The 72,089-nt window shown below is 28.5% G+C and overlaps 3 protein-coding genes across 3 annotated transcripts; 1 reads left to right on the top strand and 2 right to left on the bottom strand.

Moving 5' to 3' along the window:
- Window positions 1-4,718: 4,718 nt before the first annotated feature.
- On the bottom strand, window positions 4,719-7,428 carry LOC127277931 (uncharacterized). The gene is made up of 7 exons (XM_051299379.1): window positions 7,022-7,428; window positions 6,477-6,690; window positions 6,236-6,295; window positions 5,887-6,084; window positions 5,077-5,383; window positions 4,869-4,971; window positions 4,719-4,794 (listed from the first exon to the last, which is right to left on the bottom strand). Exons 1-7 carry the CDS (start codon window positions 7,312-7,314, stop codon window positions 4,719-4,721), a joined length of 1,251 nt encoding a protein of 416 aa, XP_051155336.1. The 5' UTR covers window positions 7,315-7,428.
- A 29,185-nt stretch (window positions 7,429-36,613) lies between these two features.
- Window positions 36,614-46,839, bottom strand: LOC127277925 (uncharacterized). Its single transcript, XM_051299374.1, has 8 exons — window positions 46,794-46,839; window positions 46,524-46,604; window positions 44,332-44,436; window positions 39,925-40,029; window positions 38,205-38,484; window positions 38,037-38,125; window positions 37,068-37,284; window positions 36,614-36,762 (listed from the first exon to the last, which is right to left on the bottom strand). The coding sequence occupies exons 3-8, from the start codon at window positions 44,407-44,409 to the stop codon at window positions 36,629-36,631; spliced, it is 903 nt and encodes a 300-aa protein (XP_051155331.1). The 5' UTR covers window positions 44,410-44,436; window positions 46,524-46,604; window positions 46,794-46,839; the 3' UTR covers window positions 36,614-36,628.
- Window positions 46,840-49,444: 2,605 nt separating this feature from the next.
- LOC127277930 (uncharacterized) lies at window positions 49,445-50,371 on the top strand. The gene has a single exon (XM_051299378.1). It carries the CDS (start codon window positions 49,445-49,447, stop codon window positions 50,369-50,371), a length of 927 nt encoding a protein of 308 aa, XP_051155335.1.
- Window positions 50,372-72,089: the final 21,718 nt, after the last annotated feature.

Below are 72,089 nucleotides of genomic sequence, written 5' to 3'. Positions count from 1 at the left end.
AATTAGTTTTGCTGAACTATTTTTTTCAAATTATATAAATTTACAATTAAAATGAAATATTTTTCCTCTCCAACTATTTTTCATATTTTTCTTCTATCATTTCTGATAAAATTATTTATTTGGTAGTTTAAGTAATAATTGTTGCATTAATGTCAAAATAATTTTTTTTATGAACCTGTTTTAATTTTAATTCATCGATAGATGAATTGCAAAGGCATTTTACTTCTTCGAGATTTTGACGGCACAATTTGTGCAGAACGATTTTAAGATCAAACAATTATAATAAATTCTTCAAAAATAGAAATTGGGTGTTGTAGAACCCAATGGTCACATATTTTACTTGGTTGGTTTTTTTAATTTTCTTCTTTGTCTATTGGAAGACATATAATTATTGTAAAAAAAATACATTTATTAGATTTTTTAATTTTTTTAAGTATCAGATAAATCGTTTTGCACAACCAGTTTTGTTAGTAAATTTTTGCTAGTTTTTTTGAAACTTTAAAAACTTCCTCTCCAACTGTTTAGGAGGCATGAACTTGTTCTAAAAAGTATTTATCCATAAAGTTTTACAATTTTTTTTTATTTTAATTTACAATTATAATTATTGTAAAATGTATACATTTAATTAATTTTTAATTTTTTTGAAATATCAGATAAATCGTTTTGCACAACCGGTTTTGTTAATAAATTTTTGCTAGTTTTTTAGAAACTTTAGAAAAAAATATAGGTTTTCGAAAACTCTATTAGTTTTTATTCTTTAAACTATCTGACTATTTTGAAAAATTTATTTCTTCTGCCTTAATTGGTAGGTATAATTTTAAAGTAACATATTTAAGAACAAATAATAATAATAATAATAATAAAACTTTTTTATACATTACATTTGTGTGAGTAACTTATTAAATATAAAAGTTTTTCTTTCCAACTTTTAGAATTCATTTATTTTGTGAGAAAATTATCTATTTGTTAATAATTTAATTAATTAATTTTCTAGTAGTGTCAAAATAATTGTATTGGGCAACCTGCTTAGCTTTAAATTTTTTTAAATAATTGAATATAAGATATTTTACTTCTTCATGATTTTGAAGGCATAATTTGTGAGAAACCTAGTTTGAAAAATAATTTTTTGAATAAATGTTTTTTAAACTCGAAATGAGTCTTGTTCTACTAGCTTTTAAAAATTTTCATAGCTTTATGTACTTTTAAAAATAAAAAAATTCTCTTAGAAACATTTATTGCATTTTTTCAACATTTTTTAAATGGAATTTTTAATTTTTTTTTGTGGATAACATTTTGCATTTGTTTTTTAATATGTTTAAATTTTTTCGAATAAATTTTCTGATGAATATTGTGGATTATTTATGAAAAAAATGGTCTTTGGAATTCTAACCTGTTAATTTAAAATGAAAAAATTCTCAAAATCTCAAAATTATAATTTATTTTAAAATTTCTATTATTTTTTATTGGCAATTTTTTTTGAAATCCTGAATAATGAAGCTAATAAAATAAAAAAAATTAAATTTATTACAAAATAAAAGTTCGATTGAAAATAATGCCGGAAAAAATATTGACTTATATCAACAATGTCAATTACAAAGGGTAAAAAAATTTCACCGGTAATCGACAGATTTATAGTTTAAAACAAAGTGTTGTGTTAAATTATTGTAGTGAAATATACCTTTTTATCTGCTTCGAAGAACTTTTTGTACTTGGTTAACCTTTTTCAATTAAATCGATGTTCAATTTCTGGCTTATTACGTACAGTTTCGCCTTACACTTTGACTGATTTGAATTTTCTAATTGATTTATCTACCTGATTAATTATTTTTAAATTAATTTTAAGTTAAACTTGTTTTGATTAATAGTAATAAAGAATAATTTCTGAAATGTTTTTCTTTAAAAATTTAAAGTTTAATTTGAACATGACATAGATAAGTTTGGCTAATTTTAAAATAACCTATGAAATTTGTTTTTTAAATCAATATTATACATGTATATTAAAATACGTACCAACATATTGATTTTGCACAAAGGTTTGATTTTGAGGAAGGGTTTAAAAATAAGTCCACTTTGTATGTTTTTCTGTAGCATTATCCCTGGAGTCTTTATTTCTTGATGAAAATTTGCATTTATTATATATTAAGAAACAAATACTATAAATTATAGAAAAATAAAATTATAACATTGAAAAAACCTGAAAATAATTTAATTAATATTGCTTGTTGTAGTAATTTCTCATTTTGTGATTGTAAGATCGGGCAGTTGGTTTTCTCTGTCTTTTGAATGGTGCATCTGGAAAATTGTAAAATATTAAATAATAAACCTTTAACTTTTCTTTCGTGTTTTTTAACAATTAAAAACTGGGATTCGTGCTACTTGTGGAAATATTGGACCTTTTTCCACACAAGATTGAGAAAATAAAATTAATATACAAAATTATAACATAGGCAGTATAATTTAAAACTTTTGAAAGTTTTAAAAATGAATTAAAAATTTATAAAACTTACTGTTTTCATTTCCCCACTGCCGGTCAAACTGTGGAGCTTGAAATCCCCACTGCAAGTCAAACTGTGGACCTTGAAATCCATATTCTGGTGCTATGGTCCCTGAACCCTGAATTCCATATCCTGGTGGTCTGACAAACGGCTCTGTGACTAAAAAATAATTCCATTATTTTTTTTATTTAACTGATTATTTTAGAAGAATAATATTATTCAATTCTTTTACCGTTCGGTCTGTAGCTAGTAGATGCAAGGGGCACTAAAAATTAAAAATTTTTTTACTATATGAAATTAATATTAATTCAATGTTTAACGTAAATTTTTTGCATCAGATATATTAAGATATTTTAGAGACTTTAAAGCATCTATAAATCTCTAGAATATCCAAATTGTCCTGCTGTAATAAAAAAAAAATAATAATTTTATTAAACTTGCTAATCGGAGCTGTCCAATCTCCTGCTTGTTGTGGATGTGGAATTTGTGGATATGGGTGGAATCTGTAGTAGGGATGTGGCCCTAAAAATTAAATTTTTATTTAGTTTTTATTAGTATTTATATGTATAATAAAATATTTTAATTCTCTGCCTATAATTACGAATTGCCATGGATAAAATAATTATCTAATTATAATAAAATAGAAATGTTTATAGAATCTAGATTTTAAATATACATAAAATTCTATAATGAGTTATTGTGAAAACATTAATGTATAGACAAAAATAATTTCTTTATTTTACCTCGAAAATTCTGTCTATGTAGATCCTGTCTACTACCCATGTCAACAATATCCTCAGTTTGAGTCCCTTTATCTACTGTAATTAATAGACTTTCGGTTTGCGGTGCTTGATCCTTCATTTCTGAAATTTGATAATAATAATAATATATATCTTATTTATATTTAGAAAATATTTTCATTTTCTGTCCATAATTTCAAACTGACAAGAGTAGGAGAAAGTGAGGCAAAACATTAAATTTACCTAGTTCTTAATTTTGTAATTCCGAATTTGCAAAGAATCAGACAAACGTTCTGCTTGCAGAACAAAATGTACTCAAGTGTATTTTCTTTTACTTAGATAGATTTTTAAAAACTTTAATGAACATAATTTATAGAAATGTTTCACAGAAATATTTCATTTTGAATATTACCTTTACAGTTATTTCCATCATTTTCAACAATCAGCGATTCAGTTTGACTCATCTGATCAATCTTAATGATAAATTCACTTTTTGCTAAGTCTTCATGATTATTTTTTAGTATTTCATCATTCAGATCTAAAATTTATTTTCGTATTTTAAGAGATGCTTATATTCTTCTATTTACTAATTTTATTATAGATAATTTTTATTTTAATTATCTTACTATTTAACTGATTTTCATCCTTTTGTTGATGCATCTGCTTTGAAACCTGATTAAATTCTGTGCTAAGTAATTCACTAAGCAAATCTGAAATTTATTATTTTATATTTTTTGCTTTTTATTTCATAAAATTGTATATTTTTGTTTTTTTTTAATAAAAAAACATAATCTATAAGAAAGTGCTTTCTTACTCTCCATGCCTGCATCCGAGGAAAAGTTATACCCTTCGTCCAGAAGATCACTTGTGGCATTGGATTCTGGTGTAAATATTAAAACTGAAATAAATATAAATAAATAATTGATAATATTTAATATTTAATACAAGTTAGATTTATTTATATTTAAAAGAAGGACCTTATTTTGTTAAAATAAATTTAAAAAATAAATAAAATGAACTAAAGCTAAAGGGGATAGAAAATTGAGTAGCAATCGTGCTCCTCAATTTTAACCCTTAGGCTTTCTTCGGTCAGATGAGAACGTATTATGCCAACTACTTGATTAAATTATAAGCATTTATTAATATAGAAGTGACAAACCTTCCGTCAACTCTACATCAAGTTCTTGTTCATTTAATTCGTCCATACGTTTTTCACAAGACTCTACTCCGTTGTTGTCTTCAGATGTCAATTCAAAGTTAAACTTTCGAAGTTTGACCATCGGTGGTACTATTAATTTATACTTATGTTATTCATAAGAAATATTTTTAAAAAATATATTTTTTTCATATTAATACCGTAAAAAAGATCAAAGTCGGTTGTGTTGGTAAAAGTTGATATTTTTAAAATTAAGTTAATAAAAAAGGTCTTAAACGTCAGAATTTCATTAAATGTAAATAATTGTTTTGGAAAAAATTATCTAAATCACTCACGTTTTGTGTATTTAAAACTTTTCTTAACTTGATCGTGCATAAGTTTAAATGCTGCTTTTACGGTCAATCTGAAATAATATAATTAATAAGCAACTAATCATAAAATTTTTTATAATAAGTTATATTTAGTAAAATTGTTTACCTCGGAACGTTCTGTAATTTGTGAATAGTATCTTCAATTATTTTAGAAAATTCTGATATAACTTTTGTTTTTTGTCGCTCCGTCATCAAGTCGTTAAGAGTTTCTAAAAAAATTTTTGTGGAAAAATTAGTTTTATTAAAAAGTATATTATTTGATAACTATTTTGTTTAAAAAACTTGAATTAATTCTATGTGAGAAAATAAATTACCGATTAATTGTCCTGGAGACTTGCTCTTTTTTACTAAATCAAATTGTTTTCCAGCGATTTCAAAAATATTATTGTGTGTAACCACATTGTCAGAAACAATACATATTTCAGATCCAATTTTAGAAACTATTTTTATGACGTCGTTAGAGAATTTACTGTACGCATTCGATTTTTCGGTACAGCTAATAAACTCTCCTTGAGCATCAAAAAGATTTTGGGTTGGAACTAATGGAATGACATAACTTGCCGTTAAAATTTCATCAGAGTCCGAATTAAATTCATTCTCGATGAAAGTCTCTTTCATGATCTGAAAATATTATTTTTAAGTTGAAATTGACTTATGAGGAAAGTGATTAAATATTAACATTGACAGTAATATATTGTTTCATCATTGTTAAAGTATTAAATTTTTTAAAATTTTTATTTGTGATTTTTCGATTTATTTCAATGTTTTGTATCAAGTCAAGAATTATGTTTTCAAAAAATATTCCTAATTTCGTGTATGTGTGCGTTTCCCCATTATATATTTTTTTCAGTATTGCCCATTTTTGAGATATCTTTTTTTGTTAATATCTTTAAAAAAATGTAATTGACATAATTTATTTAGATAATTTTCTTCATTTATTTTACGGAGCTTCTCAAAAAGCATTGGTTATAATTTTTTAATTAATTTTTAAGATAAGTTTTCAGTTTTTTCAATGCTTTCAATAAATATCAATTGGCTTTTATCAGAACACTCAATAATCAGAAAACAATAAAAAATTAATAATTTTAAAAATAAGTTTTTACACATTATGAAATAGCAGATACCTGTCGAAAATGATACCATCCAGGCTTGTAAAAAACGTTTAACGACATTTCTTGGCAATTTCTTTTAAAGTCCAAATCGTGAGGGCCCACAATTGTCTTCACATTTTGCATAAATGGCATTGATAGAATTTCTTTCAATATTTCTCTTATAATAGCCGCACTCAGTGATATGATTACTGCACAAAATACTATGAAACCCTTGGAAATCGAAAAGAAAAATTTTTTGCTATTAAAAACAATTTTATTAATTTATGAAAATGTAAAATGAATAAAAAAATAAATTATGACATATTATATTTTTTTAATTTAAAAATTTAGTAGTAATGTAAAAATTGATTAAAAAACATACTTTTCCTGCATCTTCAATAATAAAGTTAATGAACTTTACGTCAAACTTTTCGAATTCCAACTGCAAAAAATAATATTTATTTAATAACAAGAGAAATCTTTATTACTAAGTTTTTTAGATGAATAGCAGAGAAAAACTTAATTACATATTTTTTTATACAAGAGACACTTAACGCACGTAAAGTTTATAGTTTATAATAGATTTTTTAAAAATTTGAGAAAAAATTTAAATTCAAAATTACTTGAAAAGAATCGTCGATGTATAAAGTTTCAACATCGCTTTTGATCGATGAAAGCTTTAAAATTTCGACTCCTGGAGCAATTGACTTGCAGTGTGTGTCCGAAGATTTCAGCGCTTGAAAGAATTGAGTGCTTGTTTTAACTGTCTCAAATTTTTCCATCCTAGCTTTCATCATTCGAGGCCTTAATCCATTGAAAGATAGGGTGACTTTTTCACTAAATTAACAATTTTAATAATAAGCACAAAGTCACATTTATCAATATTTTAATACACGTTTGACAAAACGTACATGAAATAAATTAAATCTCATGAAATCAGACCAACTTCAAACTTCACACTTTGGACATATATTTCACATTATAGCTTAATTCATCGATTATTATTAGTATTGAAATTTTTACCATTAAATTAAATGGAAATAACCAAAAAAAGTTATTTTTTATTATAATAATTTGTAAAAAACATTCATTCAGAGAAAAAATATTTTGTTTACGCAATGACGTTTTGTATTGAATAAAAGAATTATAAGGTGAAAAAATGCTTTACCTTTCGCAAACTTGATCGAAAATTGTTTTAAAACTCTCGCTTGATGTTTTGCATATTCGTAATATCTCTTCTTCTGCCTTCTTTTGAATCTCGTAGTCATTTTCAGGAGCATCGTGGTTATGTATTTCCTGTCCGCATTGCCATTTCCCATCTTCGAGATTTACTTTTGCCTTGCATTTTTTTCTTCTCATAGCACAATAAGCTGTAGATTTATTTGATGTCGACAAATAATATTTGAATTTATTCACTACGATAACACTAGAATTACTTAACTTTTCTTCCAATTCGGACATCCTTATACAAGCCGCAAATATAACGAGAAAAATGAAAATGATCTTTCGTTGACATCTACAAATATAAACTTAAAAAAAATGACAATCGTTAAAATCGCTGCAAGAAAAGCCGATCTACAAATTCAATACATTCATTTATTAAAATTTAAACTAAGTTAATAAAAACTCGGTAATAGAGCATATTTTAAAATTCAAAATAATCAATAAAATATTTTTATTTATATGTCGTCTTGTTAACCTTTTAGCCAGAAAAATAATACATTTTTGCCAAATATAAAGTTCATTTCCGATACAATCCAAACTATTTATTTAGGGTTATCAATGATTAGAAAGAAATAAAAAAAAGTGAATTTAGAAATCAAAAAAATCAAGAAAGAGTTAAATATAATTTAAAAAAATTGAAAATAATTTAAAATTTTTGAAAAAACTACAAAACTTTTTTTAACATTAAAATATAAATAAAATAAGTAAATAAAAACTTAAATTAATTTTTTATTGTAATCTTTTTATTGGTACAAACTGTTAAAGGCGATAATTTTCTCTGTCATTATAGAAAAAAATTAACTTATGTGGAAAGAGTTTTTTTCACTACACATAAAGTAAATAAACAAAAACATGAAATGCTTTTATTACATCAGAAGCAATTAATTTTGAAAAATTACAAATTTAATTATTTTTCTTATTTTTTATTTAAAAGGAAAACAATTATCACCATTAACACCTCTTGAAAAGTGTTCGTTGATTTTCCATTTATTTCAAATTTCTTCTTCAAAAATAATCAAACTCAAAAAATCTTGAAAATTTACGAAAGCACATAAATTCGTTGCACAAAATGCGGTTGCAAAAATTAAATTTAGGCCTTGCTACAGGTAGCCAAAAACTGTTGTAGATTACTACAAGAAAAATTATTTAATGTTTTTCTTTCTGAATATATAAACTAAGAAAAATTCTAGTTAAAATTAAATAATATATGTGGAGAAAGCTATGCCAGGAAAATAATAATTTTTCGACATAAATTTTTTATATAGAATTTTTTGTAAATTTTCTTAGAAAATATGTACAAACAAATAAGTGGAATTAAAAGAATCATTATACGTAAAACTGCAGGTGTTCTCTACGACATTTTAAAAATATTTATACCTATTTCTTTATAAATAAAAGCAAAAAAAAGTAGTTTAGGTTTTCTTTATGGATTGAATAATATAAAAAAAATTAGTGAGCATTATAAGTATTTTTTTTAAATCAATGCGTCAAAATAATTAAATTAGTAATAATAAATAATAATAAAAAAAATTTACATAGTATCAAAAAATTCAAAGATTATAATAAAAAAATTAATTAAACATAAATATTATTTTCAAAATATCTAAAAAAACATAACTAATACAAGGAATGAAAAGAATGGGCCCTTTTCTTAGAGAAAAAAAAATTAAACACTAAAATTAACAATTAATTGATGAATCCTTCATAATTCGACGTGTGAAACTCGGTACATTTAAAAAAATTGAAAAAGATTCAAGATTATTCATCACAATTAATAAATTCCCCTTTGTAACTTAGTATAAATAGTATTAGACGAACCCATTTCTTTGCAAATCTTCTCTAGCTTTAAAAATTGTAATGTCACGAGCTTTGTCCTTTTCCTGCATTAGCGTTCCAATAAACTTTCCTAAGTTCAGATCAACCAATCTCTTATACTCCACATCAAATGTTATTTTCATTCTAACTGTACATGTACAAGTAAATTAGTAAATTTGAAAATTCTATACTGACTGTTTGAAAAATATCTTAAATATTATTTTACGCTACATTGATAGTAAAATTTTAGTGGTGTTTTCAGACCATTTTTCAAGTAGGGCTTCTAATATTTTTCTCTAATGAAGTATTCATCGACATTACATTATAATTTCAAAATAGTTTTAACGATTGAGTAAGAATCAAAAGAGGGTTAGTCCTTTTTAAAAAAGAATAAAAAGGAAGATTGCGAGAATCACTCGAAAACTCAAAAGTATCGATTAACTCGAATGAGGAACCGTCTCTAATTGGTTAATTGGAAGTAGCACGCGAAAATTTAAAATTTAAGTATTTTAAAAAAATTAACAGAAAAAAAATACATTATAACATAGGTTAAAAAAAAGATTGCGCCGGGAAAAAAAGATTTCGCCGATAGGATTGCGCTGGAAAAACAAATTGCCCCGACAGGATTGCGCCGAGAAAAAAGATTGCGCCGGAAAAAATATTGTGCCAAAGGATTGCGCTGGGAAAAGACGATTACGCCGAAAGGATTGCAAAGGAAAAAAAAGATTGCGCCGATGGAATTACGCCCGAAAAAGATTGCGCCGAGAAAAAATTGGATTTATTAAAAACGTTAAGAACCGCGTTTATAATTTTTTAAAGCCGGTCACCCATCAAATTTAGGACTCATTTAGAGGTGACTTACCTTCTTCTTTCAAACAGAGGTTTAGCCATCCCGAAATGAGTCCAAAATTATATTTGTCACCCTTTAATTTATTAAAAATGTCGAGATCCGAGTTAATGATTTTCTATGTTTGCGTTTAAATTTGCAGTATTATTAATAAAATAATTAGGAAATAGCAATTATAAACGCAAGATTAAAAGGAAAATATTATAAATCGTAATCTTAAATAAAAAATGAAAAAGGATAATTTGAGTGAAAAAAAACAGAAGCAAAGAAGCCGGCCGCTTGCGGCTGGCGCTTGCGCTAGTTTTAATTAAACAAGAGTTCAAATTTTTAATAAGTATAATACAAAAAGACAAAATTATGCGTTTAGATATCTGGAAAAAACAAAAGTAAATATCTATGTTAGCTTTTAAATGAAAATATTTATTAGATATTTCATTGATGACTTAAAGTAATCTATTTAGAAAAAGTGAAATTTTCTCACCAACAAAATTCCATATTTGTGGATGACTGCCTCCTAATTTTGTTCTCAGCCTGCTGTTTAATGATTCACACAGATTGTTAGTTCTATGAGGCAAATGTCCAACGCACATGATTTCTCTCCTTTTTCCCCAATATTGCTTCAAATACTTAACGAATTTGTTGAGTTTTAAATGGTATATTCGATGATATTCTTTAACTTTGGCCTTAATTATTTCCAAACCATCAAAAAAGTGATCTGCCGGCGCCAAAGCAAGACAGCACGCAAAATTCAGCATTGAGGATGGTGCTTTCTTCAAACCCAATTTTTTCCAATATTTTTTTTTTGCCTTAATTTATATATTTAATAAAATAATGTAATAATAAATAAGCAACTCATATTAAAAGGTTTCCGAAAATGACTTTTGGAACTGAATTCTAAATATTTAAAAGTTACAATTTATCGAAGGATTTTTGAATTATTTGACGTGTTTTAAAAAATTGCTAAAGTTTTAAAGATAATTTTTGACAAAAAGGAAAAATTTCTAAAAAGTTTCAACCACTATTTTTATTTTTTAAATAATTCGTTAATTTAACAATAATTATTCTTTAAGTGTCAAGATTGCTTTTGAAAATTTAAGATGAATAAATATAATAGATGAATGTCCCATGTTTTTAATGAAACCAAGAGCAGCAAAAACTCTTAAGAAATAAAATTTAAAAAATTTAAGTGATTTTATTTAAAAAAGTGTTAACGAAAAATATTCCGCTATATTACATTCGCCATTTTTAATTTTTAAAATTTAAAACCAGATTCGTAATCAACAAACCCTGAAATTCCCGAGTTACGATTCTCAAGTGACTCCTATCAATTTTAAAAACATCGTCCACCATATTGGATGTACCATTTTTAATTTTTTAAAGATCTAATGCCAGATTCGCAATCAAATTATCTTACACCATCAAAAATTTTACCTTTTTAGAATGAAACCAACATCCATGAATTTTACAATTCGGGAATAATGCCTTAAGCGCGTTTTGTACGGCAGGTTCAAAATCTAACATGGCATCTTCAAGACCATCCCTTAATTTAGGGCACAATTCCTGAATTTTTAAGAAAACTTTCTTGTACAATGCCTTGGTGCGCCTTGTCATCAATAAAAACACTGCTCCAACACTCTATGAAAGAATGACACGAAATATATGTAATTAGATAACATTTACTTAAAGTTTCAATCAGATGGCACTATAAAATATTGCTATAATATAATCCTGTAAATTAAAAAATCAATTATTTTTAAATATTAAAAAAATAGACATTTCCGTTTAAAAATTTTAAAGAACATGAAACATAATCATCTTAAACATCATCCCTCTAAAAAATAATTTACTATTGAGATATACAAATTAATATTAGAACTACTTTGCAATAACTATTTTTCTATACATACCTTATCATTTATGCGCATAACAATCGTGTATAACTGACAGATTTTAGCAATTTTCGGACAAACCTAATTAAAAGTTTATAATAATTAAAATAATATATGTATATATTTCGTCAAATGAATATTTTTTCATTCTGTAATTATTTTATTTTATTTTATTGACTTTATAGTAATTGATTAACTAATCCCCCCTGATTTACCTCTTTTTAAAAAATTTTAAGAATCGTGAGTGAGACCCCCTTGGGATCTCAGAATTCGAATTTGATGTCGATTCTCAAATATATTTAAAAATAGAAAAAATGGAAAATTTCCATGTGGATTTCCATTTAAATTATTTTAAATCTCCATCTGGATTTCCACGTGGAAAATCCAGACGGATTTTTTCACAGTGTGGCGAGTGGACCGTGAAACCGGGAAATAACCGGAATTTTTAAAATTAACCCGAAAAAACCGGGTAATTTACCATTGAACCAAGAATTTTTTACCTACATATTAAACTGTTTAAAAAAATTTTTTCAATGAAGATTTCAATATGATTTATGAATAAAAATGTGACAGGGAAATTCAGAAAAATTGACTGGGAAAAACCGGGAATTTTAAATCATAAAAAAACTCGCTACCCTGTTTCAGTTGGGATATGGCAGACAAGGGCTACGTAATACGCAAATAGAACAATTTTTGAAAAATTATAAATTTTTACGCAAATCTTACCATCTGGGGTTACTATAAACAATAGTTTTCTGTAAAGTTCCTCACCCCATAAAAGGCGACATACATTAATGCTATAAAACGGTTTTAAAAAATTTAGACTGACTCCCCCTCCCCACCCCTGAGTGAGACATGTTATGGTTTTTTTAAACCCCTCTACCGCTCATGTGATATTTCATTTTTAAATAACTTTTAATAAAAAATCATATTTCTGTATTTACATGGGAATTTATAGTTTTAAAAATTCGACTTGATGTTCAGTGCATACTCTAATTTCGATTTTTCCATATTTTTTTATATATTTTATTTTTCCATATTCATTCCTCATATTTTGAGCTTACGTAATTAATGAATTTTTAAGCAATAGAGGGTGATTAGGCTAAAATGATTCATAAATGACAAATTAAATATAAGTGATGATAAAATAAATAGGGCCCCTTATGAAAATTATATATATTTCAAATAATAAAAGCATATAACGTTACTTCGAACGTGCCATCCATATAAAGCTCACTCTGATCGTTTAATTCTCTTAAAAGCTCATCAGTTGAAAACAATAAGGCTGTATCATTTCCATGTCTAACAACACCTTTCAACATAGGTGCTAAAGAAGGATTTTCTAAAATCAACTCAGCTAATTCTTCCAAATTATTTGGGCGCCTGTATCCTGCTTTCCTACGTCTCCGAATTAAAACCTGCTTCATTGATCTCCACTCCAAAGTTACTGCTTTTCCATCCTTACTGAATCTATAGTTTAATACGTGTAAAGAACCTTATTTTTAGCGTGAGTATAAGTTTTAATGTAAGACAAAATATTTTCAAGACACTCCTTATTGGATTTCTGAATTATTTATCCAAGTATAGTATAATATGGTAGATAAAATTTTCATATTAATTTTCGTATTTATTCCAATAATTTCTCCTTAACCAGCATTTCATTCTATTATTTATATTTATTATTCATTGATAATTATATATTTTTTATTTTTTGTTTTTTTATTAATTACTATATGTACCTAAATAATTAAGAACTATTTATTTGAACTCTAATTAAACTAAATCTTTCTTGGATTCTTATTTATTTGAAATTTGCATGAATTTAATGAAAATTTTAATTCCCCAGAGCCCTAGGTCATTTTACACACAGAAATATTTAATATCCAATAAGTAGAAATTTTATTTTAAATATCATATTCCACAAAAGTATTTGTAATTAAATTAGAATTTACATTTGTATAACAAATGTCAAATTTTCAATTAACGTTACATTGATGATCGTTATTCCGTTGAAGTCATTATTTCGACTTTGGGAAGAAAATTAAGCAAATATATGTATATACTTATTAATAAAGTACTTACTCATCACAAACCGCATCAAAAATTTCTCTTAAAGATATTGACAGTGACAAACATCTCCTTATCATTTCCTGTTTAGCTGCTTCATTATTTTCGATGTTTCTAATTGGAGTACATGAATGAGGTGTTTTAACTGTGTATATTCCATTTACTCTTTTTAAAGCTCCTTTACAAACGCCTCTAATTCGGTTTGTTCTCCCACAGCATCTACATTAAACAAAAAACGTTCTTTTTTTTATTATTTTTTACTTTCTGATACATATTTATAATGAGTTTAACCGTAATTTATCACCTGAAAACGATTTAAAAAATCATATAATTTTACAAGAAGTTTGTAGAAACGTAATAAAAAATGAATAAAAAATAAAACTTTATTTTGTCAAAAATAAAAATTTCTGATTATTAAAATTTAAGCTGCAATTGTGCTGAGCAAGAGAAACTCATCACAATTTTTTGATTTCCAATGTACATTTAAAAAAAAAAATTTGACCAGAAATTTTGTTTAAATCAAAAATTTTAATTTTTTTTAATAATTAACTTAAAAAAATTAAAATAATGTTATTTCATTAAACTTGCCCAACACAATTCAGAATAATTTTTAAGTATTTTAAATTCACAATGTAAAAAAATTAGATCAAATTAAATTTTAAAAATTAATAATAATTTCAAAATAATAAAATAAGCGCTGAACGTATTAATCATTTACGATAAATTTTATTTAATTATTAAAAATTTTAGATGAAATTGGTAGAAAATCTGTCTATGAAAACAAAATATTAAAAAAAAAAAATTCAATAGATACCAACCTGAATATTTCAGTCCTCGTGCATCTGATATCCTTGATGTATTTAAAACCATTGACTTGAATAGTCTCCATCTTATATTTACCGGTATAATATAAATTTCAATTTAATCAAATAAAGAGATAACAAAATTCAAAAATTTTAATAAATAAAGATCACAAATAACAACCAGAAATTACGTCCCAAGCCGAGCAATACAAACAAATGATATTTCAAATTTGCAGCAAACATTCATGAATGTTGTCACTGAACAAACGATTTTCTATTGTCATTAAAAATTTTCAATTTTATAAAATAATTTTTAGAGGCGTAAAATTTTTTATTTATTAAAAAATAAAACTTAAATTAGTTTAGGGGGAATAATAATTAAAGTAATTATTCGATTTTCATTTATATTTTCCAATGCCTTCGGTTAAAGGACACCCACTAATAAAATAGGATTGTCTTGAAATAACGTTGACTCACCTCGTCCTTTTGGTAAGATTTGGAAAATTTTTTTTTGAATATTTCTCCTCTTTAAGTTAGATTTATCCTATAATTTTGAAATTATAATTTTTAAGAAAAAAATCCTAATTGCTTTATTTAAATAGGATTTCTTTAATTTTAAATATTGAACGTGAGTTTTTGATTGATCTCTCTGTTCTCTAAATTGTGGGTATTCTTCTCCGCCCTTAACCATTGTTAATAACAATATAATTTTATTTTGTAGCAAAATAATAATAAAATAATGTCATATCAATAGATGTTCGTTATTTATTGCTAATTTTTTTTTCTACCATATTTCAAGTTTCCAAAATAATCAAAAATTTTTCTGACTTTTTTAACTTTTAATCATTGTTGAAAATAAAAAAAATTTATTTAATGACTCTTTTACTCAAAATAATTATCGTATAATTTTTATCTTAATCTTAAATTCTTGAAAAAAATACAAATTTCATCGACTTTTCTTCTGGCTTTCTTTTGGCTCATGCTAATAACAAAAAATTAAGCTGGAATTCTTTTCTATATTAATAAATGGTCGTTGACTACATTCATTATTTTTAACATAAGTTATTAATAGACCATCGCTATTATTAAAACTATGCAAATTATATTATAAAAATGGTTTACAAATTTGTCTTTTTTTAAATGCCTCATTTCGTATTCTTTATGTAACAATTTGTTTAAAATACGTTAAAATAATTCAAAAATGATTTAATAAACTCATAAAGAATAAAATATGAATAAAATAATTTGATTAAACGCTTATTTTCTTTCCAAGATGCACATAAATCGCAATAATTTTTTTGAAAATAATAAAAAATAATTCCTGAAGAAAATTAAAATGAGATTTTAGTTCACATTTTAAAATCGGCCAAAACAATTTTTTTCTTGTTCTCTAGTGAAAAAAAAGGGATACGTATTTTTTTATTTTTTTTTTGGTGGCCAAATTTTCGAAATTTTGATTTTTTGAAAGCAGGCCTTTTTTCAATTACCTATAACTCGAAAATTATTGATTTTAGGAAAATTTCGCCAAGACAAAAAAAGTTCAGTTTTTCTTCGACTTTTAAATAAAGTTAACAAAACAACAGTTTTTTGAATTTTTATTTAAAAAATCATAATTTTTTATAAACAAATTAATTTTTTTTCAATTTGGACAGTTTTGATTTTTAATTTTTTTTTCTTAAAACACAGCTGGCAATAATAAGAAACATTTGCAACATGTTTCAGAATGGGCCGAATTTTTTTAATGGGTGAAAATAAAATTTTAAACTCCGCGTGCAGGTTTCACGCCTGCCCCTCTATGTACGTTCAAGCAGGACTCTAGGAATATAATAATAATATATTAATATAATACTATTATTATTTTAAAGTGTTAACTGTAAAAAAGACATGTAATAAAACAAAAACCAATTTAATGTAACTTTCAAACAACACTTCTATTGAAATTAGTAAAACGTGGACAAACAGCTGCGCGCGTGAAACATGCACGCTGAGTTTGAAAATTCATTTTTACCCATTAAAAAAATTCGGCCCATTCTGAAACATGTTGCAAACGTTTCTTATTATTGCCAGCTGTATTTTAGGAAAAAAAAATTAAAAATCAAAAGTGTCCAAATTGAAAAAAAATTAATTTGTTTATAAAAAATTATGATTTTTTAAAATAAAAATTCAAAAAATTTTATTTGTTAATTTTATTTAAAAGTCGAAGAAAAACTGAACCTTTTTTGTCCTGACGAAATTTTCCTAAAATCAATAATTTTCGAGTTATAGGTCATTGAAAATAGGTCTACTTTCAAAAAATCAAAATTTCGAAAATTCATAACTCGAAAATTTGGCCACCAAAAAAAAAATAAAAAAATACCTATCCCTTTTTTTTCACTAAAGAATAAGAAAAAAATTGTTTTGGCCGATTTTAAAATGTGAACTAAAATCTGACGTGGAATCGCCCGTATATATATATATTTTTTTTTTCGTTTTACTTACCTTTTAGTTATGTAGGATTCACATAATTTAATGATCAAAAACTAATTTGTTAAACTTCTTAATAGCTAATAGAATTTAAAGTATTTTTTACAAACTACTTTAATAAAATTAACCATCACAGCAATGGATACCCCAACATATCCCATGGACAACCACAGGATGTGCTCTGAATATCCGAGAGAGGGGAAATAAAGATATTTTCTGGGCATCTCTTGGACATAACAGTACATCCTATGTTTTTTAAACATCCTATTTATATATCTCAAGGATATTTGTTGGATATTACAAGGAAAGCTTGAATATATCCTAGAGACAACTATCAGATATTTAAAAAATTTCGATCTTTCATTCTGTGAATGAATGTAAATTATCTGAATCAAATAGCTATGATCTTTTTTAGGATTCCATACTCGGTAAGAATTCTATTAAAATGGATCAGACAATATAATCATCTATTCCTCCCCTGATGTTCATAATTTTTTATCTATTTAGCTGAAATTTAACAAATTTTTGTATTTTCACAAAAATGGTTGTAGCGCAAAATTGAATTATTTTTGATACACAAACCTCGCAGCACCAGATATTTAAAGATATCCCTGGAATATCCTGAAGATATCATTAGACAGTTTGGATATCCCTAAGATATCCCTAAATATTGGGTGCTCTGAGGGAATTTTCTAAAATTGAAAATAATTTAAAAGTCCATAATATCCTTGAGTCCAGATACAAGTCATTTCGATTTTTCCATTAAAGCTCTGTGTAAAAATCAGAACGATTTGGATCTGCCCTTTAGATAACCATAAGATTTACAAAAGACATTAAAAAGACTGTTGCGGAATATTTACAAAATATTCACAGGACGTTTGAAAACCCGTATATCCTTTAGGGTGGAAATTAGTACATTCGTAAGATGTCTCATGACGTTATAAGGACATTTTCTGGATATCTGTAGTCCAGTTAGGATACCTTTATTTATTTATTTATATATATATTATTAAAATTATTAATATATAATAATATTAAACTACAGAATTCAACTTTTATGAAAAAATTGTTCATTTATATATCAAATGTTTGAAAATTAATTTTGTTATATGTAACATTTGTTAAAAATAACATTTCTCGAATTTGTATTTGTACAAAATATACTTTTCTTACTTTTTAATATTTGTAACAAATAACAATATCTTCATTCTCTATTACAATATAACAATATTCATTTTTGTACAATATAACATTTCCACATTCTAATTTGTGTGAAAATGATACCTTCTCTTAGAAAATGGTTCTTTTTCGCGATGTTGTGGTCCACCACGTGCGAATTCACCCAACAGTCTTGATGTTCCCCCCCCTCATCTTCTCAAGTGCAAACTGCAGTTACTGCATCTGATATTGAGCGAATAGTGAATAATGCAATGTCTGTCTTAAACAATAAATTAGACACAATGTCTGCCTCAATAAAAGATATAAAAAATGATATTGGAAATATCACTTCTGACGTACATGACATAGTTGAGGATCTGAACGCCTTGCACACTACAGTTGGTAGCACTGTCAAAAGAGTTGACAATTTGACTGAGAGAGTTGCGAGTATTGAATGTAATTTGCACGATTTATCAAATAATGCATCTACAAAATTAGATCGTTTTTCTCAAATTAATAACTGTTTATCTGAACTTGAGGACAGAATAAAACGAAAATGTAATTTAATACTGTTTGGTCTTTCTGAATCGAGTGTCACTACTTGTGACAATGATGATAAAAAAACTGACGAATTTAATACACTCAAGCTTGTTTCAACATTTTTCGATTCTTCCTCAATAGCTGGTACTAAGATTCATAGAATTGGCAATTTTAAACAGGGCAACCAGAAACCAAGACCAATAATGCTGGTGCTGAAAAACGAAACTTTGGCGAAGTCACTGCACATAGAATTTATAAGAGCAAAGAAGGCTGCACTGGACAATACACTGCAAGGGATATCACTGCATCCAGACAAAACGAAAAACCAACTAGAGGAATTAACATCGCTGAAAAAGGAATTAGAGCATCGAATTTCTCAGGGAGAGAAAGATCTCCATTTAATATACCAACGAGGTGTACCGGTGCTAATCAAACGCACACTGCCAGTGGTAGTAGATCGGGCGTCTATTCTCACTTCGCAAGCAGTGAAACAGCTGGTGACTCCAGACATACAGTCTCCAAATGTGTGAGTTCTCACTCCTACATGCAGAATACTCCCTCCCAGTCTATCCCCACTAATACGCGCTGTGAATCATCTGTCTCCTCAGCTACACACTTACCTAAAACTGATGTCAATTTATATTACCAAAATGTGAGAGGTCTCAGAACGAAATTGGATGCTTTACGCCATAGGAATTTTATTATTCCTTCAAAAGGTTTAAGAAATCAAAAACTGTTCAGAGTTAAATTTAATAAATCTAACTATTTAGACAACAGTGTTATTAACAGAATTTGCACTAGAGGTAACGAGTACTGTCACGCGTTAGACTTTTTTGGTATATCTTTAGGAAAATTCACAAACGACTTACGAAAATTAATTTTGTATTAGTCGATAAGTCACCTACATGATTTCGTCATTCTGTGATTATATTCATTATATATTTTTATAATATTAAGTGCTTTTGCACTAAAGGGCATTTTTAACTTTTTACTTGTAAGCCCGTACATTGTAATTAAATAAATAAATAAATAAATAAATTAAATTATTATCCAAAATTTCAATTAAAATTTAATTATTTACCAAGTTTTCAATTTAAAATGAAATAAAGTTCAATTATTTTCAAAAATTTCTATTCAAAATTAATTATCCAAATTTTCAATCAAAAATGAACTTCAATTAAATTATTATCCAAAATTTCAATTAAAATTCAATTATTTCCCAAAAATTTTCAATTTAAAATCAAATATAATTTCATTATTCTCAAAAATTGGAATTCAAAATTAATTGAATTTTCAATAATTTGAATTTAAAAGCATCTAAAATTTTCCATCGAAATTTTTTTTTTTTGAAATTTAATAATTTCAATTATAACTCTAAGGAAATTCAATTATTTTTAACTATTTTAATAATATTCTTTGAAAATTCAACTATCTGAAACCATTTTTCAAATTATTGTATTTTGTCCGCATTTTCTAATAAATTTTTAGTGAAATCATCTAAAATTTTAATTACAAAACACTTAAAGTTTCAATTAATTTCAAAAATCTGAATTTTAAATCTTTGAAAATTCAATTAAATTTAAAAAATGTTTTCCAAAAATTGTTTGATAAATTATTTTCAGTTCTGGAAAATTTAATAATTGTTTGAAAATTAACAATATCTTTGAAATTTAATTATTTCTAAAAATTTCAATTTTAACCCTTCGAAAAGGATTATTATTAAAAAAAAAAAAATTTTATTTAAAAATCTGTAAAATATTTTTGTTAAAATAAAAAACAAATCCACTTTTTTTTGGAATATAAATCGACTAAAACGACTTTTTTGTGTCTTTAAGTTGATTCGAGGCCTGTGTTTTTATAATTAATATTTAATAGGTATTCATTGGCCCCTGGTACCTTAAAAATTAATTTTTAAAAATAAATGTTTTTCAAATTACTATCTTATACGAAATTTCCTGGCGCATCTTTTTTCTCATCATACATTTTTTGTACAATTTTTGAATCAATATACAACTTTAAAAAGAATTTCGTTGGTAAACGTTGTGTACTTCAGCTTTGTGAATTGAATTTTCGAATTTGGAATTTTAAAGAAACTTATTCCGAAATTTGGAAACACAATTATACAACTTTGGCAAAAATAAGAAAAAGAATTGTCAAAATTTGACACGTCATAAGATTACTATTCAAAAAAACACGTGAAATCAGAAAAGGCCAACTTCAAGTTAGGACAGAAGGACAGACCAAGCATTTTATTATTATATAATTTACCTAACCAAGCAGACGCAAACATTTGCAGCTGCTTGCTACGAAATTTCCCCTTCAAAACCTACAAGGTTAGTATGCGCAGAATTCGTAAATTCGTTCTATTAGCAGTACACGAACTTAAACGACACGCCCACCGTGTGCACGTTTACCATGCCACTACTCACTGCGGTAAAGCGTGGAAGTTTCACCTCCTGGTTCTAGTCTTCTTGCCCTGAGTGTAAACATAGCAAACATATATCTGCATCTCTTTTACACTCATGGTCTAGTGACAAAACGCAACGCAAAACGCTGCCATTTGACTGCAGCCTTAAAGTTAGATATTATTTAGGTTTCAATCGTCTGGAAAATAATAACCCACACAGCACGACTTCTTGCTGGGAGGTTACTGTAACAATATCTGTAGGGTTTGTAAGGTTACCGTGTAAGCCTGCAGTAAACTTGAGGTCATCTTAAAACTTCCGCCTTACAGTAAGCTTACACAGTAAAGCTAAGGTAAGCTTACACAGTAAGGTCGTGGTAAGTTTACATGGTAAAGTTGTGGTAAGCTTACACGGTAAGGTAGTTGTAAGCTTCCTTTAAGGTTGATGTAAGGTTACTGTAAACATAGAATGTTGTTAATAAATAAAATTTATTAATATTTATGCGCAGTAGTTTTCTATGGCACATACGGCTGCGCAGTAACTTTTATTTGAAAAACCCTATTGGGGTTCATAAAGTACTTTACCAAATATATCATTTTTTATACAAAAAAATTTATAATATAATATATATTATAATATAATTATTTTTAATATATTTTCATATTACTTTATATTAACAGTAACCTTACAGCAACCTTACAGTAACCTTACGGGAAGCTTACAACAACCTTACCGTGTAAGCTTACCACAACCTTACCATGTAAACTTACCACGACCTTACTGTGTAAGCTTACCTTAGCTTTACTGTGTAAGCTTACTGTAAGGCGGAAGTTTTAAGATGACCTCAAGTTTACTGCAGGCTTACACGGTAACCTTACAAACCCTACAGATATCGTTACAGTAACCTCCCAGCAAGAAGTCGTGCTATGTGGGAATCCATTATCATTGCGACCATAATCAGACAAGAGCCTTATTGTCGAATCAATGACCCTACCTATAGTATGCGAGATATATCTGCTGTCTCTATTTATCCAACAATCTTAAACAAAGACAGAATGATTTTTCGCTTGTGAGAATTGTCACATGCTATTGATAATACGGTCTCAGCACTGAGAATTTATTATAAGTTTATTGAAAGTTTGAGCTGACTGTATAGCCAAAAATTGCAAGAAAATTAATAAATTTTCCTTTAAAATTATCGTTATTTTTGTTCAAGTTCCACGTCCCAATTTCGGTGTATTTTGTAAGATCTCTTTCATATATATATCAATTTTTTAAAATAATTTAATATTGTTGTCTTGGAATATAATTATTAGTTCACCTCAACAGATTTAAGGAAATAATTTTTTTATTATTGTTATTGTTTAAATAAAAGTGGACGGAAACTAGGATTTTTTGGCAAAATTTTTTTATATTTGTAAATCAACTTATGCGAATTCTGGAACTTTCTATATTTCAAAACATAATTAACATAAAAACTACTGTTTTCCACGTTCTAATATTATTTTTTTACATTTTCATTATATTTCAATGATTATTTGTAATCTGCAAGAATACTGCTTGTTGATATTATATTTTGTTAACATAAACATTCCACGACCGAGTCAGGAAAAAGAGGAGGCGTGGTTAACTAATTCCACGACCAAGGCGTTACTAAAATGAGGAGAAACATATGAAAAAGTGGTCGGGTGGTCGCTGTAATAACAAATTTTTATTTGTATAAAATATTAGATGTGGAAACTACCATTATTATGTAGTGGCAGATTCCATACGGTCGTGGAAATACACGCTACATATAAGCGTCTCCCACGACCGACGTGGAACCTGCCAGATGTCGTGGAAACTGCCGCTACGTATCTGAAATGGTAGTTAAATCTGCCATTACATAAATATATACATATATAAATGACTACGAAAAATGGCAATTTTCCCAAAAATTCTATTTTCGGAAATTCGCGATTTTTCGATGCTTAAACTTAAAAAAATAAATAAAAAATCGGACAAGTGCGAGTTGGACTCGCACTGAAACCGAGGGTTCCGTACTCGTAATCAGCTTAAAAACGTCATAAAGTTTCATTTAAATCATTTTACTTTACGATTATCACAAATAAAGGCGTCATTTGTAAAAATATCTTTCTTATTAATTAAAATTATTAAGAAATATGCTAACAAGGAAAGAATTTGGTTTTTATCGAAAAAATCGCGAAAAATGACCCTGTCCACCCCCCCCTTAACTTCCACAATTGTGGAAAAAAATAGTTAAAAAAAAAACTTAAAATAGTTTAAGTGGGGGGTATAGTATTTTAATTTTTTTTTTGTATTTTTTTTTATTTTTTTAAATGAATGTATAATATATATATATCTTGGATCCACCATTTTAAATTTTGAAAAATATGAAAAACCGACTTCAGACTCGTAATTAGTAACCTCAAAAACTGTCAAGTAACGAGTTTGCAAAGAATCTATACAGTTTTTAAAAAGTTGTCCACCATGATGGATCTGCCATTTTAAAATTTGCAAATTTTTAAAAACTGACTTCAAATTCGTAATCAGCGACCCCGAAAACCCCCGAGTAAAAAATTGTAGGTGAATCCGATAAGATTTATTTTCCTTTCCGCCATCTTGGATCCGCCATTTTGAATTTTGAAAATCTGATGCCAGATTTGTAATCTGCGACCCCGAAAACCCCTTGGTACCGAGTTTCAAGCCAATCCGATGAATTTTACATTTTTTATCTGCCATATTGGATCTGCCATTTTGAATTTTTGAAAACTGACTTCAAATTCGTAATCAGCGACCCCAAAAACCCCCGAGTGACAAGTTTCGTTTAAATCCGTCACGTTATTAAAATTTTTGAAACTAACTGTATATTTGTTATTAAAAACTTAAATTTAATCGCCATTTTGGATCGGCCATTTTGATTTCTATTTAAATCTATGTCACCATATCAAAGCATAAACATTTTTGACGCGATAATTGTACATGACAGATGTATATCAAAGTGTCAAATTATGCGAAAATAATGTTAAATGAAAAAAAAACCTTGAGAATTCATGTTTTTTTATTAAATAACAATCTGTAATTTGTTTATTTAAAAATTTTCAATATTCTTCGATAGACTATTTGAAAGAGCGATTTCTAAGCCATAAGAAATGTGTATTGATGAATTTTTTTAAATTGCGTTTTAAAGTTTAAAAATAATGTCAAACATTCAGTAAAATTTGTGTACATCTGGTACTTAAACTTTAAAGCGTTTTTCTGAAACTTGTTATTTTTGAAGTCCGTGTACATCATAACTCAAAATCTACTGGACCAATCATTCTGAAATTTGGCACAGTTCTTCTTCACATAATTCCTCAGGTAACCCTGGGAGCTTTTTTTTGTTTTTTAAAAAATTACTCATTTTACAATAACAAATTCGTCGATTTTTTATAAAAAAAATCGGTTTTTTGGCTTTTATGTGTTACGAAAAATCGAAAAATAAAAAAAAATCCTCCCAGGGTTACCTCGAGAAACATCTTCTTTGACTAATGCATCTTGGTTTTTTTGTTTTCGATGATTCTGTTACGAGTTAGAGTGTACACCGCAAAATAACTTTTTTTGGAAGCTCCTGAGGAGATTTGCTCTCACTCGCTCAATTCGCAATATTTTGCACTGAAAATTTAGAAAATTATTGTTCAAATGTTGCATAATTATATAAAAATTGATTAAATAAATTAACTTTCTTTGTATCGCCAAAAAAAATTCTTAAAAGTATGCATTATTTTCACCGAATTAACTGTACCCCCCCCTTAAATGGCAGCATCTAAATGATAATTTTTTAAGGAAAATAAAAAATGTATCATTTTGTTCTACTAAAAAATGACAAATAATTTTTAAACTTAAAGTAGGTAAATGTATGAATTTTGTATAATAACCAATATTGATGCATTAATGATTTATCGATATTAAAAACAATTTCATGAAAATCATAAAAATTGTAGAAAGAAAACATAGTTTTAAAATTGAATTGCACAAAATTAAATTGTTTTCTTTGAAAAATTATTTCTAAAATAGGTCCTAAAAGAGCTCCTAAATTTTATCCTATAGATAGTCCTAAAATTGCTCCTAAATATGATGCTAAAACTGGACCTGACAGTGCTTCTTCATTTGATCCTTTAGAAAGTCCTAAATGTGCGCCTAAATATGATCCTAAAATTAGTCCTAAATTGGGTACCAAAAGTGCCCCAAAATTTGATGCTAATATTAGTCCTAAAATTTCTTCCGAATTTAATCCTAAAATAGGTCCTAAAATTGCTCCTATATTAAAACCTAAAATTGGTCCTAAAATTATTCCAAAATTTGATCGTACAGATAGTCCTAAATGTGCTCCTATATTTAAACTAAAAATTGTTCCTAAATGTGCTTCTAAATTTGATCCTAAAATTGGTCCTAAAAGTTCTTCCAAATTTGATCCTATACAGGGTGAGCAGTAAGTCGTGGTCCAAATTGATAGCCCAGGTTGCAAATGACCCAAAAAGGAGGACAATTTTTTTTTATGGCTTAAAAGTCGAAATTGCAGTAACGGGAACTTGCAGTAACGGGAATATTTTCGAATTGTTAAACGTCAGTTTCTGTGAGTGGCAAACTTCGCTGACTTTGTTGCAAAAAAAACAAAAGACCGCTTTCCGCGTGCAAGTGTCGAAAAACGGGTTCAACGGAAAAAATTTGAATTTGCAAAAAGGAATTGTTTATTTTGCAAAAATTGAAAATTTTAATTAAACTAATTATTGCCAAATGACAAGTGTGGTACGCAAACATTAATCGCAAGTTGAATTTTCATTGAAATTAATTAAGAGTTTTGCAGCATTATTCAAAAGGTAAGTGAAAAAACATTAACTAATTTTTCAGGTTAAGAGGGGTTAACTTTGGATGTGAAAACAGTTGTTTGTTTGTAGTTAAAATTTTTAAAATAAACAATTAGAATTTTGAATTAAATTTTATAATCATTCTAATTTTAAATATTGATGACTGTAATAAGCCTATAAAATTTTAAGACAATCCATCGAAATGTATTAGAGATAATTTGTACACAAGATTTTGTGACATAAACACACACACATACATCTAGACATTCGTTTAAAACTTCATATAGGAAAGAGTGACAAACAGTGGGACACTTTTTTTTCAAAGGCATACTAATATGTCAATTTTATACATTTTTGAAGACTTTTTGGTATTACCATAATGTTTGAACTCTTTTCTACACGATGCACATATTCTATTAAGATTATATTGTGATTAAATATAAAAATTTGAAGTTTTTCAAACTTGATACATTTTTATTGTTTTGAAGGTTTGTGTTCAACAGTGGGACTCCTATTATTAAGCACCGAATAATTATTTCAATAATAATATTCTGCTTCAAACTTTGAAAAATATATATAATTTGCATTAAATAACGTTAACAAATGTTGCAAAACACTCATAATTTGATAATATTTTACATTTTTATAATAGGGGTAAGCGCTACAGTTGTTGCCTCCCTCACAATTATTGCCACCATTACATTACAAACAGAAATAATAATGAAATTTACATATAATATTTTGTTTTATTTATTTATATAAATTCTACAGAATATTCTACTAATAGTGTAAAAAGATTTTTATTCTTCGACTCACTATTATGAAAATAATAGCGCTTTTCGAGAACAGTGTCCTTAGCTTTTTGACATTTTGTCAATTTAGTTGTAAATTTGCAAGGTTAGTGGTGATACTTTCTTTGACTTTTTAACGAAAAAATTATACATATCATTATTATTTTTTAATTATATGCATGAAAATAAGTTTAATAATAAGTAAAAAAATTTGTTTTAACGTAATTTGACTCGATTTACCGAAAATTATAGAGAACAACTACTATCTTGCAATTAATAACAAATAACAGTCATTGCCCTCCGCGGGCAATGTTTACTTTTTGGTTATTATGTCATTTTTCAGTGATTAACCGTTTATTTTCAAGACTCTTTTGAGGTAAGTATTTTTAATTTTTGGACGTTTTTTCATATTTGGTGAATTAATTTTTTAAAATAAAGATGTAATTAGAGCCGCAGCATGTATTATTTGTAATATTTTATTAACAATTTTTTAATATGAAGTATGATTTTAGGCTATCGAAAAAATGCCGAAGGTAAAAAAAGGTGTTTCGTATATAAATATATTAACTTTATAAGACTCAAATATAATATATACTCCAATTGCCATGCCGGTTTGCACAGAGTGCTCATTTAGTGTATCAAGAACATCAGGTGATTCTCTCACCTGTGTAAAGTGCAGTGGACTTGTACATATTAATTGTGCAAATGTTAATATCTCAAAAAAGGAGTTCGATCGCATAAAAAAAGGAAATGTTGACTTTTATTGTGCAAAATGCAAAAATGGCAGTGACATCTCGCACTCATCAAATGCACCACATTCGCAAGATAAAACTTTGTCGGTTAGTATGAAATCATCTGATGAGCCATCTGACAAATGCTTAGATGCTATTCGTATTGCAGTTGAACAGGGGCAACAGGGCCAAAACAAGATGTTGAAAGATTTACAGAAGCAGATGACTGATTTGTTCAATTCTTTTAAGTCTGATCAACTTGAATTCAATAATAATCTTTTAGATTCAATTTCTACAATGAAAGAAGAAATTAATGATAATACGAGAAAAATTAACTTCATTGAAGTTGAATCAGCTGATCTACAAAACACGATGAAAACTGTCAAGAAGGAGTCTGAACTTTTGAAGAATAAGGTTGGTCAACTTGAACATGTTATTAATATACACGAACAGTCCGCTCTATCGTCTTCAATGGAAATTCATGGTCTTCCACAAATGGAAAATGAAAAATTACGTGAAACATTTGTCAACATTGCCAAATGCCTAGGTGTTAACATTGATGACGCAAGTATTATCAACATCTTTAGAATCCGCAAAAAGAATGATAACAATTTGCAACAATTCCCACCAATCATAATTGTTAAGCTATTATCTCAGAGTTTAAGAGATAAAATAATCAGTGAACGAAAAAATTTTAAAAACTTCTCTACAACTGATTTTGGGTGGCCCGAGAATAAGAAATTCTCGATCTCTCTGCGAGAATCATTGACACCGTTAAATCGTCAAATTTACTCTGCTGCATCAGCCTTGAAGAGAGACAACAAAATTAAATATTTATGGGTTTCTGGAGGAAAAATTCTTGCGAAGAAGGATGATGGTGAACGTACGTTCCAGTTTGTATCACTCGATGCGGTCAATTCTTTGAAGTAACAACGAGGCTCTATTTGGAAATATCCTTTTTTTTTTGTTATATACGTATTATGATTTTCTCAGAATCTATTTTTTCATTTCATTTTTTAATTAACACACTTTTGTATGTTATTTTTTCATTTTTTTTCTCATTAAATATTACTATAAGTTTTCTAAAAATTATTTATATGAAAATATTTATATTTGTGTTATGTATATTATCGTTATTATTTGATGTTTATTACATTTTTAAGTTTCTTTATATATTACAGGTGGATTGGCAATTTTTATGTGAATATTCTCTTTCTCGGAGCTTGTTTTTGTTTTTTTTTCTTTTTTTTTAGCCGCTTATAAGTGTGCCTCATATTTAAACTTTCTATTTGGTGTTATTTTTATTAATTTTCTCTTTGATATAATTGGAGACATTAAATATTTGTCACGTTAATGCGCAATCATTGCGTGCTCATATTATTGAGTTTAAAGATTTTTTCAATAGGGGTTTTTATGATATCATTGCAGTTTCTGAAACATGGTTAACAAATAATATTCCTTCTTACCTTGTAGATTTAGATAATTATAATTTATTCCGTAATGATAGGGAGACACGTAGAGGTGGTGGTGTTTGCTTTTATATACGTAATAATTTTAGATGTTCACTTGTTACTATGAGTTCTGAAAATGTATATCCTACTGCTGAATTTTTATTTATTAATATACAATCTCAAATTGATAGTGCATTGATAGGTGTTGTATATAAACCACCGAATGCCTCTTTTGGAAATGATTTAGAAAATCAAATTTTTTCACTTGTACAATTGCATAATAATATTATAATTATGGGTGATTTTAATTGTAATTTAAATGTCACTTCACCTATTAATAATTATTTTACATCAATGTTTTATTCTGCAGGTTTGTCTATAGTTCCTCATAAATCTACGCATCATGCTAGTAATTCTAGTACTAGAATAGATGTTATGATTGTTGACGATTTAGACAAGGTAACTTTCATTTATCAACGCCCTGTTTCATTTTTGTCCAATCATGACTTAATATCTATAAAATATCAATTTAATGGTAAATGTTCCCAACAAAACAATAGATCAATTTTTATTCGTAATTTAAACAAAATTCCTGAGAATGATTTTATTACACATCTTGCTAGTTATGATTGGGCAAGTATATACTCTACTTCAGATATCAATATTAAGGTTTATAAGCTTACTCTATATCTAACTTCGGCTTTTGACTTCTTTGCACCTCTTCATCCATCTAATACAAGGAGAAGATATTCGCCTTGGATGACAGATGAATTAAGAGCCCTTATTAAACAGAGGAATAAGCTTAGAAGAGTTGCTAAAAGAACAAAAAATATTATCGATCATAATAATTTTAAAAAAATGCGTAACTTTGTACAAACTAAAATAAGAGATTCCTATAATAAATATAATTATAATACTATTAAGAATAAAAGTAAGTCTGAAAATGTTTGGAATGTTCTAAAGAAACTTAATTTGATATCTTGTAAGAAGAATTCAACTGATTGCTTATTTCAAGCAAATGATTACTTGGATGTATTTTCGTATGATCCTTTACCTGCACCTATATCTACATTTGAGTGTTTCCCTCTCAGTTCTGAAGATTTCGATGAAAGTAAATTTTTTTTCAGTGATATTTCTGCTGATGATTTAATTAAAAATATATGTAGTATTACGAGTAATGCAATTGGACCGGATTATATTTCTATTAAAATGATTAAGATTGCTTTACCAATTATATTTCCGGTTCTGTTGCATATATACAATTATTCTTTACAGATAGGTATATTTCCAGAAATTTGGAAAATGAGTAATGTGAGACCTATTCCTAAAGTTGCTAAACCGCTCAGAATTACTGATTTTAGACCTATTTCGAATCTTTGTGCTTTGACTAAACCGTTAGAAAAATTGGTATGTCAACAAATCACTAATTTTTTAAATAATCAAAATTTATTAGAACCTTTGCAATCTGGTTTTCGCAAGAAACATAGTACTTGTACAGCTTTGTTAAAATTTACTACTGATGTAAAGATTGCAATGGATAAGAATTTTATTACTGTGGTTGTATTTTTTGACATATCAAAAGCATTCCCCACTGTGGACCTTAATCTATTAATACACAAGTTACATTCTTTCAAACTATCTAAGTCGGTCTGCAATTGGTTCGAATCTTATTTAGATCATAGATTTCAAAGAGTAATTGATGGAAATGGTCAACAGTCTAATTGGAATATATTAAAATGTGGTGTTCCTCAGGGTGCTTCGCTTTCGTCTTTACTTTTTAATCTTTTTATAACTGACCTCGGCACTCAACTTAAGTTCTGTAAATATCATAAATATGCTGATGATTTTAAATTATATTTATCAGGTCCATTATCAAAAATACAAGATTTATTATTGAATATACAAAAAGATATTGAATATGTTGAGAAATGGGCAAATGATAATGGATTTCTTCTCAACCCTGATAAAACTCATGCCATGGTAATATCCGCATCAGGTGGCCCTTCAAATGAATATTTGATGTCTCTATCTCCGATTACATTAGGTGGTAAGAGAATAATATTTAGTGATACAGTTAAGGACTTAGGCTTAACTATTGATCGATCCCTGTCATGGAGAGATCATGTGTGTGAGATTTCTCGAAAAACATATATGGTATTACATCAGTTGAATAGGAATAAAGAATCACTTCCTACTGCAACACGTATATTATTAGTTAAATCGCTTATCCTCCCCTTTTTTGATTACTGTTGCCTTGTTTATGATGATATTAGCGATGAATTAAACTATAAGTTGGAGAGATCTTTAAATTCTTGTATTAGATTTATCTATAACTTACCTAAATATGAACATATTTCACAATATAGAACCAAATGTCATTTATTAAATGTGGCTTCTAGAAGACAATATTTTATGGGAAATGCACTTTATTCAACATTTAGCACTAAAATTCCATTATACTTGTGTGAATTATTTGACTTTAGAAATTCTAATGATTCTATTCACAGCAGGCTTCGAGACAGAGAATCTATATTGAAAATACCAAAGCACCGAACTTGTAAATTGCAAAGGTCATTTATGATTAGAGGTGCTAGATTATGGAATAAATTACCATTTGAAATTAGAGATGCACCTAGCCAATCTACCTTTAAAAGACTTTATTTTAATTTTTTGTTTAAGTGTAATAGCGATATGTTTAATATAACACACTGGTAAATTTTAGTTTTCTTTTCTTTCTTTTTTTTTTTTTTTTTTTCACCTTCTTTATATAATTAATTCATGTATAATAACATTCTAAATTTATAATTCTGTAAATTTGTAAATTATAGGTAATTAGTGATATATTATTGCTCAGTATGATTTACTTTTTCATTACATTGTTAATTCTGTTACATTTTTATTAACTTTATGAATTATCATGTAAATGTTCCTTGGAGGGCTTATTAGCCCTAGGAACTTAAAATAATTAAATAAATAAATAAATAAAATAAATATATCAAATCAAAATAGCCAAAAATAATTTTTATTTTTACAATTGAGTCAGATTCGACAATTTTCCCAATTTTTTAGGTTAATAGTATTATTTACACTTAAAAGTCATATTTAATGAATCTTATTATTGTTTATAAAAGAAAATTATTTTAAAAATTACTTCTTCTTTATCAATTTCAAATTATATTCATTCGTTAATAAATTATGCAAAATTCATAATTTACATTACTATTTTATGTCTAGTGGGCAATCATTGTAAAATTGATGGTCAATCACTGTAAAAATAATGACAATCACTATTTTTTCTGTCATGTGAAGATTTTTTTATTTTTTTTAAATTTATACTAATATTAAATAAACAATTCATTATTATTTTCGGATTAATGGAATATTTTAATTTCTTTACAAATATTTTCCTTTCTCATTTCGATAATTAAACATTTGTAATTTGTATAAATATATCCCCTTTTTGCTTATACTGGCAATCACTGTACCGTTTACCCCTACGATGTCAAGTTTCATATAAAAAATTGCTGTTAATTTTTTTCACGTTTACAGTACTGCTGATCATGCGTCATAATTTGGTCATAACCTAAAAACAATTTGGAGAAAAATTTAAATAGTCATTCTCTTATTTACCAACCCAGTAAAAAATAAAAGATACAAGAACCGCGGATTCCGGATACCAGCTCAATAGCTGGTAAACGAATCCATGAGAATCTCGGATACAAGCACTTTTCGGTATCCGAAATGCTTATGAGCTTGTAAACGGAATAAAACGGAAGACTTTTGTAGGGCTTTTAATAAAGAAAAATCAATTAATTGGATCCAAAAACGATGGGAAGTTAAATTAGAAGCAAAAATAAATGATTATTTATTAAAGTTTACTAACATTTAAACAAAAAACAATTATTCTTACTAATTCTAACCTCTGCATTAAAAACATTGTGAAAACAGTATTTTGTTGGTAATCTTACCTTGCTATTCGGAAAATATTGTTTTCTCCCTTACCGACATTGGATATTAATTTAACGCGGGTTATTTCAAATTTTCAATTTCAAAGGCAATCCTAAATGATTTAATTAAAAGGGAGAAAGGAAATTAAAAATAAGCACTTAATTATGTCTAATAATACTTTAATAATATAATATGTTTATAAATATATATATGGGGCATTCAAGGTCAACGAGAGACCCCCCGCCCCCAGAATAGATTTAAATGAAAAAAGTTCAAATACGGCTTAAAATTTAGGTAATTACATCTACTTTAAAATTCAAAGTGGCAAAATAAAAAATTCAAGATGGCGGATCCAATATGGTGAAAAAAGTAAAAAAAAATGCTTGAATTCACTTGAAATTTGTTACTTGGGGGTTTTTAGGGTCGCTAAACACAAATATGAAATCAGATTTTTAATATTAAAAATGGCAAATCCAATATGGTGGCCGATTTTTAAAAATTTTAACAAATTTTAATAAAACGTATCTTATGGTGCTTTGTAGGGTTGTAAAAAGTTCTAAAGGTTTTAAATTGAATTAGAAATTTAGGTAATTACTCCTACTTTAAAATGCTAAGTGTCAAAATAAAAAATTCAAGATGGCGGATCCAATATGGTGAAAGAAGTAACAAAAAAAGCTATAATTCAATTGAAATTTGTCACTCAGAGGTTTTTAGGGTCGCTGAACACTAATCTGACATCAGATTTTAAATATTCAAAATGGCGGATCCAATATGGCGACCGATTTTTAAAAATCGAAACAAATTTAAATAAAAAATGGATTACGAGAGTTCGTAGGGTTGTAAGAAGTTCCAAAGGTTTTTTATTGAGATAGAAATTTAGGTAATTAGACATACTTTCAAATAAAAAATGTCCAAACACAGATTTCATAATGGTGAACCTAATATGACAGAAGAAGTAACAAAAAAAGCTTCAATTCAATTGAAATTTGTTCCTCGGGACTAAGATAAGTAGGTTACAGCCAATAAATGCAGGATTAGTAATGAAATTTAGGTACCAACTAGTAAAAGTAAGAAACGTTATAAATCCAACTAGTAAAAGTAAGACATAGCTTCCAAGCAATTGAGGCAAGGTCAATGTAGGTACCAAGTAGTAAAAGTAAGACATAGCTTCCAAGCAATTGAGGCAAGGCCAATGTAGGTACCAAGTAGTAAAAGTAAGAAAGGGTAATAATCCAACTAGTAAATGTAAGACATATGTTCCAACTAGTAAAAGTAAGAAAGGGTAATAATCCAACTAGTAAAAGTAAGAACGGTTATAAATCCAACTAGTAAAAGTAAGACACAATAAAAATCCAACTAGTAAAAGTAAAAAAGGGTAATAATCCAACTAGTAAAAGTAAGACATAGGTTCCAACTAGTAAAAGTAAGAAAGGGTAATAATCCAACTAGTAAAAGTAAGAAACAATAAAAATCCAACTAGCAAAAGTAAGACATAGGTTCCGACCAATTAAGACAAGGCTAATTTAGACACCAACTAGTAAAAGTAATAATCCAACTAGTAAAAGTAAGAAACAATAAAAATCCAACTAGTAAAAGTAAGAAAGGGTAATAATCCAACTAGTAAAAGTAAGACATAGGTTCCAAAACTAGTAAAAGTAATAAAGGGTAATAATCCAACTAGTAAAAGTAAGAATCAATAAAAATCCAACTAGCAAAAGTAAGACATAGGTTCCAACTAGTAAAAGTAAGAAAGGGTAAAATCCAACTAGTGAAAGTGAGACATATAGAGTCCAACCAATTAAGGCAAGACCAATTTAGGTTCTAACTAGTAAAAGTAAGAGAGGATAAAAATCCAACTAGTGAAAGTAAGACATAAAGAGTCCAACCAATTAAGGTATCACATCGGCACTAATCGGAGTCAAAAGTTTGTAGCTCGCGTTACTACTTCCCGCACTATACTTTCGCCCACAACTCCCTATACTCTCAGCCCATACTGTACCTACTTCTACAAATACACTCGTACATGTATACCCCACACTAGCAGCGATTAGAAGGAGTAGGAGGTTTGACAACGTCGCTATAAGTCTCGCTTTGACTACTATGGACTACTGTCTCTCTCTAACTAATGTCACCATCCTGCGATGTTGCCACATCAAAGTGGCGGGTGTGCTATATATTGCAAATGACGTCATGAAATAGAATTTTTAATTTATAATTACAAATAAACGGCACGGTAAATTATAAATTTCTTTGTATATTTTAGTTCCAAATTTATTCGTGAATTCAACATTAGTTTTTGAAAAAAATTTATAGAAAACTTCTGATGATATTTATGAAAATGTACTTCTCCCCCATACATTAGTCCCGTCTCCCATGCAAAATAAGCAACTTTGATTGCTAATATCTCTGGTTCCGTACGGCGAAAATTCTTCATATTTTGCAAATTTGTCAAGAATGATAATAAGAACATATGGGAAAATTTTCAAGAAAATTTATAGAAAACGGTTTTACCGATGTGATACCTTAAGGCAAGATCAATTTAGGTTCCAACTAGTTAAAGTAAGAAAGGGTAAAAATCCAACTAGTAAAAGTAAGGCCTACTTATCTTAGTCCCAAGGGACAAATTTCAATTGAATTGAAGCTTTTTTTTGTTACTTCTTCTGTCATATTAGGTTCACCATTATGAAATCTGTGTTTGGACATTTTTTATTTGAAAGTATGTCTAATTACCTAAATTTCTATCTCAATAAAAAACCTTTGGAACTTCTTACAACCCTACGAACTCTCGTAATCCATTTTTTATTTAAATTTGTTTCGATTTTTAAAAATAGGTCGCCATATTTGATCCGCCATTTTGAATATTTAAAATCTGATGTCAGATTAGTGTTCAGCGACCCTAAAAACCCCTGAGTGACAAACTTCAATTGAATTATAGCTTTTTTTGTTACTTCTTTCACCATATTGGATCCGCCATCTTGAATTTTTTATTTTGACACTTAGCATTTTAAAGTAGGAGTAATTACCTAAATTTCTAATTCAATTTAAAACCTTTAGAACTTTTTACAACCCTACAAAGCACCATAAGATACGTTTTATTGAAATTTGTTAAAATTTTTAAAAATCGGCCACCATATTGGATCCGCCATTTTTAATATTAAAAATCTGATTTCATATTTGTGTTTAGCGACCCTAAAAACCCCCGAGTAACAAATTTCAAGTGAATTCAAGCATTTTTTTTACTTTTTTCACCATATTGGATCCGCCATCTTGAATTTTTTATTTTGCCACTTTGCATTTTAAAGTAGATGTAATTACCTAAATTTTAAGCCGTATTTGAACTTTTTTCATTTAAATCTATTCTGGGGGCGGGGGGTCTCTCGTTGACGTGGAATGCCCCATATTTATATAAAATTAAATTTTCTTTATATTTTTTTTATTTGGTTTTGTTTCAGTCTATTTGGTTTTCATTTTTCTCTTCATGGTCATCGAATTGTAACAGCTAATTCATTTCCTCCTCTAATCTTTTAGATGCCTCTAAAACAAATAAAATAATTATTAATTTTCATTATTATCTTAACAATCTTTTAAACTCTATATCTTTTTTATTATTTACTTTAGTACCTTTCTTATAAAAAATCTTAAATAAGCATCTTCAAAAAGAACAAAAAACTTTTCTAACGATTTGAACTCAAAATTTATATTAAAAATATGAATTATAGTAATTTTTATAAACAAAACTTCAAAAATTTAAAAGAAAAAATTGTATTATACAATTATATACAATTAATATATACAATTACTTACTTTTGCATTTATGACCTTTTAAATCGCTAATTTTCCGACTTATGTAATTGAAAGTGCTATGGGCTTCCCAATCAGCGTCGTTTTTAGAAAATTTTTTTTCTGTCCGCAAATAATACTTGTAGGTATCTAAAACATATATGAAATTGAATTAAATGAAATTATTCTTAATATTTATAATAAATATTTACATTAGATGCATTTTTAAATATTCTTTAACTTGGTCATGTTATTTTTAGTTCCATACAGATTGTACTCTGTAAAAAATAACAGTATGATATTTGATAGTATGTCTAATACTTAGTCTTGACAATCTCTACAAATATAAAGAAAAATATAAAAAACATAAAAAAAATCGAACTTGAAAAATTTATTTTTTTAAATGCTTCCATGAAGAAGTAAGAAATACAAACTTTAATTTAAAAAACTTTCACCTTTGATTGCTAACAATTTAATTTTGTCCAATGAATATGGAATTTCTTGATTTTTACTCCGACCACTTTTTTTCCCTGTTACAGAGCTTCTGAGTAAAGTTTCCTTGTCGAAAACGGATGAAGCAATATTTTTGACAAATTGGGGGTTTGAATTTATATTGCTCATTGCCATCGCATAATGTTCAATGTTCAAAAATTCGCCTCTTCCCATGTGAAACTAAAGAAAGAATAATAATAATTAAAATAATACTTAATTCATAACTGAAGAGTATATTTTCAAAATTTGATACATCCAATATTTCGTTATTTCGAGAAATATGAACAAATTACATTAATCACATAACCACTAAAGATAACTGTCAATTAGAAAACTTGTAATGAAAGATTTATATAAAAATGTATTTTTGGATTTAAGACCTTTATTAATTTTTAATCATCTTTTTCTCAATGTAACAGTAACATAATTATTTGTAAGGTCTTAAATATGTTGAATCTGTGTTCATCTCGTTTTTTTTAAATGGACTAATCAACGTTTGAAAATTTGATCATAAACTATATTATTTTAGTGTGACCAAAAATATTAAAAAATATATATTTAAAGTATCATACATTTCTAAAAATTTTACGAATTTGGAGTCCACAACATTTTGGATCAAAGATTTTAAACAGAAAAATGTTTTGACAAAAAAAATTAATTATTTTCCGCTTAAAAAAATTTTAATTTCTTTCAATCGTTGATGAAAACGTTGTTAGCTTCAATTTCGTAAATTTTATAAAAATAATGATTGTTTAAAATAATCATTTAAGTCTTTGCTCCTAAAAATTACATTTTCAGTTTTTTATAATTTAAAACATCTTGAAATTTTTTTATCAGAGTCAAGGAAAAAATTTAAATTCGAACTGGAAATCATGGAAAAGTCAGAAAAAAACCAGAATCAAATTTTTATGGTAATCCTAAAAAATGCTAACCTTTCTATAGTTCGAAGTAATTTTACCTACAGGTATTTCCACTGCTGTACTCTCCCCATCAATGTCAGCATGATGGCCTCGAATTAAACCTGCGAAAAGAAAATTACTTAAGTATTATAAATCTATTATACGATTTTAAGTTATACTTTAAAATAATTAATAACTTACTAGAAACTTCGACCATTCCATCGACAACTTGATGTTGAAGTTTGATGTTCATTGCTTCTATTTCTACAATTTTAGTATTTTTATTTTCTATTATTTTGTTCTTAGTGACTATCTCCCTTTTTAATTGGGCATTCTCTGCCAGTGCTGCTTGAAGATTTGCTTTTAAATTAGCCAAAAAATTGTCGTGTTCTTTGAAGCGATTAGTGTATACTTGGAGAATATTATTATATGATATATTATTTGATTCTCCTTCCGTCGTCTCAGCATTATCCAACGAATTCTTTACAAACGACAAAAATAATTAACTTTTTTAAATCATATATGGGACATTAAAGAAAACACAGATAAGATCATTTTAGCGTTTAAGTGATTGAATTTTAGATTGTCGCGCGAAATTTATTCAATTATTATTTAATAATTTTTTTAGTTGTAAGATTATAAGAAATTGTTTTTAAAAGAGATTTATTCCTCTCATTTTCCTTGACATTTAAAAAAAAGTAGGACCTCAATCCGATTATTAGAACGGAAGATATAGCAGTTTAAAATTTTTTGTTATTATTGCAAATCTCATAAACTAACAAATATTTTAAGCTGCAATTTACGTTAAAGATTAGTCTTACTATATATAACAAAATTCCTAAGTTTCATTGCAATCGGTTAACCTACTCCGAAAAAGTCAAAATCTCACCTGGAATCGCACTAATGTAAGATTTGTTTTGATTTTTATGAAATAATTCAGTTTTATTAAAAAAAACTTTCACATGACGCATAAAACCGGGAACAAGAATTAACGTCGAAAAAAGATTTAAAAACTAAATTTTTTTAACAACCAATTTTTTTTCCTGAATTCTACAAACTTGGATAAAAAAAACTGCTACTAATAATTACTACTGCTACTAATAAATTAAAAACGGTAAAACATTACAGACTTGATATTAATTTTTAACCCGATTTTAGAAGAGTTACTTTCTTATTTTAAGCGCGTTGAGCTATACTGCTTCAGCCAAAATTAAATACTTTCTTAATAGAAACGTTTTATAATTTTAGTATTAATTTTATCATTTAGAATATTAAAAAAAGAACTATTTAAAAATAATTATTTAATAAATAATAATAAAAGAATTTGATTTAAATAAAAAAATTCGATTTTTTTTAATATTTTAGGAACATCAAGATTTTTATCAGCCCTGATTGCATCTCAACTATACATTTATTTTCTCATTTAATAATTCTTTTAAATTTTCCAACATTTTTATAATTCGTCTTCAATTTTCCAAAATTTCAACATCATCAATGCATAGCCCCTCCCCCAGCCCCCGATGTTATAAGCACAATTTAAGGGTTACCCATGTACATATTTAATTAAAATTCTTATTATTACCTGTGGAGATACTTCTGCTACTATCTGAGAAGACTCCGATTCCACTGTTTCTGGCATAACTTCTTGCCCACTGTCCATTAGAAGCACAGAAGCATTTAATATTTCCTGAAAAAGTACAATTTTTGTACATAAAATATAATTTTTATCAGACCTGATTGCATCTCAATTACATTTATTTTCACATTAAATAATTCTTATAAATTTTTTTACATTTTTATAGTTTGTGTTATTATGCTAAAATTTGGCATCAACGATGCATTGACACCACTAACCCCTGAATTTATAAGCACAATTTAATTGTTACCCTTATACTTATTTAATTAAAATACTTATTATTACCTGTGGAGATACTTCTGCTACTATCAGAGAAGACTCCGATTCCACTGTTTCTGGCAACACTTCTTGAACACTGTCTATCTGAACCACAGAAGCATTTAATATTTCCTGAAAAAGTACAATTTTTGTACATAAAATATAATTTTTATCAGACCTGATTGCATCTTAATTACATTTATTTTCACATTAAATAATTCTTATAAATTTTTTTACATTTTTATAGTTTGTGTTATTATGCTAAAATTTGGCATCAACGATGCATTGACACCACTAACCCCTGAATTTATAAGCACAATTTAATTGTTACCCTTATACTTATTTAATTAAAATACTTATTATTACCTGTGAAGATACTTCTGCTACTATCTGAGAAGACTCCGATTTCACTGTTTCTGGCAACACTTCTTGAACACTGTCTATCTGAACCACAGAAGCATTTAATATTTCCTGAAAAAGTACAATTTTTGTACATAAAATATAATTTTTATCAGCCCTGATTGTATCTCAATTACATTTATTTTCACATTAAATAATTGTTATAAATTTTTCTACATTTTTATAGTTTGTGTTATTATGCTAAAATTTGGCATCAACGATGCATTGACACCACTAACCCCTGAATTTATAAGCACAATTTAATTGTTGCCCTTATACTTATTTAATTAAAATTCTTATTATTACCTGTGGAGATACTTCTGCTACTATCTGAGAAGACTCCGATTCCACTGTTTCTGGCAACACTTCTTGAACACTGTCTATCTGAACCACAGAAGGATTTATTATTTCCTGAAAAAGTACAATTTTTGTACATAAAATATAATTTTTATCAGACCTGATTGCATCTCAATTACATTTATTTTCACATTAAATAATTCTTATAAATTTTTTTACATTTTTATAGTTTGTGTTATTATGCTAAAATTTGGCATCAACGATGCATTGACACCACTAACCCCTGAATTTATAAGCACAATTTAATTGTTACCCTTATACTTATTTAATTAAAATACTTATTATTACCTGTGAAGATACTTCTGCTACTATCTGAGAAGACTCCGATTCCACTGTTTCTGGCAACACTTCTTGAACACTGTCTATCTGAACCACAGAAGCATTTAATATTTCCTGAAAAAGTACAATTTTTGTACATAAAATATAATTTTTATCAGACCTGATTGCATCTTAATTACATTTATTTTCACATTAAATAATTCTTATAAATTTTTTTACATTTTTATAGTTTGTGTTATTATGCTAAAATTTGGCATCAACGATGCATTGACACCACTAACCCCTGAGTTTATAAGCACAATTTAATTGTTACCCTTATACTTATTTAATTAAAATACTTATTATTACCTGTGAAGATACTTCTGCTACTATCTGAGAAGACTCCGATTCCACTGTTTCTGGCAACACTTCTTGAACACTGTCTATCTGAACCACAGAAGCATTTAATATTTCCTGAAAAAGTACAATTTTTGTACATAAAATATAATTTTTATCAGCCCTGATTGTATCTCAATTACATTTATTTTCACATTAAATAATTGTTATAAATTTTTCTACATTTTTATAGTTTGTGTTATTATGCTAAAATTTGGCATCAACGATGCATTGACACCACTAACCCCTGAATTTATAAGCACAATTTAATTGTTACCCTTATACTTATTTAATTAAAATACTTATTATTACCTGTGAAGATACTTCTGCTACTATCTGAGAAGACTCCGATTCCACTGTTTCTGGCAACACTTCTTGAACACTGTCTATCTGAACCACAGAAGCATTTAATATTTCCTGAAAAAGTACAATTTTTGTACATAAAATATAATTTTTATCAGACCTGATTGCATCTTAATTACATTTATTTTCACATTAAATAATTCTTATAAATTTTTTTACATTTTTATAGTTTGTGTTATTATGCTAAAATTTGGCATCAACGATGCATTGACACCACTAACCCCTGAATTTATAAGCACAATTTAATTGTTACCCTTATACTTATTTAATTAAAATACTTATTATTACCTGTGAAGATACTTCTGCTACTATCTGAGAAGACTCCGATTCCACTGTTTCTGGCAACACTTCTTGAACACTGTCTATCTGAACCACAGAAGCATTTAATATTTCCTGAAAAAGTACAATTTTTGTACATAAAATATAATTTTTATCAGCCCTGATTGTATCTCAATTACATTTATTTTCACATTAAATAATTGTTATAAATTTTTCTACATTTTTATAGTTTGTGTTATTATGCTAAAATTTGGCATCAACGATGCATTGACACCACTAACCCCTGAATTTATAAGCACAATTTAATTGTTGCCCTTATACTTATTTAATTAAAATTCTTATTATTACCTGTGGAGATACTTCTGCTACTATCTGAGAAGACTCCGATTCCACTGTTTCTGGCAACACTTCTTGAACACTGTCTATCTGAACCACAGAAGGATTTATTATTTCCTGAAAAAGTACAATTTTTGTACATAAAATATAATTTTTATCAGACCTGATTGCATCTCAATTACATTTATTTTCACATTAAATAATTCTTATAAATTTTTTTACATTTTTATAGTTTGTGTTATTATGCTAAAATTTGGCATCAACGATGCATTGACACCACTAACCCCTGAATTTATAAGCACAATTTAATTGTTACCCTTATACTTATTTAATTAAAATACTTATTATTACCTGTGAAGATACTTCTGCTACTATCTGAGAAGACTCCGATTCCACTGTTTCTGGCAACACTTCTTGAACACTGTCTATCTGAACCACAGAAGCATTTAATATTTCCTGAAAAAGTACAATTTTTGTACATAAAATATAATTTTTATCAGACCTGATTGCATCTTAATTACATTTATTTTCACATTAAATAATTCTTATAAATTTTTTTACATTTTTATAGTTTGTGTTATTATGCTAAAATTTGGCATCAACGATGCATTGACACCACTAACCCCTGAATTTATAAGCACAATTTAATTGTTACCCTTATACTTATTTAATTAAAATACTTATTATTACCTGTGAAGATACTTCTGCTACTATCTGAGAAGACTCCGATTCCACTGTTTCTGGCAACACTTCTTGAACACTGTCTATCTGAACCACAGAAGCATTTAATATTTCCTGAAAAAGTACAATTTTTGTACATAAAATATAATTTTTATCAGCCCTGATTGTATCTCAATTACATTTATTTTCACATTAAATAATTGTTATAAATTTTTCTACATTTTTATAGTTTGTGTTATTATGCTAAAATTTGGCATCAACGATGCATTGACACCACTAACCCCTGAATTTATAAGCACAATTTAATTGTTGCCCTTATACTTATTTAATTAAAATTCTTATTATTACCTGTGGAGATACTTCTGCTACTATCTGAGAAGACTCCGATTCCACTGTTTCTGGCAACACTTCTTGAACACTGTCTATCTGAACCACAGAAGGATTTATTATTTCCTGAAAAAGTACAATTTTTGTACATAAAATATAATTTTTATCAGACCTGATTGCATCTCAATTACATTTATTTTCACATTAAATAATTCTTATAAATTTTTTTACATTTTTATAGTTTGTGTTATTATGCTAAAATTTGGCATCAACGATGCATTGACACCACTAACCCCTGAATTTATAAGCACAATTTAATTGTTACCCTTATACTTATTTAATTAAAATACTTATTATTACCTGTGAAGATACTTCTGCTACTATCTGAGAAGACTCCGATTCCACTGTTTCTGGCAACACTTCTTGAACACTGTCTATCTGAACCACAGAAGCATTTATTATTTCCTGAAAAAGTACAATTTTTGTACATAAAATATAATTTTTATCAGACCTGATTGCATCTCAATTACATTTATTTTCACATTAAATAATTCTTATAAATTTTTTTACATTTTTATAGTTTGTGTTATTATGCTAAAATTTGGCATTAACGATGCATTGACACCACTAACCCCTGAATTTATAAGCACAATTTAATTGTTACCCTTATACTTATTTAATTAAAATTCTTATTATTACCTGTGAAGATACTTCTGCTACTATCTGAGAAGACTCCGATTCCACTGTTTCTGGCAACACTTCTTGAACACTGTCTATCTGAACCACAGAAGCATTTAATATTTCCTGAAAAAGTACAATTTTTGTACATAAAATATAATTTTTATCAGCCCTGATTGTATCTCAATTACATTTATTTTCACATTAAATAATTCTGAAAAATTTTTTTACATTTTTATAGTTTGTGTTATTATGCTAAAATTTGGCATCAACGATGCATTGACACCACTAACCCCTGAATTTATAAGCACAATTTAATTGTTGCCCTTATACTTATTTAATTAAAATTCTTATTATTACCTGTGGAGATACTTCTGCTACTATCTGAGAAGACTCCGATTCCACTGTTTCTGGCAACACTTCTTGAACACTGTCCATCTGAACCACAGAAGGATTTATTATTTCCTGAAAAAGTACAATTTTTGTACATAAAATATAATTTTTATCAGACCTGATTGCATCTCAATTACATTTATTTTCACATTAAATAATTCTTATAAATTTTTTTACATTTTTATAGTTTGTGTTATTATGCTAAAATTTGGCATCAACGATGCATTGACACCACTAACCCCTGAATTTATAAGCACAATTTAATTGTTACCCTTATACTTATTTAATTAAAATTCTTATTATTACCTGTGAAGATACTTCTGCTACTATCTGAGAAGACTCCGATTCCACTGTTTCTGGCAACACTTCTTGAACACTGTCTATCTGAACCACAGAAGCATTTAATATTTCCTGAAAAAGTACAATTTTTGTACATAAAATATAATTTTTATCAGCCCTGATTGTATCTCAATTACATTTATTTTCACATTAAATAATTCTTATAAATTTTTTTCATTTTTATAGTTTGTGTTATTATGCTAAAATTTGGCACCAACGATGCATTGACACCACTAACCCCTGAATTTATAAGCACAATTTAATTGTTACCCTTATACTTATTTAATTAAAATTCTTATTATTACCTGTGAAGATACTTCTGCTACTATCTGAGAAGACTCCGATTCCACTGTTTCTGGCAACACTTCTTGAACACTGTCTATCTGAACAACAGAAGCATTTAATATTTCCTGAAAAAGTACAATTTTTGTACATAAAATATAATTTTTATCAGACCTGATTTCATCTCAATTACATTTATTTTCACATTAAATAATTCTTATAAATTTTTTTACATTTTTATAGTTTGTGTTATTATGCTAAAATTTGGCATCAACGATGCATTGACACCACTAACCCCTGAATTTATAAGCACAATTTAATTGTTACCCTTATACTTATTTAATTAAAATTCTTATTATTACCTGTGAAGATACTTCTGCTACTATCTGAGAAGACTCCGATTCCACTGTTTCTGGCAACACTTCTTGAACACTGTCTATCTGAACCACAGAAGCATTTAATATTTCCTGAAAAAGTACAATTTTTGTACATAAAATATAATTTTTATCAGCCCTGATTGTATCTCAATTACATTTATTTTCACATTAAATAATTGTTATAAATTTTTCTACATTTTTATAGTTTGTGTTATTCTGCTAAAATTTGGCATCAACGATGCATTGGCACCACTACCTCCTGAATTTATAAGCACAATTTAATTGTTACCCTTATACATATTTAATTAAAATTGTTATTAGTACCTACCTGCGGAGATACTTCTGTTACTATCTGAGAAGACTCAGATTCCACTGTTTCCGGCAACACTTCTTGAACACTGTCCATCTGAACCACAGAAGCATTTAATATTTCCTGAAAAAGCCCAATTTTCAGACTTTGATATGATTTTTAATACGAAAATGTAAAAAATCAAAAATTTTGATACCAATAATTGTTCTTCTTAATTGTATTTAATAATTTCAAAAGATTGTTTTACCCTTTTGTTAAAAATTTTTTGGTTTGACTGGAACATTTGATTATATATTTTCTTTACTTTTACCTTATTTTTAAACAAAATATTTATCCTTACTCTGACTTTAGTGAAAAGAAAGTCAATGTGTTTATAATTACAAAAAATTAAGAAAACAATTTATAGATGCAATAATTCGAATTAAACTTTTCAATAACTTTTGATAAATTTTTTTTTAATTTTCGCCAAAAAACTTACTTTTTTTTAAACTGAAATGTTAAATTCGACATTAAAAAAAAATTTATTCATACAGAAGGCACTAATGTACTATTGAAGAAAAAATTTTGTTTTTGATAATAATTGTGGACCCTAGATTGGACGCAATAGGCAAATTTCAGCATCGAGTATATAACGTTTATTTTTTATTATTAAATTTTTAATTTTTTTTACAATAAAAAAATTATATTTCGAAGATTTAAATATATAAAAAAACATCCACAAAAACTCATATCAATTTATTTCAATACGTTTGAGAAAAAAATTCTTGAAATATATACATTTTTTGACTTTCTATAATGTAGGCGCCCCCCTTAAATAATTTTTCCAAATTTTTATAAGAATGATAAATCACCTGTCGTTTTTTTGCTGTGCTTTTCTTCCTTTTTAATAAGGCTTCCTTTATTTTGTCTGCATTTGAACTAGAAGTCAGGCCCTAAGTACCAGTGCATAATGAATAAGTAATTGACCTTTTATGTACAATATTTTTTTTATTTTATTTATTTGTAATAAATTTTTGAAAATTGTACATTTTTTATTTTTACTTACTGTACATGCAATGTTAAAAGAAATAAATTAAAAAATTTTTGAATATATTATTTGCATGTATATTGAATATAATTACAGTAGAACAGCGATTATCCAAACCTCTGTCATCAGTACTCTGTGTTATCTGAAGCATAAAACATTTTATTCGAACTTTTTTCCAAATTTTAAACGAATTTTTTTTATTTTTTTACTATTAAAACTAGTTTTAATAATTTTCTAAAAGAATTATATTACATTAAATATATATTCGTTTTAACTGTTTAATTGTTTTACTTTAATTATATCAAGAAAATATAATTCTCTTTAACATCCGAACAAGGTTCCGCCCGAATTTGTTAGGATAATCGACGTTTCACTGTATTTTCACATTTTCTTTAGATAAACACAAATTTTTTTTACACAATTTTTAAAATTTGCTGATATTAAATAAGTAATATTTTAATTCCAAATAAGAAATTAGTTTAGTTATAAAATTTAATTTTCAAATAAACATTTACCAATTTTTCAAAAATTATTATTACTTTTTAAATATGAACCATTATTTTTTATAGTGAACTATGAATTTAAGTAATTTTAAATAATAAATTTTTCTTTCTGTATTGATTATATGCTATTACAATGGAAATATATTGCTAATTACCGATGTAAGTGTCGTTCTGAAATTTATAAAGAAGTAAAACATTAGTAGTAAGGCTAGAGGAATACTGCCCCAGGTTCTGATCTCGGCTAAGTTACCCCCAGTCGGTAAGGTAGATTTCTACATTATCAGCAGCTGGTCGAATTAAAACCCAGTTGGTAAGGTAGGAATTTGTTTTACCGACCGAGTTAGTTAACTAGCCATCCAATAGATGGCGCCACTAGCGAATTCAAATCTGCTTGGCGGGAAATTTAAAATTTATTAGATAATTTAAATTTGCTTGGCCGCCATTTTGTTTTACCGACCGAGTTAGTTGAGCAGACACCCAACAGATGGCGCCACTATCTATTAGCCTGTGGGGAATGCTTTATGTTCCCCCACTATATATAGATATACGGGCTGACGCCATACTTGGCAACCGTTGCTAAGAGAACCAGATAAGTTAGTTCGATTAGAGAAGTCTTGCGAGTAACACGTGCTGTCGTATCATTACTGTAAAATGATAAATAAATTATTAATTATATAAATAATATTCGGTAACAAGTTTTATTTGTTAACCCGTGTTTATTCGTTGGAGAACAATAGTATGTTTATACATTATTGTTAATAACAATTCTCCACATTGGTGACCCCAACTACCGAACACGTTTTCGGAGATCGGTGGACAGTTTTGCCATCGTTATTTTTTATAAAATTTATCAAGTGGATTTCTTATAGCCAGTGATCTGTTTACTGCGTTTTTTTGCATAGTTTCCGGAAAAAATGCACTAAATCCGGAATTATGAGTGAAGTCCATTTAAAAAAATCTAGCACGTGCGGTCATGTACGAAGTTACGTTATATTGACCGGTTAATCTCGAGGAACGAGATTTTGCAGTCCCCATCAGTACCTTCTGGACGTATCCTGTCATTTTTGGCTGTAAAAAATTCTCCAACATCATTATATGTTGCATATTTTCCATACCGTCACTGAAGGAAGGATGTCAGTTACCGCCAAAAAAAGTTACGATGGAAGCCATTTTTCTCTATGACGTATAAGTTTCCCGGGATTTTCTCCGCTTGGCCTTTATTGCGCAGAATTTCCCCTCCTGCCAACACTTGCTGTTTACATCGGATGTACGTCATCATTTTCAACGAAAGGTTCGAAGTAATCGGAGCCTCCTGTAAGGTATTCATGTAATTGTGATGTCGTCAACAGCTGATCGAGCAAGTGTTTATAAACAAGCAAAATCTACAACTCGCATTTTTTTTACATAATATAAATTAATAAATATAAAGTAAATTACTTTTTCTTCTTTTACTGAAAGAAAATAGATTTAAATTTAAAAATTTTTTTTTTAAATATAATTTTAAACATAATTTAAAAATGTATTATCGTCAACTTAGATTCATTTTAATTCTTTTGATATTGGAATTTTCATTGTTTCATCTTTATATTCTCTTATGTTTATTCAGAGAGATTTACATCGTGTTTTTCATGATATTCGAACTTAAACGTTACGTTTAATTTTTTTTTATTTTTTAAAAAAAATTCAAACAAAAACAATAATATTGTACTTTCCGCGCGCTATTGTGTGGGCATTGTGTGATTTAGAATTTTTTTTTGATTCTTTATCTCGATGTTAAAAGTCTAAAAATGCGATTAATGTGCGAGTGTGCGTAGGACTGTAGATTTTGACAGGAGTATATATATATATATATATATATATTTTTTTTTTCTTTTCTTTCTTCGTTTGTTTTGTCTTTTATTTTATATTATATCAAATTGATATTTTAATATGTTGACAATTATCAAGGGAAATTTTTTTTACACACTATGAAGTTCATTTTGGTGTTGCATTGGGATATTTAAACTGAATTTTTTTTTCTTATTTCTTAATTGTTTATTTATATAAATTTAAAAAAAAAAAAAAACTTTTTCTTTCATATTCAATAAATTTTTCTTTTTTAGGAAATGTGGACCCGAATAACTAGTTTTTAAATTTTATAATTTCTATTTTCTTATTTTATTTGGAAAAACTATTTTTGATCGGTTGTGCTCAGCGTGGTATTTGACCTAGCCTATTTTATTTCTTTTAAATTTTAATAAAAATGGAGGAACTCGAAGAAAAGATTCGCGTATTGACGGAACAACTAGAAGCTGCACAGGCAGCCAATGAGGCCGCAAACGGCGACGACGTCCAAGGATTTCGACCTGCTGACGAGGAGGCTCATGTTGATGCGTATAAACGTCGTATCAGAATTCCCAGATTTTATCAGAATAACCCGGTTGTTTGGTTCAACGTTATCGAGGCTTTATTTCGAAATAATAGTATTCGCTCTGAGAAATCCCGTGCCGATATAGTAATCGCGGAACTCGACGCGGATATAGCATTGTCTATTGCTGATTTGTTATCACTGGAAACGGTTCCAGCTGACATTTATCAGCGCATGAAAAAGAGACTCATTTCAACGTATTCAGCCTCATCTGAAGCACAATTACGACAATTGCTCAAGGGTGAAGTATTGAGTTCGGGAAAACCGTCGCATATTTTGTCACGCATTCGCAACTTAAGCGGAGGTAAATGCTCCGATGACATTCTTAAAACAATTTTTCTTGACCAATTGCCATCTCAACACCGTGCGATATTAGCCTCTTTACCATTTGACACCTTAGACAATTTAGCGTCATCAGCCGACAAAATTTCAGATGCAACTGCCCCTTTAAGCAATCATGTCGCTTCAGTCACACCTATTCCAACTAACGATAACGGAATCGAGGCAAAATTAGATTTGATCACCGCGGAAATCGCGGCAATGAAGTCGAGATTTAATGATTCGGAAAATAATAATCGCCGTCATTTTAATCGTTCAAGATCAAGATCTCGAAATAGTCAATCTCGTGGCCATTCTCGGGATAGATCGTCCAACCAAACCAAATCAGGGTTGTGTTGGTACCACAAGAAATTTTCGAAGTCAGCAAAAAAATGTGTTGAGCCGTGCACCTGGGTTAACAAAGAGGAGAAAAAGGGAAACTAAATGAGCCGATCCGAGTCGAGACCATCGGATCCGGTAACAAATCGAAGCGTCTCCATATCAGAGATCGAGAGTCAGGTCTTATTTTTTTAATCGATACGGGAGCTGATGTATCCCTGTTACCATCGTTGCATTCTAGTTCTCGCGAGCCCATCGAATTCAGTCTTTACGCGGCTAATAATACGCGAATTCCCACTTACGGAAGTAAACGTCTTTCTTTGAACCTTGGCCTTAGACGCGAAATATCATGGATTTTCTGTGTTGCAGCGATACCGTACCCAATTATTGGGGCCGATTTGCTCGAGCACTATGGCTTGATGGTTGATCTTCGCAATCGCAGACTTTTGGACTCTTTGACCAGTCTCTCGGTGGCATGCTCGATCAGGAAGGTTGTCGTTCATGGCGTTAGTTTGATTGACGAATCTCTGACTTTTGCCAACATTTTGTCGGAATTTCCTGAAATAACAAGACCATCTCAGGGATTGGAGAAATTACCCGGCGACGTTGTGCATCACATTGTTACAAAGGGTTCTCCGATTTCTGCAAAAGCTCGTCGTTTAACAATCGAAAGGGAACTTGCTGTCAAGGCTTATTTTCAGTCAATGGTCGCTCAGGGAAAATGTAAATATTCCAAATCTTCATGGGCTTCTCCTATCCACGTGGTTGAGAAAAAGGACGGTGGGATAAGAGTTTGCGGGGACTATCGCGGTGTAAACAACGTTACCGAACCCGATCGCTATCCCGTTCCCCATCTTCACGATTTTTCGTCAAGACTCAACGGCAAACAAATTTTCACGAAATTGGATTTACACCAGGCCTATAATCAGATTTCGGTTAACCCTGACGACGTAAAGAAAACCGCTGTTATCACCCCTTTTGGGTTATTCGAGTATAAAGTCATGACATTTGGTTTGCGAAATGCAGGGAGTACTTTTCAGCGTTATATTTTCCAGGCTTTAGGCGACTTAGACTTCGTCTTCGTTTACATAGATGACATACTCATTGCCTCTTCTTCTTTGGCTGAGCATGAGTTGCATCTTCGAGAAGTTTTTCGTCGTCTCAGGGAATATCGTTTGCGGTTAAACTTGGATAAATGTTGTTTTGGTAAAAGCGAGCTCGAGTTTTTGTGTTACATTGTAAATACTAATGGCATTCGCCCTACTCCCGAAAAAGTTAAAGCTATTGTTGATTTTCCGCGTCCCAAGACGATCGTCGATTTACGCCGATTCTTGGGCCTCGTTAATTTTTACCACCGTTGCATCAAGCATGCCGCTCACATTCAAATTCCGCTAAATCATTTTTTGCGCGATTCGCGCAAAAATGATAAGCGCATCGTACCTTGGGATCCTGTTTCTGAATCTGCTTTTGATAGAATTAAGCATGAAATAGCCAATGCTGCATTGCTATTTCATCCTTGTTCCAAAGCCGAGACGCGCCTAATCACCGATGCTTCTAACACCGGTATTGGTGCGATTCTTGAACAAAGATTCGGAAATGAATGGAAACCTCTTGCCTTCTTTTCCAAGAAACTTACACCTTCCCAATGCAATTACAGCGCATACGATCGCGAATTGACGGCTATCTTCGAGGCGATTAAGTATTTTAAACATTTTCTCGGTCCTAATCAATTCAAAGTAGTTACAGATCATAAGCCACTCGTATATGCTTTCAAACAGCGTCCGGAAAAGGCTTCTCCTCGACAAATTAACCAGCTATCTTTTATTTCGCAGTTCACCACCAGTATCGAGCATATTCCTGGTTCCGAGAACGTTGTCGCCGACGCACTCTCTCGTGTTGACGCTATCCTTTTTCCTTCGGAGATCACTCTTCTCGAGTTTGCTGAAGCCCAGGGTAGTTGTCTCGAGTTGAAGACTTATCTCGAGAATCAAGACACCTCTCTGAATCTGAAAAAAATCATGTTTGGTCAAAGCAGTAATTTTATATTTTGTGATCTTTCTGGCGAAGTCCTCCGACCATTTGTTCCGATTTCTCTGCGCGAACGCGTTTTTAAATTGTTGCATTCTCCGGCTCATCCGGGTGCCAAGGTCACGGACCGCATAATCCGTCAGCGATATGTGTGGCCTAATATGCACAAAGACATTTCGAAAATGTGTAAAAACTGTCTGGATTGTCAACGTTCGAAGATATCTAGACATGTTAGTCTCAAACCGTCGCATTTCGTGGCTCCGGAATCGCGTTTTCGCCATATTCATATAGACATTGTTGGTCCTCTCCCGATCGATTCTGGATTCAGATATTGTCTGACCATGATCGATCGGTTCTCACGGTGGCCTGAAGCTGTCCCCTTAAGGGACATTGAGGCAGCAACTGTGGTACGTGCTCTCATGAACAACTGGGTATCACGCTTTGGATCACCTGAGACAATCACTACCGATCAGGGCAGCCAGTTTGAGTCTGCACTTTTCCAAGCGCTACTTAAACTTATTGGCTCCAAGCGTATACGTACCACTGCATACCACCCCGCCTCAAATGGCATTATTGAAAGATGGCACAGAACTTTTAAAGCTGCCATCATGTGCCATGCCACTCGTGAATGGACACGTATCCTTCCTATCGTTCTGTTAGGATTGAGATCCAATGTGTTGGATTGTGGTTCGTCACCTGCCGAATTTTTATACGGAACAACGATTCGAATCTCCGGCGAATTCGTGCTTCACGATGATTTTGCACCAAATCCGCAGATTTTTTTGGAGGAATTCCGCGAATTGATGAAGGAAGTCAAGCCTATTCCCGTTGAGCACCGCCACAAAAATAGAGCATTTGTTTTTAAAGATCTTTATTCATCGACTCATGTTTTTCTTCGCGCAGGACATTTAAAAAAATCTCTGGAACCACCCTATTCTGGTCCACACCGAATTATCAAAAGGGTAACAGATCGCGTTTTCGAAATTGAAGTTAACGGAACTTCTCGCAATGTTTCTGTTGAAATGCTCAAGCCCGCATATTTTCTTCGAGAAGCAGATGATCCAAATGTAAAAAGAGTTCCAGCAAATAATCCTGTAAAAAAGGGCTTGACCATTCAACCCGACCTTCAACCCGACATTCAACTAGAAATTCAACCAACGATTTCATTTCCCAATGCAACGCCAAATGTGCCAGTAACCAGCGATCAGTCAAATTTTATTTTTAACAAATCTGCTGTACTTAAAACATATTCTAGGAAAAAGAAAGTCAGCTTTAATGTATGATAGAGGTATGCGTGATCGCGTTAGATATAATAGTATTATCTATCTATTTTTTTCAGTATTATATCTGCTCAAAAGTGTAGACAGCACGTAATTATTTTTTATATATTTATAATACATTTTATCAAAACAAGATTTTATATTTACATGATAAAAAAACTACGTATATAGGTAGTTTATATTTTTAACTAAATTTATATCGTCAGCCCATTTAAACTTAATTAAAAACTTGTGATTATTAGATTTTATTTTTTAACTATAATTATTATATGTAATTTTTAGTATTACTAATATCTCTACGATTTTATAATTGTTATTTTTATACAAATGTTGCAATTTTATATTTATTTATCTATTTATTTATTTTTTTTTCTCTCTCAGTTTTATATCATTATCATTCGGGGGGGAGTATGTGGGGAATGCTTTATGTTCCCCCACTATATATAGATATACGGGCTGACGCCATACTTGGCAACCGTTGCTAAGAGAACCAGATAAGTTAGTTCGATTAGAGAAGTCTTGCGAGTAACACGTGCTGTCGTATCATTACTGTAAAATGATAAATAAATTATTAATTATATAAATAATATTCGGTAACAAGTTTTATTTGTTAACCCGTGTTTATTCGTTGGAGAACAATAGTATGTTTATACATTATTGTTAATAACAATTCTCCACAAGTCCAATTGGGCTACATGAATTTTTAAATTTTGGCGGGAAATTTAAAATTTTATTTAATAATTCAAATTTGCTTGGCCGCCATTTTGTTTTACCGACCAAGTTAATTGATCGATACCTCAACAGATGGCGTTACTATTTTTATGATGAAAATTTATTATTATAAAATTTATTATCAATATCAATTATTATTTTCTTATTTTTTATTAAATTAGTTGTTTAATAAGAAGTTAAGGTAAGTTTAATTATTTATTAACTTTTATTATAACTGTTTTTATATTTAATAATGATTATTGCTTATTAATTATTTACAACTCTTTTATTTATTAAATATAAATACTTATGATTTATTTAATATGAATTATTATTAAAACTTATTATTTCTTACTGTTTCAATATATATTAAATTTATTACAATTATTAAATATTAATGTATTCTATAATATATCACTCAACTTTATATTATACAATATTTATTTCAAATTGAAATTCGCGCCAAGTAGAATTTCATTTTCGATATTCTCGAATCGATATTCTATTGTCCCTGAGAAATGGAATATTCTCATTGGTTAATTCCTTTGATAATATAATTATATATTTTATGATGAAATTTTAATTAAGAAACTATTTTATAATAAACTTTAACTGTAAATTATTTATTGCGACATCCCTGAGTCGCCATGTTTTCATACAACCTAACCTTTGATTTTAAAAAAACCGGCTTCGCACGTGCACGAGACAATTTTCATATGGTAAGTATAATAATTATTAAGTATTATAAATTATAAATAACATATACAACTTTATATTAATTTCTGACTCAATTTTCAATAATAGGTTCCAAGTCAATACAAAATTTACTGTTTTTGTAAAAACATCAATTGCAGATTTACTAAAATGCAACGAAATTCTGTAAGTATATTTTTTTTCTCTATTTCACATATCAAACAAAGCCATCATTCCAATTATTTATCTATCAATTTGATTTTCTATATATTTTTTAACCTCTCAAGTAAAACTCTCCTTTTAATTTTTTATGTTTCAATTTTCTTTTCTATTTATTGTATAACCTCACCTGTCAAGCTATTCTTCCAATTTTTTGTCAATTTTATTTTCTATATACACTACCGTCCGAAATTGTGCGAACTCTGCTTTTTCAACAACTATAAAACTGTTCAAATCTTCAAAAATATTAAAACTAAAATTTTTTCCTCTTTATTTTATTAAAGCTAATAAAATTCTGAAAGAAATGACACCTTGACAAAGAGAATGTGTTAATTTTTCAATTAGATATCTAAGAAAAACCCAATTTTCAATGTTTTTACTATTTTTTTTATTTCTCTGGCAAAAATTAATATTTTTAAACGTTCTTAAGCTCATTGAAATCGTATTTTGTTATGCAATTCAAATTATATAAAACAATTCATGTACACATTCTTCGCTAGCGTATGCAAACCGTGAAAGTTGGCTCATAAAATGTCAAAAAATTTAAATTTAATTCTACAATAAAATATAATGTTTAAAAATCAAGTAAATATATCATTCTAAACTTCTCTGATTTATGTAAGTAAATTTAAGATTTATACATTTTACTGATCATTTTTTGTCATATAAATATTAATCACAATTTTTTGACATTTCATGAGCCAACTTTCAGGGTTTGCATACGCTAGGGAAGAATGTGTACATGAATTGTTTTATATAATTTGAATTGCATAACAAAATACGATTTCAATGAGCCTAAGAACGTTTAAAAATATTAATTTTTGCCAGAGAAATAAAAAAAATAGTAAAAACATTGAAAATTGGGTTTTTCTTAGATATCTAATTGAAAAATTAACATATTCTCTTTGTCAAGGTGTCATTTCTTTTAGAATTTTATTAGCTTTAATAAAATAAAGAGGAAAAAATTTTAGTTTTAATATTTTTGAAGATTTGAACAGTTTTATAGTTGTTGAAAAAGCAGAGTGCGCACAATTTCGGACGGTAGTGTATTTTTTTTAACATCTCAAGTAAAACTATCATTTAAATTTATCTTTCACTTTTCTATTTATCTTATAACCTCACCTATCAAACTATCCTTTTAATTTTTTATCTTTCAATTTTCTTTTCTATTTATCTTATAACCTCACCTGTCAAACTCTCCTTTGAATTTTTTATTTTTCAATTTTTAGTTTACATTTATATTTTTATTTATCTTATAACCTCACCTGTCAAACTCTCCTTTTAATTTTTTATCTTTCAATTTGAGTTTACATTTATATTTTCTATATATTTTATAACCTCATCTGTCAAGCTATCATTCCAACTTTTTATCAATTTTATTTTCTTTATATTTTTTAACATTTAAGTAAAATTATCATCTAAATTTTTTATCTCTCACTTTTCTTTTCCATTTATCTTATAACCTCACCTATCAAAATCTCCTTTTAATTTTTTATCTTTCAATTTTAGTTTACATTTATATGTCCTCTCTTATAACCTCTCAAGTGAAACAATACTTTTAATTATTAAATTATCAATTTTATTTTCTATCTCTCCTATGATATCTCTAGTGAAACTATTATTTAAATTATTTCTTTTGTAAATTTTAAGTTTATATTTTTTATTTCAAATTATTTTATGTTTTTACTTATTATAGTGATTTTTAATCATATTTCATTTTTAAAATTACTATCTTTTTTAATAAAGTTTATTTTTAATTAAAAGATTATTAATGAAAAATGTTGTAGGTTGACCTGAATGCAAAACTTGAAGGTATGAGAACAATGGAATATGATCCTGAGAACCCGTCACTGTTTGGAAAGAACCGCTGGGACCAACAACCCGTAGATGATTTACCGATTCTTCCAAACAATATTTTGGAAGAAGTTTTAGGAATGGAGGATAAACAAATGGAGGCGGTTATTTTAAATGAAATAGATGGAAAACAGAATGAACCTTTGGATCTATCTATTCAAGGTGAAAATGAACGGGAAGCAACGCAAGCTTTACTTCTATTAGCTGAAGCACCAGTTCATAATTGTTTTATATATGATCATTCTACTGATACCAATCCCTGGATTAGAAACAGGACTCGTCCGCGGATGCTCATTCCACCACCACCTGAAATATCAAATAAGACTCTTTTGCCGATTACAACACCTGATGCAGTATCACAGGATATACCAATTTCAACACCTCGAACAGTGCAAAGGGATGTACCAATTCGTCGACGAATTGCCCACATTCCAAGGCATGCTCATCATGCACCTCAAACAGCGCCACGTGTTGCACAATTACAACCTCCAGCTCAATCACGTGCAATACTAATTCATGCTCGACCTTTAAGGACTACAGCAAAACAACGGCTTACGAAAGCCATGAAGTCACTGGCTACTGCTTGTCAAAGGAAACGGAGTTAATATATCTTTTATTTTATTTTCAATTTACTTATTTACATAATTCTCATTTTTTTTATTTATATAATTTGAGATAGAAAGAAGATACTAAATAACATTTGTTAGGTTATGTTTCTTTTAAAATTTATACGTTTTTTCAGTTTTATATTTGCTAAGCAAAAATATTAATGTTATTTAGTATCTTATTTCAATTTCCTTTCACTAGGCTTGACTAAATATAGTATGAGAAAATGCAACATAATTTTTTTAATTTTTACTACTAGTTTTGAAAAAGAATTTTTTAAAAAAATTTTGTTTCTGTTTAATATTGTAATGTTTATATTTTTTATTATGTAGCATGTTTGATTTTTTATGTTTCTCTACTACTAATTTTGTGAATGAATGTTATATCTGTCTACTATTATCTTTATTCATCAAGATTTGAAGTTGTCGACTATTATAATATTTATAATTTTTATCATGTAACATGTTTAATTTTTTAAATTTTATATTTATCGTTTCTTTATATATTATTTTACTTAAATATGCATATGTAAAAAATTCGTTTAGTTTTTAACCATATACATAGTTATATGTATATAACTGTACATATGTATATTGAATATATTTAATTATTTTTTCTTATTTCCCTTGTTATTATTTAATAAACGACCGAGTTGTAAAATCAAAATTCTTATTTTATTTTCACGTGTTATATTATATTTTTGCATGAACTTTAAAATATTTTCTCATATTTATTTTTTAACATATTCAATAACATTCATTCAATAATGATCTAACATCATTTCAACATTGATTTTAATTAACTTCATAACTTTATTATTTTACCATTTTTAAATATAGTTCAACTTTGATATAAAATAATATATATTATTAAAATTCAACTATTCATAACTCTTAAATTAAACTGTACTTTATATTTCAACTTACACTTATCATAATTTTTAAAAATAAATTAATTTATTTATATTAAAATTTCCAATTATGTATTATGTTATATCTGACTAAATAGAATTAAGATATTAAATAACCATAATTTATTCCTTTATATTTATCATGATACATATTCAAATTTAAATTTCGCGCGTTATCGACAGTGTGCTCGTATCATAGTGATTCCACCTTATACCGCTAGCAGCACATGTCAATATGAGCGCGTGGTGGGGAGATGCCCATAAGAGTCGGAGCTCAACGGTGGAAGAGCATATTCTAGCAGTCGAGCGGTACTGAACGGTCCACAATGGAGGAAGACTGTAACTGCTACAGGTGTCATGTGATGAAGGTGTCGATACACAATGTGAGTATTAATACTATAATATAATATAATATAATATACTATAAGATAATATAATATAATATAATATAATATAATATAATATAATATAATATAATATAATATAATATAATATAATATAATATAATATAATATAATATAATATAATATAATATAATATAATATAATATAATATAATATAATATAATATAATATAATATAATATAATATAATATAATATAATATAATATAATATAATATAATATAATATAATATAATATAATATAATATAATATAATATAATATAATATATTATTTTTTAGTTGCAGAATCCTAACGATGAGGTGCCGTTCCCGACGACGCCACCGGGGACTCCACCCAGGTATCCATGGCACAGGTCAGAAACGCCACCATCCTGGGTAGAGTTGGGGACTCCACCACAGTCTAGAGCATCAACACCTCAACCCAGGGCACAGGCTACTCCACAGCTGAGGTCGCTGACGCCGTTGCCATGTGTACCTACGACCCCGCCAGGGACTCCATCAATTCCCATGTCGCCGACACCACCACCGCTTCCCAGGTCACCGACGCCACCCCGTTCATCAGGAGATCCTGGACGACGTCGTCATCGTCGTCAGAGGCGATATAATATTATAATTAATATTAACATTAATTTTTAATTTTTTAATAAACATGTTTATTTTGTATATCAGTATATGTTTATTTTACGCATGCGCGAATGGGTTGGGGTAAATGTAAGAGTGGAGTGTGCGAAAGGTAGGAGTGGGGGTAAAAGTTTTAGTGCGCATGCGCGAGCAAAATTTCGGGTATATATTCGGTATCGCCAGCGAATTTAGTCATTCTCTCTTCTGTTCGCAGGTGTTCCAGCAGCAGCAGTCTCCCTTGCCATTTACCGTCTTTTTTATTACATTGTCTTTTTTGTTAAACATTTACTGTCTTTTTTGTTGTACATTTACTGTCTTTTTTGTTAAACATTTACTTTCTTTTTTGTTATACATTTACTGTCTTTTTGTTATTTATATTTACTATCTTTTTTTTGTTATATTTACTGTATTTCTTAGGTTAAGTATTTAGTTTGTAAGTACGTTCTTGTCTAGGTTAAGTGTGTTTTTTTTCTAGGTTAAGTGTGTTCTTTTCTAGGTTAAGTGTATTTCTTGTGAATATATAGAGATGAAGCGGAAGGTCACAACCACCGAGGGACCACGTAAACATCCCAACTACAGGACCATCCTGGATGAGTGTGACGTCACCTTACCACTCATCAAGGAAGCTCTTGAGTTGGTGCCACAATTGAGTGACGTAGGTATAAGACGTACATTTATCGAGCGATGGGTTGCAGAATGCTCGAGACATGAAAATTTGCTGTCGAGCATTCTAAAATCGATGTACTTTACACATCAAAAGAAGAGATGTGTGTGCATTCTGCAATCCATCGTTCGATATCGGGCTTTATTCGAGTCGCACGTTGTAGATGGCGCTGGAATCGGTGATCCAGACATTAATAATCGCGTGCGCTGGGAAGAGTGTGAGACTGCTTTTGCATGTAGACTATATACTAATGCGGTCCTGAATCTAGTCCATATTGATATTAGCGCGTTTTTGGACGATGCGTCCAGGCTGTTTCAGGACCGCATTAGAGATGCTTTGAACAAGTACGGCCCCATTTTGATGTACGGTGTTCTCATCGCCAACTTTAAGAGGGTTGAGAATGGTGAAGAGGTTGTTAAGCCTATTCCTTTCGGATGCAAGGCTAACAGTATCTTCACCACAACCCTCTTAGATGATTGGTTCGATGAGAACATTAAACAGCCAATCTTGCGCAGCGTGGAAGAGTTTCACGCAAAGGGTTCGAATTGGAACCTTCAATCGATTATAAGGTTAGAAATTAATGTAAATAAATACAACCCTTTGCGTGCAAGCTCTTACATTCACTTACCTCCGCAAATTAAAAACAAGCATGCATGCATTAATGTTGTAAACAGGGACAACGAGTGCTTTAAGTGGGCGGTACTCTCAGCCTTGCATTCAAACGTGTCACATCCGGAGCGTGTTTCCAGCTACAATAAATTTAAAGATGAATTAAATTTTGAAGGGATTGAATTCCCAGTAGCGTTAAAAAATGTCCCAAAATTTGAAAAGCTGAATGACATCTCAATTAACGTCTATGGCCTTTCAAAGTTCTACGGTGACTTTTCGGTGCATCCTCTTCACCTTACTGCGGAGAAAAGAGATAAACATGTAAATCTCTTATACGTTGCGGATTCGTATGCGGATGAGAGTGTTAAAGAGAATGTAATATGCGATGATGGTGATTTCATGAATTTTCACTACGTGTGGGTAAAAGATTTATCGCCATTAGTGTTTAAGCAATTGTCTAATCGCAGAGAAAAGAAGTATATCTGCGACCGATGCTTGCACTATTTTTATTCTATAGAAAAATTAAATGAACACATCGAAAATTGTAAAAAGGTGAATGAGTGTAAAATTAAATTACCAAAGCCCGATAAGTGTACAATCACGTTTAAAAATTATAAAAATAAGGAAAAAGTTCCTTTTGTGATATACGCCGACTGTGAAAGTTTACTTCTTCCCGCCGATGAAGATGTAGACAATTTAAGTAAGACTGAAGTGTTCCAGCGACATAAATTGTTAAGCATCGGCTATTATATAAAATGTAGTTACGATGAATCATTATGTAAATATGTACCTTGTCCGAAGCATGAATCCGACCCTGCTAAATGGTTCACTGAGGAATTAAGGCAATTATCTGAAAAAATTGATGTCTTTAAAAATCCAATACAAATGACTGCCTTAACTCCTCAGGAAGTCAATGATTTCAAGCGAGCGACTATTTGTCACATTTGTCATCAGAAAATACCGGTGAATGTAAAGAAAGTCCGCGATCATTGTCACCTTACTGGCAAGTATAGGGGTGCTGCACATGAGTCATGTAATTTAAACTATCAAGATTGTCAAACGATCCCCGTAGTGTTTCACAATTTAAGTGGCTATGACGCACATTTTATAATCCACGCGATTTCGACGAGCTTTGAAGGGAAAATTGACCTCCTCCCCATTAACAAGGAGAAGTACATCTCCTTCACAAAACATGTTAAGGGGAGTGAGGTCAAATTAAGATTTATCGACTCGTTTCGATTCATGGCAGCATCCCTAGAAAAACTCGCATCGTACTTAGACGAGTATAAAATTGTAAACAGTGCTTTTACCAGTACGGATCAGGATAAAATTAAATTATTAACGCGAAAGGGTGTATTCCCTTATGAGTATTTAGATTCGCGGAGTAAGCTTAATGAGACTGAATTACCTCCTAAAGAGAAGTTTTACAGTACTCTTTACGATGCCGACATTTCTGATGAAGAGTATGAGCATGCGCAGCGTGTATGGTCCGAGTTTGATTGTCAAAATCTTAATGATTATGTACACTTGTACATGAAAACTGATGTATTATTGCTTGCAGATGTTTTTGAGAATTTCCGAGAACAATGTATTAAAGCGTACGGATTAGATCCAGCACACTATTATACAACCCCTGGTTTAACTTGGGATGCTATGCTGAAATATACATGCATAACATTGCAACTTATAACCGACATCGATATGATCATGTTTGTTGAGTCAGGTATCAGAGGTGGCATTAGTCAATGTTGCAACCGCTATGCCAAAGCGAATAATCCTTATATGGAGAAATTCGATGAAAACGAAGATACAAGTTATATAATGTACTTCGATGCCAACAATTTGTATGGCTGGGCAATGGCACATGCGCTCCCATATGGTGGCTTCAAATGGGTTGACAACGTTGATGAATCCTTTGACTTTAATGTACCTGACGACGCTTCAGTCGGGTACATTTTGGAAGTCGACTTGGAGTATCCTAAAGACATCCACGATACTCATAAAGATATGCCATTTTGCGCTGAAAGGGTTTTCGGGGTTTTCGGGGTCGCTGATTACAAATATGAGATCAAATTGACAATTTGACAGTTGACTGCTGTTAATTCAACTGTCAACTTCTATAAAAGACATTTATTTTTTATGAAAATAACTGTAGAAAGGTTTTTGGGGTCGCTGATTACGAATATGAGATCAAATTGACAATTTGACAGTTGACAGCTGTCAATTCAACTGTCAACTTCTATAAAAAACAATTATTTTTTATGAAAATGACTGTATAAGGCTTTCGGGATCACTGAACACGAATTTGATGTCAAATTGACAATTTAACAGTTGACAGCTGTCAATTCAACTGTCAACTTCTATAAAAAACAATTATTTTTTATGAAAATGACTGTATAAGGGTTTTCGGGGTCGCTGATTACGAATATGAGATCAAATTGTCAATTTGACAGTTGACAGCTGTCAATTCAACTGTCAACTTCTATAAAAAAACAATTATTTTTTATGAAAATGACTGTATAAGGGTTTTCGGGGTCGCTGATTACAAATATGAGATCAAATTGGCAATTTGATAGTTAACAGCTGTCAATTCAACTGTCAACTTCTATAAAAAACAATTATTTTTTATGAAAATAACTGTATAAGGGTTTTCGGGGTCGCTGATTACGAATATGAGATCAAATTGGCAATTTGATAGTTAACAGCTGTCAATTCAACTGTCAACTTCTATAAAAAACAATTATTTTTTATGAAAATAACTGTATAAGGGTTTACGGGGTCGCTGATTACGAATATGAGATCAAATTGGCAATTTGATAGTTAACAGCTGTCAATTCAACTGTCAACTTCTATAAAAAACAATTATTTTTTATGAAAATGACTGTATAAGGGTTTTCGGGGTCGCTGATTACGAATATGAGATCAAATTGTCAATTTGACAGTTGACAGCTGTCAATTCAACTGTCAACTTCTATAAAAAAACAATTATTTTTTATGAAAATGACTGTATAAGGGTTTTCGGGGTCGCTGATTACAAATATGAGATCAAATTGGCAATTTGATAGTTAACAGCTGTCAATTCAACTGTCAACTTCTATAAAAAACAATTATTTTTTATGAAAATAACTGTATAAGGGTTTTCGGGGTCGCTGATTACGAATATGAGATCAAATTGGCAATTTGATAGTTAACAGCTGTCAATTCAACTGTCAACTTCTATAAAAAACAATTATTTTTTATGAAAATAACTGTATAAGGGTTTACGGGGTCGCTGATTACGAATATGAGATCAAATTGGCAATTTGATAGTTAACAGCTGTCAATTCAACTGTCAACTTCTATAAAAAACAATTATTTTTTATGAAAATAACTGTATAAGGGTTTTCGGGGTCGCTGATTACGAATATGAGATCAAATTGACAATTCGACAGCTGTCAAATCAACTGTCAAATTTATAAAAAGTGATTAATTTTAATGAAAATAATAGTATAAGGGTTTTCGTGGTCGCTGATTACGAATATGAGATCAAATTGACAATTTGACAGTTGACCACATATTCGTATTCAGCGACCTCGAAAACCCTTATACAATTATTTTCATTAAAATTAATCACTTTTTATAAATTTGACAGTTGATTTGACAGCTGTCGAATTGTCAATTTGATCTCATATTCGTAATCAGCGACCCCGAAAACCCTTATACAGTCATTTTCATAAAAAATAATTGTTTTTTATAGAAGTTGACAGTTGAATTGACAGCTGTCAACTGTCAAATTGTCAATTTGATCTCATATTCGTAATCAGCGACCCCAAAAACCTTTCTACAGTTATTTTCATAAAAAATAATTGTCTTTTATAGAAGTTGACAGTTGAATTGCCAGCAGTCAACTGTCAAATTGTCAATTTGATCTCATATTTGTAATCAGCGACCCTGAAAACCCTTATACAGTTATTTTCATAAAAAATAATTGTCTTTTATAGAAGTTGACAGTTGAATTGACAGCTGTCAACTGTCAAATTGTCAATTTGGCATCAAATTCATGTTCAGCGATCCCGAAAATCCCCGAGTAACAAGATTTGGGTGGTTTGCACAGTTTTTGGAAGCAGAAATATAATTTTATTGAGTAAATGTTAGAACGCCATTCGCAAAAAGTACCAAAAATTGTCGACTTTAAATTTCGAAAAAACTGTTTGAATGTTTAAAAAAATAATTTTTTCGTGTCACATACGTCTTGCTTAATCTCAAAAAATATAAAAAGTAAGTTATAGTTAGTTAATTATGTGGCTGGTTGGAAGACATGCAATGCATTGAAGTCAATGGAGCGAATCAGTTTTTTTAACATAACTTTTCAAAAATTAATTTTTCAAAAGTTATGTTAAAAAACTGATTCGCTCCATTGACTTCAATGCATTGCATGTCTTCCAACCAGCCACCATTCTGAAAAGTGACGTCACGCTACGTCACAAGTTGGACTGCCTTATAGCAACTTTTTAAGAAGCAACTGTGCGTCGGCCTTTACGAATATGCATACGCTTGATTTAAATTTGAATTTTATTCTGCGTCTGCGTAATCAGTCTACAGTGTTCATGTCCATTAGTTTCATGCCTCGTTGTTTTCCTCAAATTAAAAATGTTCGCGTATGTAAAATATTTGGACTCCTGTCCAAACAAAGTGATTGATAAAGATAAACAAATTGTGCCAGTTGAAGATATTATAAATTTTCAAAAATATGAAAAAAATAATTGTCAAGAGTTCCGAATTAAATGCGGAGAAAAATTAATTAATTAATTATTGCATTAAAATGTTTTTCTTATTATAGTTTTTATTTTATTGATAATATAAAAATGTCACTTAAAACTTTAATTAGAGAACTCCATGAAATATAGTTTTAAATTTCATATCAATCTGGAATTTTCTTCCATGTGGTTAAGATGTTGAACATCATATTTTTAAATTCATTTTTTCATTCTCTGTTAATTTTTTAATTATTACTTCTAATCTTTTCATAACGTAAATGTCCTAATTTCTAAACATGGATCAATTTGTGCACAATTACTTTTTAGTGTACAAAAAAAAGTAAAATCAAAGTAGGTGGTGTGATAAACATATATTTTTTGTCGTGATTCGTGTTTTCTAATCATAGTTTACTGTAATATTGAAATTAAATATTAATAAAAAAGTTATAGTTTCTTATATTTTAATAACGAAATAGACATTATAATGAATCCTTACAGTATTTATGTGATATTCACATAATTTTGTCTCAATATATGAAGAATCTTTTGAAAAAACTTGCGGAGAATATTTATATGTAAAACCAGAACAATCGCATGATCTTAAGAACTTGAAAGTCTTTTGGTTGGTGTGCACACCGGAACAGAATAATTTCAGTATAATTTGAATTCATGTTTAAGAATCCAATATTATCAGAAATTTTTTTTTTTAATAATAAAAATTAATTATTTTATAATTTTAATTAATATTTAATATTTTCTCCTATTAGTTAATATTTATTATTAATATTTATTATATTAATAATAAAACTTTCTTGAATTACTAGGATGAAGGTTATGCTTAGAAATTATGAATTTATAGGTTGTAAACCTTGACAATATTTAAAATATTTTTTTATTTCTAGAAATCCTGTCTTTTTTAAATAAAAGACAAATAAGAATTTATTAAAAATTTGAATTTTTTAGAATCAAAGAAGGATGTAGAAGACAAATTGTTAAACGGTTCGCGTCCCAAATTCGCAATTATCAGTCTTCGAAAAGAAAATTCGGATTTAAAAGAGACCCATCAAAATAATAAGGTATAAATAATAATTATAATCCAAAAAAAATTAAATAGTTATATTCTATTTAAAACCTTTCAACTGTAAAAGTAGGGTGTCTGACGGTCATAGTATTCAGATAATTTAAATAGTTAGAGAATAGCAGGAAATTTATTCAATTTTCTGTAAATTTTAGTCAATTAAACAATAACTTTGTAAAAATATATATTGTTTGTTAATTTTTACAAACAGATCAAACTTTGTTATTTTATTTTATTTTGTATAAAAAGATGCTTATTTTTTACAACAAATATATAGCGTTTTTTCTTTTAAAATTAATTATAATTATAAATTACTTAGTGTTAAAAACTGAATAAAATAGTTCTCAACTTTACCAACATTTTCTCCTCTGATTTCAAGAATCTTTAAAATTCTCAATTTTTCGTTCAAAATTTCTCTTCAACATTGTATTTCCTTACATTTTCTTGTATTTGACGTTTTATTTTACTTAAATTTTGTATGCCCTATCAAATAAAGAGAAGACATAAAAATATATTTATCAATATTTTCCTTAAACTAATCGTCTTTATTAAAAATGTTTAACGTCCGAGAAGTATAGTAAAGTAAGGAGTAAACTTTTATTAAAACAACAATGGTCCGAATGTAATAGTTTTTTTCATACGAAACCTTCTAATTTATTCGTGTTTTACATTTTTTCTTCAACTTTCTTCTTATTTTTTGATTTCATAAAATTTATGTGGGGTGGAGTGGCTCACGTTATTATTTTTGCCCATAAAATTGATAAAAATTCAGTAATATCCTAAAAACTTTCAGAACATTTTTTCTAAGACCTATTCTAAAGATTGACTTAAAATGAAGAAATCATTTGTCTGAGACACTCCAGCCACCTTACCTTATTAATTAATTATTTTATTCTTAAGGTTTTGAATTTCAAATAACTCTACTCAGAGTCAGGGAAAGGTCAGAGAAAAGTCAAGGAATCTTTTTGCTTCCTCGTGGAGGAAGCTTTGTAGTCCTTTCGTTTATAAAACTTTTCAAAGTGCCGGAAACAAATATTTTTCTTTATAGAAACATGTTATATGAGATCCTGATCAATTGCCCGGATGTATGTATGTGTGTGTGTGGATCCCTTTTTGTTTAGAAGATAACTTTAACAGGTTTTAATAGATTTAGATAAAATTTGGTAGGCTCATTTATCATATTATTATCTCAAATCTGACCAAAGGATTTTGAAAAATACCCCCAAAAAAAATGTTATCGTCTTTTTTCCAAAGAATTTTTTTTAATCGAAAAAATTTTTAAATAGAAAAATTTAAGCTTATATATAATAAAATCGTATTCCTTACGTCAAGACGAATCGATTGATATATATAAAGTATACATTTGAGGTAAATTTAAAGAATTAATGGAAGTTAAAAAATCAAAAATTCACATTTTGGCTATAAAATTTTGTGATTTTTTAAATTGAAGTTTATATATGAAATAATTGTATTCCTTACGTCAAGACGAATCGATCGATATATATAATGTATGTATTTGAGGTAAATTTAAAGAATCAATGAAAATTAAAAAATCAAAAATTCACATTTTGGCAATAAAATTTTGCTTTCTCTACGAGGAAGCAAATTTTTTTGCTGATCGTAAAGAGGAAGCAAAATGTTCATGTAATGAACATCGGAATTTACAACTTGTTTCGTATAGAAGTTAGACACCCTGGAAACGATATTGAACTTCTTTTTTTTATTGACAACTGAAAGTTTTATAAACATTATCCATTTTTTCAGACTTTTTTTATTAAATCACAGATAAATGATTCTATTTTTTCAATTATAACGACCAAATACATTTTAATTCAGAGAGGATAGACATGTACTGAGCTGGAATTCAATTTGATCCTTGAAATTATATTAAATTTAATTTTTATTCGCAAACGTCGTATATCATATGATTAAAGAATAAAATGTTTTAAATGTTACCCAGAACACTAAAAATTTGTATACTAGTGTATTGTTATTGTCTGATTTCAGAAAATATAGTTAAAAAATTGTTTAAAATTTTTTTTTACTTAACTCAAATTATTTGACCTAAAATGATAAAGTTTGGTATATTAGTGTATTCTCACTCGTTAAGTACAACAAATTATGAAACAATTTTTTTTCTTTAATTTTACATTAATTGATCTACAATGCTAAAATTTAGTAAACTACTGAATGTTTACTGTTTAAAAAAACAGTACTACAGTAATTTTACTTCTTTTTGGAAAAACATTTTCTGTTTTTATAATTATACTTACTTATATATTACATTTAAGTTAAATTTAATTAAAAAAAAAAATTTAACTCGCACATGTTCAATTTTTTTGTTATAATTTTTGTTGTCAATGGTTTTCATAGTAAAGAGTATTTTCCAAATGAATTTGAGTTTGCCCTATGTTGGTAGAGTAGTAAGATTTTTTTTGAAAGAGTTTAAATTTTTTTAAAGAAGAAAGAAAGCTTTCTCAGGTCCATAAAAGTAGAATTAAATATCTCAATTTGTTGTTACATTTAAAAGATTTTTTTGATAATTTTGAGATGAGCGATGATAGACAAAAAAAATATGTGTCTTCTAAAATCTTTAAAAGCAATAATTTAGGGATCAAATTGTTTTGTAGATTCGACAATGTCCAGCTTGCATGATTTGAAATGAATTCGGTCTAATTAATTATAATTAAATTATAGACTGTGAAGCAACGTTTAGCTAAAGAGCTTAAAGGGAAAGATATTTTAGCTAAAAGAGCTAAATTAGACATCTCAAAACAGAAGCCAAACAAGAATAAAGATAAGAAGAGTATCAATATAAATAAGGTATTAATTACAGATAAATTTAATGGTGTATAACGGTGAAGTAAGTCTGAGAATAAATAAAGAATTTTAATACTACTAAGAACGAAGCTGAAGTACGCACGTTTATGTATGATAAACGATTTTTAAAGAATTAATTCGTTAAACTGAAAAATTCTATAATTTTTTGCCTAAATAATATTTCTAATAGTTTTTATTAATCAACAAATAATAAAAAAAATTTGTTTAGATAAACAATTGTATAATTTTCGGTGTTAAGGTAGTATTACACTTTTCAAGCAGTAAAAAACGGGTTTAGAAAAAAATGTTTTTCTCGCTTCTTAATTTATTTAAAGGAACAAATTTTTTTTTTATAACATTATATGGCATTAAAACTTTTATAATAAATAAAATAAAATTTTTTTATTATCTCTCTTTGGTCACTAGAGGGCCTTAATCGAGTTTTTCTCGAAACGTTGTTTTTGAAACTGGCGGACAGCATAACTCGAGTTCTAATGAACCAATTTTTTTGAAAAAAATATCATTTTTTTCGTAATTAAATTCTTTAAGCATCCCCCCTAAATCCAATTATCTATTTCTTTTTAAATTTTAGCTACAATCCAAAAACTAACCAAAAAAGACCTAATTTTTGACATTTTTTTTTAAATCGCTGTCATTTCGTTAATTTTCAATATTTTTTATCGGGGTTAGGGGGGATGCTTAATGACATGTCTCAGCTTCAAAACGGTTTTTTGTTTTTTCAGATCCGATGTCCCTGAGAGGCTGTAGCCTGTCCGCCGATTGCCCAAATCTTTTTTTTGCCTTGACTTTAAGGCCCTCTAGTGACCAAAGAGAGATAATAAAAAAATTTTATTTTATTTATTATAAAAGTTTTAATGCCATATAATGTTATAAAAAAAATTTGTTCCTTTAAATAAATTAAGAAGCGAGAAAAAATTTTTTTCTAAACCCGTTTTTTACTGCTTGAAAAGTGTAATACTACCTTAAATAAAAACTGATTTCTAAACGTTTTTTAATAGTTTATTAGAAAGTTTCTTAACAATTTTTTTCTAATTGTAACATATCGTTAAAACACCCTAAATTATTTCTTTCATTTCACTATAATTCATTACTTTAAAATTGCAGTATACCAGAAAAGAAATAGAAGGAAAAAATCATAAGCTTGATTCAATCAATAGAGAAAAATTAGATCTTAGTGAAAATGATAAGACTGAAATGGATAATATAAATGGAGGACCTGAAAAATCAAAGGCAAGTACATATATTTTAAGAAATAACCAATTTTAACAATAATAATAATAATAAATGAAACAAGAGTTTTTCCACTTGAAAATATTATTCTTAATATTTTATATTTTTTCTAAGCTTCCAAAAATTCTAGTGTTTGTTTATTCATTGTTTATTATTGCTTTTATTTTTTTATTAGTGTTTATTTAGTTTCTTGTTAAAACTTATTTTTTTGGATTCCCTTAAAGTTTATTTAATTTTTTTACATAGAATTTGTTTAGTTTTTTAATAATTTATTAAAAAGTTTCTTGATAACTATTTTTTTCTAATTGTAACCAATCGTTAGACACTCTAAATTATTTCTTTGATTTAACTATAATTCATTACTTTAAAATTTCAGCCTATATTAAAAAAAGTAGGAGAAGAAAATGATATGCTTTCTGCAATTAAAACAGAAAAATTAGATTTAAGTGAAAATGATGAGACTGAAATGAATAATATTAACAGACGAGCTGACAAATCAAAGGCAAGTATATTAAAAGCAGTGACTAATTTAAAGAATAATAATAAACGAAACAAGAGTTCTCCTACAAAAAGTATCATTTACTATAATAAAAATAACATTGTCGAATTAAATCTAATTTTATTTTCATTTCCGGATAAAAATCAACTCAATGTAAAATACATTGATATGGCATCTCAATGGTGTTTTTAAATTTAAAAAATTTGTAATCTTTTTGACTTCCTAGAAGAAACGGAGATACTCGCATTCAAAATTACTTTTTGTTTAAATAATAATATTTTATCACTGAAAATATATTATTTTCTCTAACTGTAAATAATTATAATTAAATTATTATAGAGTGTGAGCGAACATTTTACTGAACCAGAAATGGTAGACAAAATTTTAGCAACCAATGAATCGCAAGATCACTATGCAGAAAAGGAAGTACAAGTTCCAAATTCGGTACCTAAAGATAGGGAAGTCAACAATAATTCTCAAAATACGACTCAGAGTAATAATCGAGTAAAACTGGAGAGGTACTCCATTGTAAATAATCGAGTAAAACTGGAGAGGTACTCCATTGTAAATAATCGAGTAAAACTGGAGAGGTACTCCATTGTAAATAATCAAGTAATTGAAGACATGAATAATTCCTGAACTACAATTTAATTAAAGTTTAAATTATTTTATCTTAAATGCCCCAATATAAATTTATCAGAATGTCCACATTTAAAATCTCATATAAAAAAACAATTATTTTCTATTTTACCGAATTACTATTATAATTTCCTTTTGTTTCAGACAATATTTCTTTAATATCTAAAAAAAGTTGTCCAAAAGTATCTTTTGTATTTTAAAT

Source organism: Leptopilina boulardi, unplaced genomic scaffold (genome assembly GCF_019393585.1).
Source record: "Leptopilina boulardi isolate dan_hultmark-lab unplaced genomic scaffold, ZJU_Lbou_2.1 LbouV2_191, whole genome shotgun sequence".
Classification (NCBI taxonomy): domain Eukaryota; kingdom Metazoa; phylum Arthropoda; class Insecta; order Hymenoptera; family Figitidae; genus Leptopilina; species Leptopilina boulardi.
Note: the sequence above shows the minus strand (reverse complement) of the source record. Positions and strands in the feature narration are given on the sequence as shown.

Bases quoted from the DNA above. Each gene is read 5' to 3' on its own strand.
- LOC127277931 (XM_051299379.1), bottom strand. From the start codon at position 7,314: ATGTCCGAATTGGAAGAAAAGTTAAGTAATTCTAGTGTTATCGTAGTG. The intron at 5,384-5,886 runs GTATCTGCTATT...TAATATTTTCAG, and splicing joins GATGGTATCATTTTCGACAG to ATCATGAAAGAGACTTTCAT. The intron at 4,795-4,868 runs GTAAACAATTTT...ATATTATTTCAG, and splicing joins AAATTACAGAACGTTCCGAG to ATTGACCGTAAAAGCAGCAT.
- LOC127277930 (XM_051299378.1), top strand. From the start codon at position 49,445: ATGGAGGAACTCGAAGAAAAGATTCGCGTATTGACGGAACAACTAGAA.
- LOC127277925 (XM_051299374.1), bottom strand. From the start codon at position 44,409: ATGGACAGTGTTCAAGAAGTGTTGCCAGAAACAGTGGAATCGGAGTCT. The intron at 40,030-44,331 runs GTAATAATAAGA...GTACTTTTTCAG, and splicing joins TAGCAGAAGTATCTCCACAG to GAAATATTAAATGCTTCTGT. The intron at 37,285-38,036 runs GTTAGCATTTTT...TTCTTTCTTTAG, and splicing joins TTACTTCGAACTATAGAAAG to TTTCACATGGGAAGAGGCGA.